Genomic DNA, 72,089 nt, shown 5'->3' on the forward strand with positions numbered 1-72,089 from the left:
TGTGAGAGAGGGAGACACACCAGTTCCAGTGCAGATCTGGAGAGACACGGGAGCTGAGCTGTAATTGATTAGCAGTAAGGTACTGGATTTTGGTCGCAAGACTTGAGAGGTGGCTTTGAGAGGCATAGGAAAAGGGACAGAAGCGGTGCCTTTGCATAGGATCGTTATAAATTGTGGGCTGGTATCTGGACCAGTAGAAATAGGGGAGCGATCAGAATTCCCGAGAACTGACGTAGACATCCTTCTGGGTGATGACGTTTGGTCGGCCATGGAGCTGCCGAGCCAGCCTGTAAGTGTTGAGGACCCGCCCCTGGATTCAAAGATCTATCCCGCATGCGCAACCACTCACAGCATGTCGAGAAAGGCAGCTGAGAACGAGACCAGTTTAAATCAGGCCAGTATCGATTTGGCCGAGACGTTTTTACTGACTCTGTACCAAGAGGGTTTAGAGGGTGGTAAAAATGGAGAATAGGAAAGTGAAAGAGAGTAAAGGAGAGGAGGTAGTCCTGCCCTTAGCCAGGAGGAAATTTATAGAGGCACGAAGTAAAGATGAGAAACAGATAAGGCTGTTAAAATGTCCAGGGTTGGACATGGATGATCTGTCTGGTTTGGCAGAACTGTTTGAAGAAGTTGAAAATTCTAAAGGTGTTCCCGATAATGAAATGAGGGCAGTCCTAGATGAAAAGGATGCCATTACCTTGAAGAAGTCTGCTGGGTTGGCAGATGAGGTTGTTTCAGCCCGCAGGGTTGAGTTTACTCCAGAAGGGAGTTGCCCAGAGAGTAACTGGGAGGATCAGGGGAATTTAGAATTTGAAAAGGGTACGGGTATTGAAAGCTTGGAAGAGGCAGATGTCCCATTTGAGTGTGTTCAAGATGTGGATGCACGTGGTACTGAACCTAGTAATGGAGCTCAGAAAAAGTCTGAGGTATTTGATTCAGTTGAAAAGGAATGCAGTCCTTGTGGGTCAGAAGGACTTGGTTCAGTGAAGAAAGGGTTAACCTTGGTAATAGTGGGAAGTGAGAATTCCCAGTTGTTTGTGTTCGAAGGTGTGTTAAAAGTTAGTGAGGAGATAAAAGGTGGTGATGTGAATCTTATTATTGAAGGAAAAGGGAAAAGTGTAGTTCCTAAATTGAATGGAAAAGATTTAAAGTCTGGATTGATGTCAGAAGCAGCAACCAGGCTACAGAGACAATGGCTTGGTAACATGGTGCCTGCGAATCAATTACAGGTTGATTTGGAATGTAAAGGTGCCCCACACGCTATTGTTATTCAAGAGAGTGCTGTGAAGAGGCAGAAGGGTCCTGAAGATAATGCTAACAACTTGCTTAAAATTAAAGAATTGTGTGGAAATTCGGAAAATGGTCAAAGTTTGGAACACATTGTTGATAAAATAACTCCAATGAAAGGAGCATGCGAAAGCCCATTCCACACTAGTATACAAGTTAACCACGTGGGAGATAACTAGAAAAGGGGCGAAGGTTGACGGGATGCCATTTTAACTAACAGGATCCGGTTTTAAGGGATGTCGACAAAGCATGTAAATAATAAAGACAACCCCCATGGAAGATTGACTGTTAAGTTTGAAAGTAACATAAAGATTAGTATTTGCATGAACTTTTGTAGTATACACGTAAGCTAAGATCACTACTCTTTAGTTTTTGTTTGCTGAAGGAAAGGAATAAAAATAGGTGGTTATCAAATTGGAGTCTGATGCTACAGGAATTTATTAAGGTACAAGATGTTAAGATAGTAAGGGAAGTGACAATGTAATCGCTAACTGTTTAGATGCTGAATTGAATGTATAACTGTATTACTCTGTAGTGAAAAAAAGCTCTTTTGTATTGTGTTAGATGCTAAAATCCTGTAAGACTCTGTATTAATTCATTTTTACCGATGGTAAAAATCTTTGAAGGAAGGGGGTGTTATGAATGTGCCACAACTCTGAGGGGCCGAAGGGTACAAAGTAGCTCCCTCCTTTTTGAGAATCGCAAGATCGCTATTAATTTGGGTCTGGGACCCAGGAAATGAGAGAGAGACACGCAGAATCCTCAAGGTTTGGAATGTGTCCTGGCCTCAGCAAAACAAAGCCACTGATAATGGCTATGGTCTCTTGGAGACGGAATTGTGTATTGAGTACTGTACTATTCATTGAAGCCCTCAGGGGACGACCAGAGTGGGCTGGTTGAGGGATTGCATCATCCCAACCTGATTGACATCTGAGACCCTGTGAGTAAGGATAAAAGAGGGTCTGGGGAACAATCCCTTTAGACGCATCAGGAGAGATGCTAGAAATCCCATGACAGCGTTTAATAGCGACAGCCGGTGGGGGGCTCATGTGCGTCCTTCCCTTGCCTGGGATTGGCGGCCTCACCATAGAAGAACGGCTTTAGCTAAAGGAGAGGCCACAAGTGAACGGCCACACCAACGGGACTCCCAATGGATCGAAATCATAAAAGGAATTGGCAAGTTTCTCAAAATCTCTCTCTCAACTCCAACCAAGGCTGCAGCCTGAATGAACTGAGTGACTTTTAGATAGATAGATAGATAGATAGATAGATAGATAGATAGATAGATAGATAGATAGATAGATAGATACTTTATTCATCCCCATGGGGAAATTCAACCGTTTTTTTCCAATGTCCCATACACTTGTTGTAGCAAAAACTAATTACATACAATACTTAACTCAGTAAAAATATGATATGCATCTAAATCACTAACTCAAAAAGCATTAATAATAGCTTTAAAAAAAAAGTTCTTAAGTCCTGGTGGTTGAATTGTAAAGCCTAATGGCATTGGGGAGTATTGACCTCTTCATTCTGTCTGAGGAGCATTGCATCGATAGTAACCTGTTGCTGAAACTGCTTCTCTGTCTCTGGATGGTGCTATGTAGAGGATGTTCAGGGTTTTCCATAATTGACCGTAGCCTACTCAGCGCCCTTCGCTCAGCTACCGATGTTAAACTCTCCAGTACTTTGCCCACGACAGAGCCCGCCTTCCTTATCAGCTTATTCAGACGTGAGGTGTCCCTCTTCTTAATGCTTCCTCCCCAACACGCCACCATATTTATATTTCCATTAGACAATACAGTATCCCCTAGACAACGATAGAGCTATTTCTTATAGATTATTATCATACCCACACTTTTAGATTTAGTATGGACGACGTATATTATCTGTATGTTTGCATTGATATTATTTTTGTGTATTTTTACTAAAAGATACTGTTACAAATAGTACCATCAGACTTCAGCGGACCACTCTATCTTTGCCGGTAAGTGACCCAGTTAAGGGGTTCGTAAAAAAATGGGGGCTCGTCCGGGATTTGATAACAAATTGGAGGGCAAGTGAATCGGGCTTGTAAGTCCAAACGTGGGTCTGGTTGCGCGGGTTACCAGACGGGAAACCCTCAAGATGGACGTGGATGAATTTATAGAAAACCCAACTGTGGAGGCGCTAGAGACGGCCACAAATTCGGACGATAAATATTGCGAAAGGACTAAACCTCGCAGAGGTGAGGTTGTCAATGAAAAAGCGGGAGGTGCGGAGGGCCATAACTCAGTATTATATTGTGAAGAATGTGTTTTCGGCTGAGGTATTGGAAAATATCCCTGAAAAGGCACCAGCTAGTGGGACAGCTCAGTTAGAGTTGGAGAAATTAAGGTTGGAACATGAAATTAAGTTAAAACAGCTGGAAGCAGCTGAAAAAGAGAAGGAAAGGGCCAGGAAAGAGAAGGAGAGAGAGTATGAGGAGAAGGAGAAACAGAGGCAACATGACTTGGACATGGAGAAGTTAAGGCAAGAGTGAAGAGCTCAAGGGTCAGACCGAGAGGAGCGGTTTAATGTTAGTCGGGAGTTTAGGTTAGCACCTCCGTTCGAGGAGATGGATGTTGATAGTTATTTCTTGCATTTTGAAAAGGTGGCAGTGAGTCAGAAGTAGCCCAAAGAGCAGTGGGTGGCGTTGTTACAAAGTGTGTTAAAAGGGAAGGCACATCGGGCATATGCGGCATTGTCCATGGAGGAGGAGTCTGAGAATTATGAGAAAGTAAAGGAGGCCATTCTTCGGACGTATGAATTGGTACCTGAAGCGTATAGACAAAAGTTCAGAAATTTAAAGAAAGGGTGGAATCAGACGTATATCGAGCTTGCCTATGAGAACAGTGTTCTCTTGGATCGTTGGTGTGCAGCATAAATAGTGGAAGAAGATTTTTGGCACTTAGGGAGTTAATTCTGATTAAGGAATTTAAAGGTTGTGTTTCGAATGATATCCGGATGTATTTGAATGAGAAGCCGAATAAGTCCATCTCCGAATTTGCTAGGTTCTCAGATGAATATGCCCTAACCTACAAGACAAAGTTTTCCTTGAATAAAAGTTACCAGAGAGACCATGGGAATGGTAGAGAAAGCATGTCGGCTGAGGCAGAGATCCCGCCGGGAGCTAGTGGTAAAATTAAGGAGGAGGAAAGGCAAGACGGCAGGAGAGGTCCTGGTTTGACCTGTTTTAATTGTGGAAAGGTGGGTCATATTGCATCTAAGTGCCGTGCTCCGAGGAAGGAGACAGGAAAATGGAAAGCAGCAGTCCCTACAGGATGTGTTATGGTGATCAGTAAATCGACGAGAGAGCCCCTGGTAGACAGAGTACGAGAAGTGTCTGAGAAATGTATTTCAGAAGGAACCGTGTCTGTGAGAGAGGGAGACACACCAGTTCCAGTGCAGATCTGGAGAGACACGGGAGCTGAGCTGTAATTGATTAGCAGTACGGTACTGGATTTTGGTCGCAAGACTTGAGAGGTGGCTTTGAGAGGCATAGGAAAAGGGACAGAAGCGGTGCCTTTGCATAGGATCGTTATAAATTGTGGGCTGGTATCTGGACCAGTAGAAATAGGGGAGCGATCAGAATTCCCGAGAACTGACGTAGACATCCTTCTGGGTGATGACGTTTGGTCGGCCATGGAGCTGCCGAGCCAGCCTGTAAGTGTTGAGGACCCGCCCCTGGATTCAAAGATCTATCCCGCATGCGCAACCACTCACAGCATGTCGAGAAAGGCAGCTGAGAACGAGACCAGTTTAAATCAGGCCAGTATCGATTTGGCCGAGACGTTTTTACTGACTCTGTACCAAGAGGGTTTAGAGGGTGGTAAAAATGGAGAATAGGAAAGTGAAAGAGAGTAAAGGAGAGGAGGTAGTCCTGCCCTTAGCCAGGAGGAAATTTATAGAGGCACGAAGTAAAGATGAGAAACAGATAAGGCTGTTAAAATGTCCAGGGTTGGACATGGATGATCTGTCTGGTTTGGCAGAACTGTTTGAAGAAGTTGAAAATTCTAAAGGTGTTCCCGATAATGAAATGAGGGCAGTCCTAGATGAAAAGGATGCCATTACCTTGAAGAAGTCTGCTGGGTTGGCAGATGAGGTTGTTTCAGCCCGCAGGGTTGAGTTTACTCCAGAAGGGAGTTGCCCAGAGAGTAACTGGGAGGATCAGGGGAATTTAGAATTTGAAAAGGGTACGGGTATTGAAAGCTTGGAAGAGGCAGATGTCCCATTTGAGTGTGTTCAAGATGTGGATGCACGTGGTACTGAACCTAGTAATGGAGCTCAGAAAAAGTCTGAGGTATTTGATTCAGTTGAAAAGGAATGCAGTCCTTGTGGGTCAGAAGGACTTGGTTCAGTGAAGAAAGGGTTAACCTTGGTAATAGTGGGAAGTGAGAATTCCCAGTTGTTTGTGTTCGAAGGTGTGTTAAAAGTTAGTGAGGAGATAAAAGGTGGTGATGTGAATCTTATTATTGAAGGAAAAGGGAAAAGTGTAGTTCCTAAATTGAATGGAAAAGATTTAAAGTCTGGATTGATGTCAGAAGCAGCAACCAGGCTACAGAGACAATGGCTTGGTAACATGGTGCCTGCGAATCAATTACAGGTTGATTTGGAATGTAAAGGTGCCCCACACGCTATTGTTATTCAAGAGAGTGCTGTGAAGAGGCAGAAGGGTCCTGAAGATAATGCTAACAACTTGCTTAAAATTAAAGAATTGTGTGGAAATTCGGAAAATGGTCAAAGTTTGGAACACATTGTTGATAAAATAACTCCTATGAAAGGAGCATGCGAAAGCCCATTCCACACTAGTATACAAGTTAACCACGTGGGAGATAACTAGAAAAGGGGCGAAGGTTGACGGGATGCCATTTTAACTAACAGGATCCGGTTTTAAGGGATGTCGACAAAGCATGTAAATAATAAAGACAACCCCCATGGAAGATTGACTGTTAAGTTTGAAAGTAACATAAAGATTAGTATTTGCATGAACTTTTGTAGTATACACGTAAGCTAAGATCACTACTCTTTAGTTTTTGTTTGCTGAAGGAAAGGAATAAAAATAGGTGGTTATCAAATTGGAGTCTGATGCTACAGGAATTTATTAAGGTACAAGATGCTAAGATAGTAAGGGAAGTGACAATGTAATCGCTAACTGTTTAGATGCTGAATTGAATGTATAACTGTATTACTCTGTAGTGAAAAAAAGCTCTTTTGTATTGTGTTAGATGCTAAAATCCTGTAAGACTCTGTATTAATTCATTTTTACCGATGGTAAAAATCTTTGAAGGAAGGGGGTGTTATGAATGTGCCACAACTCTGAGGGGCTGAAGGGTACAAAGTAGTTCCCTCCTTTTTGAGAATCGCAAGATCGCTATTAATTTGGGTCTGGGACCCAGGAAATGAGAGAGAGACACGCAGAATCCTCAAGGTTTGGAATGTGTCCTGGCCTCAGCAAAACAAAGCCACTGATAATGGCTATGGTCTCTTGGAGACAGAATTGTGTATTGAGTAATGTACTATTCATTGAAGCCCTCAGGGGACGACCAGAGTGGGCTGGTTGAGGGATTGCAACATCCCAACCTGATTGACATCTGAGACCCTGTGAGTAAGGATAAAAGAGGGTCTGGGGAACAATCCCTTTAGACGCATCAGGAGAGACGCTTGAAATCCCATGACAGCGTTTAATAGCGACAGCCAGTGGGGGGCTCGTGTGCGTCCTTCCCTTGCCTGGGGTTGGCGGCCTCACCACGGAAGAACGGCTTTAGCTTAAGGAGAAGCCACAAGTGAACGGCCACACCAACGGGACTCCCAACGGATCAAAATCATAAAAGGAATTGGCAAGTTTCTCAAAATCTCTCTCTCAACTCCAACCAAGGCTGCAGCCTGAATGAACTGAGTGACTTTTATATTTCCATCGGACAATACATTATCCCCTAGACAATGATAGAGCTACTTCTTTCTGATTATTATTATACCCACACTTTTAGATTTAGTATTGATGACGTATATTATCTGTATATTTGCATTGATATTACGATTGGGATAATGAATACCCTGTTCATGTTAAGTATTGAGTTAAGTATTGTATGTAATTAGTTTTTGCTACAACAAGTGTATGGGACATTGGAAAAAAAAGGTTGAATTTCCCCATGGGGATGAATAAAGTATCTATCTATCTATCTATCTATCTGTTCCATAGTCTTTCAATCTCCCATTTTAATTCAGCATATTTCTGCTGTTTTTCACAAATTGATTACTGTAAGTTATGTTAGCTTGGAATTGCTATATCTATTAAATACGTTTTTGCTTGTTTATCCTATAAAATTATATCCGAACGGTTATTGAGAGATATACTTTATTGATCCGGAGCGAAATTGGGTTTTGTTACAGCCTTGCCAACCAAGAATAGTGTAGAAATATAGCAATATAAAACCATAAATAATTAAATAATAATGTTAATCATGCCAAGTGGAAATAACTCCAGGACCAGCCTATTGGCTCAGGGTGTCTGACACTCTGAGGGAGGAGTTGTAAAGTTTGATGGCCACAGGCAGGAATGACTTCCTATGACGCTCAGTGTTACATCTCAGTGGAATGAGTCTCTGGCTGAATGTACTCCTGTGCCTAACCAGTTCATTATGGAGTGGATGGGAGTCATTGTCCAAGATGGCATGCAACTTGAACAGCATCCTTTTTTCAGACACCACCGTCAGAGAGTCCAGTTCCACCCCCACAACATCACTGGCCTTACGAATGAGTTTGTTGATTCTGTTGGTGTCTGCATATGATTATGGATTATCCTATCTGTAATAATGGATCGGTCACAGTATCATATGTAGGACTCTAACTCTAAAAGTGGACCCAGCTTCATCAGCTGTAGTTTAAAACAGAATTTTGTGAATGTTGTCCAGCACTTGATTGTGCTTGTACAAGTAACCAGATTGAGTTAAACTACTGCAGGATCCCGAAAGGTATTGGATTGTTTCGGGTTTCTCTTGTAATTTTCAGCATTTATCAACTTGAACTTTTTGGTCTTTTATTCTGTATTATTGATAACGCTGTGTGAACTACCTGGATCCCTTCTGTTTCTGGGAAGAGCTCAACAACTCTGAGCCTGGCGTTTGATGATTCCTTGTTGACATCTCGTCGGCTGTGATTGTGGAGTTAACTTACTTCTCTTAAGACAGTTTCTTCATTTTTATAACCATATAACAATTACAGCACGGGAACAGGCCATCTCAGCCCTTCTAGTCCATGCCGAACACTTACTCTCACCTAGTCCCACCTACCTGCTCTCAGCACATAACCCTCCATTCCTTTCCTGTCCACATACCTATCCATATTTTTTAAATGACAAAATCGAACCTTCCTCTACCACTTCTACTGGAAGGTTGTTCCACACAGCTACCGCTCTGAGTAAAAAAGTTCCCCCTCATGTTACCCCTAAACTTTTGCCCCTTAACTCTCAACTCATGTACTCATGTCTGAATCTCCCCTACTCTCAATGGAAATAGCCTATCCATGTCAACTCTATCCATCCCCCTCATAATTTTAAATACCTCTATCAAGTACCCCCTCAACCTTCTACACTCCAAAGAATAAAGACTTAACTTGTTCAACCTTTTTCTGTAACTTGGGTGCTGAAGCCCATGTAACATTCTAGTAAATCTCCTCTGTACTCTCTCTATTTTGTTGACATCTTTCCTATAATTCAGTGACGAGAACTGTACACAATACTCCAAATTTGGCCTCACCAATGCCTTGTACAATTTTAACATTACATCCCAACTCCTAAACTCAATGCTCTGATTTATAAAGGCCAGCATACCAAAAGTTTTCTTCACCACCCTATCCACATGAGATTCTACCTTCAGGGAACTATGCACCATTATTCCTACATCATTCTGTTCTGCTGCATTCCTCAATGCCCTACTATTTACCATGTATGTCCTATTTTGATTAGTCCTACCAAAATGCAGCACCTCACACTTATCAGCATTAAACTCCATCTGCCATCTTTCAGCCCACTCTTCTAACTGGCCTAAATCTCTCTGCAAGCTTTGAAAACCTACTTCATTATCCACAACGCCACCTACCTTGGTATCATCTGCATATGGGTTATACTTATATTTCCTTTCAGTGATGTGTACCCTTTATCAGAATTGCATATGCTTGTATGGAGAGCAGAATCCTGCTTGTGTTGATGAAAATAAATGAGCTAATTCTAGATGTCAGAAAAGGCAAGATGAAGGAACTCAACACACTAGTCCACAGAGGGATCTTAAGTGGAGACAGAGCAATTTCAAATTCCTGGGTGTTAATATCTGATGTGAGTATCTAACCTGGATCCGATATATCCATGCAGCTATAAAGAAGGCACAACAGTTAGGAGTTTCCAATATCACTCAAATATTTCTATAGGTATAACTTGGAGAGCATTATAACTGGCTGCATCACCGTCTGGTTCATGGGGAATACTGCACAGGATTGGAGTAGTGCCACAGTAATCACTTTTTTATTTCTATTTCTGCACAACTTATTTAATATAATATTTCATATAATCACGCAGTCAAGCATAGCTAGATATGCTCAACTTCCAAGCCCTGAAGCCACTTTGCTGCTCAGCCAGCTCCAATGGACAGGACACATGCCTCACATGGAGAACTCCGGGTTACCAAAAGCAGTACTCCACAGAGAACTCTCTCAGGGCAATAGAGATCATGGTGCCCGTACAAGAGGTACAAGGACCAAATTAAGCAGAGGCTGTATCAGGCAAATATGAAGATCAAAGAGTGGCAGCAGCTGATCCACGGCAAAGCCAAGAATTTTGAGGAATTCAGAAGAATGACTGCTAAAGAAAAGATGAAATGTAAGAAGGATCCAACTACCCAAGCGCTCGCATCCCAGCTGTCCCTGAGTCCCAACTGCTCCCGGGTCTGCAGAACCAGAATATATAAACCAATTGGGGAAGAGAAGAGGATTTAGCGTATGCTTCATGGTCACTGATGCTTGCTGGAACACTGGAATGTCCATGCCCTCAAATCCTTTTGTTCCCTGGATCTGGAGTACCTGGTGCTGCTGTGTAAATCTTTCTGGCAGCCGAGGGAGTTCACAGCTGTTATTATCACAGCTATTTAATAACAACATCCCCCAGCTGTGTGTTATTATCACAGCTGGTGGATGACTCCCCCCAGAAATTGGTCAGGTCAACCCGAACCAGAAGCCCTGGATGATCAGTTCCATGCAAACAGCACTTAACGCACGACGGACAGCCTACGTTGCCGGTATTCGTCAGGAGCTCAAGAAATTCAGATCCGATCTGTGCAAAGTCATCAAGGCAGTGAAACAACAATACAGGGACAATATCCAGGCACAACTCTCAAACAACACACACAGCTTATGGTAATGCGGCAAATATGGCTTATGGCAACCATCGCGGACTTCAAAGCTAAGCACAGTGGTGCTGCCAACATCACTGCCTCCCTCCCAGAGGAGCCAAATCTTTTTACGCTCGGTTTGATATTGCCAACACTGAGCCCTCGAGGACAGCCGGCAAAGCGACCTGCACCATGGTCATCTCTGAGGCTGAAATTCGCAGGTGTTTCCAATGAGTGGAAAAGTCTCAAGGTTGCGGGACTGGACGGCATCCCAGGGCGGTTACTCGGTATTTGCGTGACACAAATGGCGGGTGTGTTTAGAAACATTTTAAATCTCTCCCTCTCCCAGTGTAGAATATCCTCCTACTTCAAAACATCCACCATTGTCCCTCTAGCTAAAAAGACCAAGGTAACATGTCTAAACATGTTGGCATCCTGTCGCACTCAGCTCAATGATAAGCAAATGCTTTGAGAGGCTGGTCAAGGACTACATCTGCAGCTTGCTACCACCCACACTGGACCCACTACAATTCACCTACAGATACAACCGATCAACAGATGACACAATCTTCACTGCTCTGCACACCTCCTTAAACCTCTGGAGAAGATGGGTGCTTATGTGAGAATGCTGTTCTTGCTGTACTGTTCAGCATTCGACACCATAATTCCCTCCAGGCTCGCCAAGAAGCTAAGAGACCCTGCCTTCACCCTATCTTGTGCAAGTGGACAATGGACTTCCTATCAGATCGCCGGCAAGTGGTAAGAGTGGGCTCCCTCACCTCTGCCTCTCTGACCTTCAAAACAGGTGCCCCTTAGGGCTGTGTTCTAAGCTCCCTCCTTTTCGCTCTGTATACGCTTGACTGTGTCACCAGCCACAGATCCAATCCGCTAATGAAATTTGCTGACAACACTACACAGATTGGCCGAATCTCAATTAATAATGAGGCAGCCCACAGAGAAGAAGTCATCACCCCGACACAGTGGTGTCAGGGAAAGAGCCCCTCCCTCAATGTTGCAAAAACAAAGCTGGTTGCAATGTCGCAAGAACATGAGGAATGGAGACAGGCTGATACCTATTGATGTCAATGGATCTGGGGTTGAGAGGGTGAACAGCTTTAAATTCCTGAGGATACACATCATTGAGGATCTCACGTGGTCTGTACATAATGGTTGTGTGGTGAGAAAGGCACAACAGTGTCTCTTTCACCTCAGACGTTTGATGAAGTTTGGGATGGGGCCCCAAATCCTAAGAACCTTCTACAGGGGCACAATTGAGAGCATCCTGACAGGCAGCCCCACTGCCTGATATGGGAACTGTACTTCTGTCAATCGCAGGACTTTGCAGAGAGTGGTGTGGATAGCCCAGCACATCTGTAGATGTGAATCTCCCTCTATTCAGGACATTTATTGAGATAGGTGTGTAAAAAAGGGCCCAAAGGATCATTCTGGACCCAAGTCACAACAACCACAAACTGTTCCAGCTACTACCATCTGGGAAATGGTACCACAGCATAAAAACCAAGACCAACAGGCGGGACAGCTTTTTCTGCCAGGTCATCAGACTGATTAATTCACGTTTGTAAATTCTATTTTTACAATTTATACATAGATACACACTCAACACACACACTTTACGGCAATTGTGCTGGAGCATAAAGACAATTTTCACTACATATGTCAGTGATAGTAAACCCAATTGAGAACTTTTATCTGTGTCATTTTTTTTAGTTCTATTATTCATCTTCTTCATACTGTCCTAGTTCATGTTAATCTAAGTGTGCTCGAGTGAACATGGTGTTATTTAAAAATTGCTATTTTAGTTTTTATTTTTCTTTGCATATTTTCCAGATCCGTTTCAGACCAGGATATTATACCAAATGAATACGTCAATAGGGGCACAGGGAGTGTTTAGTATCTTTGTTATATTTTTACTGTTCAGTTCTGTTTAGAAGATTTTCTTCAGTCTTGACGTAAATTCAGATTTTCTTTGGGCTTGAAGTAAATTCAGTCTTAAAGTAAATTTTGTTGAAAGATTTTCCTTTATCAGACGATGACTATTTTCTTTGCTTATTGATATCCTAAATATACTTCTATGTTTCATATTCATCCATTGGTGGTATTGTATCCTGATAAAAAAACATAGAAACATAGAAAACAGGTGCAGGAGTAGGCCATTCGGCTCTTCGAGCCTGCACTGCCATTCAGTATGACCATGGCTGTTCATTCAACTCAGAACACTGTACCTGCTTTCTCGCCATCCCCCGATCATTTTTGCCACAAGGGCCATACCTAACTCCCTCTTAAATATAGCCAATGAACCAGACTCAACTGTTTCCTGTGGCAGGGAATTCCACAGATTCACCACTCTGTGTGAAGAAGTTTTTCCTCATTTTGGTTCTAAAAGGCTTCCCCTTTATCCTTAAACTGTGACCCCTCATTCTGGACTTCCCCAACATCGGGAACAATCTTCCTGCATCTAGCCTGTCCAATCCGTTTAGAATTTTATACGTTTCAATAAGATCCCCCCTCAAGCTTCTAAATTCCAGTGAGTATAAGCCTAGTCAACCCAGTCTTTCTTCATATGAAAGTCCTGCCATTCCAGGAATCAATCTGGTGAACCTTCTTTGTACTCCTTCTATGGCAAGGATGTCTTTCCTCAGATTAGGGGCCAAAGCTGCACACAATACTCAAGGTGCGGTCTCACCAAGACCTTGTACAACTGCAGTAGAACCTCCTTGCACCTGTACTCAAATCCTTTTGCTATGAACGGCAACATACCATTTGCCTTTTTCACCGCCTGCTGTACCTGCATGCCCACCTTCAATGACTGGTGCACAATGACACCCAGGTCTCATTGCACCTCCCCTTTTCCTAATCGGCCACCATTCAGATAATAATCTGTTTTCCTGTTCTTGCAACCAAAGTGGATAACCTCACATTTATCCACATTAAATTGCATCCTTAAAGGGATGCTCTTTTTCATATCATACTGGCTCTCCTGCATCTTTATGTTTAATGTTCTGTACTTTTCTCGTCTAAAGTTCACGTTTTGTATCTTTGGAAATTAGTTCCATAATTTGAATTAATCATTTTAGCTTTAATGATGCAAGGCAACTGATTTCAAATCATCCCTGCATAGCTGTGTCAAGCTATAATCCATTTGATTTTTTCCCCGATTTGATACCTGATTCTTGTCTGTTTCGGTAAGTTACAAAATGGGTTTAAAGCTTAGTGGGCTTACTGAGTCTTTCTGTAAAATATCTCCATTTATTTTGATAATGGTTGTTCCTTTTTGGTTGTTAATAGGCTGATTATGGCATGCCAATGCTTCATCAGATGTGGAAAATTCAGAAGTATTGGGTGAATTTTTGTATATATTAGGAACTTAACCATGAGAGGGACAGAATCAAATGTTTTTTGATAGACAATATAACATTGGAAGATTTCTGCTTTCTTCAGGCTTGATATAGAACTATATAATATACTATCAGTTTTTCTTTTAATCCATTCATACCCTAATGGCATTCTTTCTACTCTTCTGTAAGGATATTGTGGTTATCTGAGTGAAGGCTGATTAGTTATGAGATGCATGATGTTACAATTTTGGTCTTATGGTTTTAGGGAGCATCTGGTGTATTGTATTCACTTCCGATTGTCCAGCTCTGGGAATGATTGGAGAGGGTGCAGAACAGGTTCATCAGGGTGTTGCCTGGATTCGGTGGCATGTGAGACAAGCAGAGTAACTTGATAAACTTGGTTTGTTTACTCTGGAATTTGAATAGAGGTCTGACAAAAATGTGTAAGATTTAGAGATAAGATTTTGGTAGGCAGCCTATATTTTGTTTTTCCACATAGAGCAGATATCTAATACCAGAGTGCATTTGGTTAAGATGAGATGGGGTAAATTTACAGCAGGTAAATTTAGTTTTTTCACAGGGTGGTAGGTGCCTGGAATTTACAGTCTAGGTCAGATCAGAGGGAACTATGTTACAGATGCTCTGAGAAATACATGAATGTGAAGCAAATGAAAGGATATGGTCAATAATATAAGTAAGGATACCAAAGTTTTTTTTTTTCTTTCCCAGATAAATAAAGAGTAAAAACAAGGAGAGGGTCGCTATCGGACCGCTGAAAAACTATGTTGTAGTTGTAGTAATTGGTGAAAAATAAATGTCAGACAAACTCTGTGGAAGTCACTAGCAGAATTACAAAATGCAAAGAGCATCCACGGACATAATTGAGTGTAGTTGCTATTACAAAGGAGAAGGTGCGTCGGTATCTGATAGGTCTGTAGATAGGGAGTGTCATTGGACTGAATGACACAGTTTATCAGGAGGAGAGGGTGGATATCGGACCGATGGGAAATGATGCTGGAGATGTAGTCATGGGTGAAAAGGAAATGGCAGACAAGCTCTGTGGAAGACAACAGAGTCTGCCAAAATGCCAAGGGTTTCAGGGGGACAGGAGTGCAGTTCTATTACAATGGAGAAGGTGCTCTGGAAGATGAAATGTTTGAAGATAGAAAAGTCACCTGGACTGGATGATACAGTGTATCAGGAGACTTCCTAGGGTGTGTGGGGATTCCCAGAGCATCAGGACCTGGAGTGAAGGCTTCAGCTGAACCAACAGCTGGATTAATAAAAAATGCATTCTCTAAATTGTAACCTGAATCCATAGAGCAGCAAGTGATTGATGGTAAATGTTCATTACCAGGTTTTGACAAGACACAGTCTAACATTTGAGTCGTGATTTGAACTGTGCATTTCATCACTCACCTATCAGTTGAGTGGGTAACTCAGATAACCCTTGGGCAATGTTCATGTATTCCTGTGGATCAGGACCTGTTTAAATCAAAATAAGTTCATGAAAACAGAACTAAAATAACTAAAATTTATTTCAATGTGCCTTTGTGTTCAGTGAGTGTTTTTAACATACCGAGCTCTTGTATTTCCCTCAGTATTCTGTCCAACTTTGGTAACTCAGTCCTCAATGTCACAAAGGATTCCCACAACGCCTTCTGGGCCTGGGAGCCTTTGCCCATCACCAAACTGAGGAAGAGTCTGGAACTCTCTGTCCGGTTTCCCTTCTCTGTCAGTTCAGTGACCTTCTACAAAAGGAAACAATGAATTTATGGTGGAGCAAACAGACAGACATGGAGAATGTGGAGGAAATTATCTGTTCATGGTCCCAGTAGCGTCACAACAGATGCAATCACTGGGCTGCTGCCTCATCCTCCCTGGGTTCAGACATTAACAGAGAAACAGTAACTGAAGGAAATTCTAAATCAATACTATGTATGAATAAGGATTTACTGACGCTTACGGTAGATACAACTTGATTAATTTCCTCAATCTATCAATGTGCAACATTACTTCAACCAGAAGAGAGGGGAGAGCGAGACAGCAAAAGAAAATGGATGGTGATCATGACTCAATCATGGCTTAAAGAAGATCATAGCTGGGTGTTCACATCCAAGGATAAATGTTTAATTGAAAGGATGGCAGGTAGGTGAAAGGGTTGGGTTGACTCTGGTGTCAAAAAGAAGAAAAGTCCTTAGAAAGAGGTGATATTGGATAAAATGATGTAGATGTTAAGAAACTGCATTGGAAATCCGACCCTGGTTAAAATGATATACAGGCCTCTTAAAAGCCCCCAGGATGTGGGCTAGTAATTCCAGTAGGAGAGCAAAGAGGCATGTACAGAGCTCAGTGTTAAAATAGCCATGGAGAATTTCAATATGCAGGTAGCTTTGGAAAATCAGGTTGGTGTTGAATCCCAAGTGAGGGAATATATAGAATGCCTAGGAGGTGGTTTGTGAGAGAAGCCTATGGTTTAGCCCACTATAGGAAAGGCTGATCCGGATTCTGTGTTGTGTATTGCATCAGATTTGATTGGGGAGCCTTAGGTAAATAAACCCTGAAGAGGCAGTGATCATAAAATAGCAGCACGCACACTGCAGTTTGAGAGAAAGAAGTAAAGTTAGATGTATCCATATTACAGTGGAATAAAGGAATTACAGAGGCATGAGAGAGGAGCTGGGCAAAAATAAATTGGAAGAGAACACTAGCAGGGACAATGGCAGAGCAGGGATGGCTGGAGTTTCTGGGAGCAATTCCGAAGGTGCAGGACAGATAATCCCAAAGATAGAAAAATTATACCAGAGGAAGGATGATCAACCGTGGCTGATAAGGAAGTCAATGCAGCACGAAAGCAAACGAGAGGGCAGAGAACATAGCAAAATATAGCGGCAAGCTGGTGGACTGGGAAGCTTTTACTAACCAGCAGAAAGCAACTAAAAACCCATAAGTAGAGAGAATATGAAATGTGAAGGTAGGCCAGCTAATAATGTAAAATAGATCACCAAAAGGTTCGTCTGATATATATGCCCTTGTAGGATAGCCTATTGATTTTTGGGGTCATGCATATCAGCTTTGTGCATGGTAGTTCATCTCTAACCAATCTTAAGTTTTTCCTGGAAGATATTGGGAAAATTGGTGAATCGAAGGAAGTGGGTGTTGTCTACATGGACTTTAGCTTGGCATTTGACAGGTACCGCACTGGAGGTTCAAGAAAGTTCAGTTGTTCAGCATTCAAGGTAAACTGGTAAACTGGATTAGAAATTGGCTTTTTGGAAGACAGAGAGTGGTTATAGACTGTTGCAATTCTGACTGGAGTTTATAACTCACGCGGTGCCACAGGGATCAGTGTTGGGTCCGTTGTTGTGTGTCATCGATGTCAATGATCTGGATGAAAATGTGGTTAATTGGATCAGCAAATTTGTGGATCACACCAGCAGTGGGAACGTGGAGCGGAGAGTGAGGGACACTACCAAAACTTGCAGTGGTGTCTAAACCAGCTGAGAAATGGGTGAAAAATCGCTGATGCAATTTAATGCAGACAAGTGCGACGTGTTGCACTTTGGAAGGGTCGATCTTATACACTGACTGGTAGGCAACTGAGGAGTGTGGTAGAGCATAGTGATCTGGGAATACTGGTCCACAATTCATTAAAACTGGCAGCAAAGGTAGATAGATCAGAAAGTAAATACTTGGCATATTAGCCTTTATAAAAGAAAATATTGAGTACAGGAGATGGGATATGATGTTGAACACGTTGGTGAGGCCTAATTGTGTGTATTGTGTGCTGTTCCAGTCACCTACTTATAGGACAGATGTAAAGAAGGTTGAAAGAGTACAGAGAAAATTTACAACAATATTACCGGGACTGGAGGACTTGGGTTATAAGAAAAGATTGAACAGGTTAGGACTTTGTGCCTTGGAACGCAGAAGATTAAAGGGATACTTGATAGAGCTACACAAAATTATGAGGTGTATTGATAGCGTAAATGTAAGCAGGCATTTTGCACTTACGTAAAGAAGTACTACAACAAGAAGTCTTCAGTAAAGGATGTGTAACACTCTGGGAAAGGTTTCTCTGCTAACGTGATGATCTTTCTGTAGAAGCAGTGCTTGGGCTATGGTTAATGATAACGGGTGCTTAGGAATGTGAACCGTCAAGCGAGGAGAGGGTGCTTACGTGCTGTTTGCCCAACACCGAGGCAATCTGTGCCGTTTGTTCAGCAGAAGATGGAGAAAGAAGATGCGAGAAAGGAGAGGTTGTAGACACCAGGAAGGAGTGGACTTGGAGTGGGGCCGGGAGTCGATGAAGCCAGGGAAATCGATGGAGGACCAGCGGAAGGGAAACCGTGAGCTCCAGCGTCTGCACATTAAAATGGCCCCTTTTCTTTTTGTTTTACTTTAGCCGTTAGTCAAATTAAGAATTATAAAGCTAAATCGTTTAATTACATATGTGCTGTACTGTCTGTTATTTCGTGGTACTGATTTGTAATGGGAACAAATCACGTAGTATCCACACAAACAGGAGGTTTTGCACCTCTATCTCAAACGTTTGGTGGGGCCAGAGATTGTCTTCCCTAGACTGATGCAGCTGACAGAACCCGAGGGTTACAGATGAAAGGTGAAAAGTTCAAGGGGTACATGAGGGGAAACATCTTCACTCAGGGGGTGGTGAGAGTGTGGAATGAGCTAGCAGTGCAAGTGATACAAGCGGTTAAGAGAAGTCTGGATAGATACATGAATGATAAGGGTATAGAGTGCCAGGGCCCAGTACAGATCAATGGGAATAGGCTGTTTAAGTAGTCCGGTATGGAACAGATGGGCCAAAGGGCCTGTTTCTGTGCTGTACTTTACTAAGACTATGACAAGTCAGCCAGTCATTGTTTGGAAACTCAGATGGAGACCAGACTAGCTGTGGTTAGCAAGTTTTCCTCCCTCAGGTACGGAGGTGAAGCCAGTTGGTCCAATTTACAATCTGACTGTTTCATATTCATCCTGGATTAATGAGCTGAGATGAATTTGACCAACAATCCTGTAAAGATACGAAATTCATTTTAGACTGAATACCTGTTCAACAGACCAGATATGCAGACACTGCACTTGGACCACACTGATAAATACAGCAGGTGTGAGAGGGAAAGGTAAAGCTGAACCTGTAATTCCCAGTGCTCCCCACCTTAACAGCTGAAACCAGATCAACTGGAGACAAGTCAGAGATCAAAGCCTCCATTGCCATGTAGAACTCCCAGAACGTGCAGGAGATTAATATCGATCACTATTCCCTCTGATACCAGCAGTTCAGTGACAATACACTAACTACACTCACCGCATTTTCTTCTCTACTGAAATGTCCCTCCTTTGTCAACATCAAATGGAGTCTTTCAACCTTTTCTTCAATTGCTTGTTCCAGTCTGTCCCTGTAGAACTTTGTCAGTTGGTACAGTCGATACTCCTCCCCCTCTGTTAGGAGGTCGGAGATTGTAAACCCTGGCTCTGCAAATATAAAAAGAGAATGTAGACACAAATTCAAATATCGCTTGTCTGCATGGCTCTCACCCAACTCAACAAACCAGTCATGTCTTGAACCTGAGTGTTCACCTGCCTTCAGCTGGAAACGCGGAGTTATTCCCAATCTCCGATACTGGCTTTAAAACCGACCCATCAATGCGCCGGGAATGATGTTCCCAGAAGGACCACATTCACTAGAAACCTGTCTCTCCTACCGTCCCATCCACTCACCGAATTCAGTGTAAGATGGGCAATAAATGTTGGGACTGTCAATGATTGTCGTTTCCCAGAGATGCTCTCTACATTCTGGCGCATACATTTCCCTTAATTCATGTCCCGGAAGTAGCCTCTTATCTGGACAGCTGCATTTCCTCCGATACACATCCTGGAACTCCTCAGTGCAGGTAGTACATTTCCTGTAGTGGATTAACGTGTCCCTCACTACACCACTTGTACCTCATCCTCACATCACCCTCTCCTCTGACCAACCCTCCAACAAGGAATCACATTCTCCCTCCTTCCTGCCACATCCTGTGAACACATCACCCTCATATTTCACTTACCCATACCTTGTTGGGGACGTGACAATTCCATGTTTGATGAGCTTCCAAGTTGACAGAAAGTCGCCTCACTTGTGCCGGTTCCGGGGTCCTGATCAGTGTCTCTGACGTCACTGTTTCTGGGCTGAATTTGCTCCTCCTCTGTGGCTGGACCACATTCCATTGGGACATTGCTCTCAATCCGACCCTGCTTTGGTAACTTGCTTCCCGTGTCCCGATCATCTTCCCTCGATGATCCACCTGTGGAAATCCTCTTGAGTACTTTCTGTACCCAATTTAATTTCCCACCTGAAATAAATGAATTGCAGGTTTAGAATGATTTATACACGAACAAGGATTCACAATGGGTGCCATGGAGTTGAGAACTCTGGCTGACCATATTTGGAGTGGGACTGTGCTGGAGAATGTGAACCACACTTCCTGCCAGGTGACCATCCCGACACATCCACTCCCAGAAAAAGAACAGGACAGACACAGTAATACTGATCACTGGCTACGCAGTAGTTGAACACACTGATAACCAGGGGATATTAATGTAACAGCAATAGGTGATACCAGCAAATATCATCGGGATTATCTGCCACAAACAAAAATCTCCCTGTGTCACAAACTGTCCATTCGCCTGTGTCACTCACAGAGCAGCCAGTGGATTACACACAGTCTGATCCTCCAGATCACACATTCTCTGTTTGCTCGGTCACACTCTGTATTGTCCCCTGGGTCACAGACTGACCATTGCCTTGAAGCCCATGATGCCTGGTCCCCTGGGTTCCACCCTGTTCCCTGGATGACAGTCATCATGCAACAACTATACAAGTCATTGGCAAGGTCTCGCTAACCCTGGACTTTTACATCACCCACAAGCCCAGTGTTGCTTTCCTGTGTTTCACTCACAACCACCTGATTCAGGGTCTCCTGCTCCTTTCACTCAAGTGAAGCTTTGCCTTGTGAATGGAGCTATTCTACCATTACTGTTGTCAGGTCCCTGTGCTGGAACTGTTGGATCAATTGATTACTCAAGGCCTCTTTACCAAGGGATTCAGTGACTCTGCCTGATGAAACATTTCTGTGCCTCCATTAGCATCTCTGTAAGTTTCTTCATCTGAACTATTGTGCACCATCAGGACAGAAGTTTAATTACACCAATAATCATACCTGTAGCCATTCTGATTCCGACTGATTATTGCTGATTGATGACGTCTTGTTTACACTTTGGTCCCAGTGCAGGAAAGCCCCAAATGCTGGTGATGCCCTGAATTACACACAATAAGCAGACAGAGTCAGAGAGAGCAAGCACGATTACTTTGTAAAATGACAGTATCTCTATTCCCTGTATCAGAGCAGCAGCTGGCTGAGGGACAGAGCTTTCGCAGTTATCATCAACTTTCACAGCGTGTCTGTCCAGTGATATCTGACACACCCTGCTGTTAAAGTCAAAGAGCAACAGAGCACAGATACAGACCCTTCAACACCATGATGACCACAGTGCCCACTGATGTATTCCCAATTTCATGTTATGGACCCATTCCCCTCCTGGCCTCAACAATTTGGATGTGAATGCACAAGGTTGGACAGGTATGTTTGCAGATGACACAAAATTACTAGATGGTGTTATAGTGAAGGATCTCTGCATGAAACCGTTGCTGCTTGTGTTTGTTTTGGAAACCTATTTAAGACCCTCTGCCCATTTAGATCCCGTCTGGAAATATTAGACAGGCTCGTTTGCTGCTTTGGAAATTCTGGAGGGAGGCTTAACTGAAGTGTGCACATTTTGGAGAAGCTCAGAAAAATAGAAAAGTCTAAATTCTCACATCAATGGATTTCAGACACGCTGTGAAATCATATACCCAGAAACATCGGCTGGATTTTGGCGGGTCGTAAGAGTGGAATGGAGTCAAGAAAAACATATTCCCCACCCATCACTGCCTTGTCCAAGCAGACAAAAGATAGGTGCGGGCCCGGGGTCATCACCTCATCCCCGTCGCTCACGAGGAGCAGAAAAACAGGGGCTGAGCATCGGCTCATCCCAGGCATTTCGGTGTGAAGGTCCTGCAACCCGACTGACCCCGACAGGTTGCGTCCAGGAAGCGGGGCGAGGCCACCAATTCGAGCGAGTTTACGGGACTCTCTGCCCAGCATCAGACCTCCTCACTCGGGACTGGTCTCAATACTCACCGATGGGAACTTTATGTCTTCACACCGCAGTCAGTGATTCATCCCCCGGCTCCCCGCCCCAGAGGGGGTTGGGGGCAGGGGTGTGTGCCTTTCACCGATCCCGAAACCACATCAGGGAATGTGAGCATGCACAATGTGATCGATGCATTATCAGAGGAGAGGACTGTCCAGGGTGATCTGCTTTGGGCTGTAGTCGGTGCAGAGTCTCATTTAGGATTTTCATAAACAGCAGTTTTATTGATGTAAACGGGAATTGCCAGCAGGGTAAACACAGATTGCATCAGATAACAGAGGACCTCTCATCCATGGTCATTTTCTCCTGGGAAACTAAACATTTTGACAATGTCGACCATAGGTACCCATCCTCAAACAGTGAGTGAATCGCTCAGATCGCTGATCACTGAGAGGAATTATGTTTGTTGCTCATTAAAGTTTGCCCAGTGTTGTTTGGATGGACTGAATGTGGAATTCGGTGTGTCCTAGTGAAAGAACTGGACAGCCAAACGCTGTGACTTTGCGATCTCCAGCCATGGATGGTGCCACAGCGAACCTCCTGCAGAGTGTAGACGCGGTGCTGACCCCAGCTGATGCCAGCGGTACTCTTGTTTGGGTGGCAGTGAGGAAGGGGCTGATCTCGGGTTTGTGTAAATCGAGGGTCGTTTGCAGTGGGAAAGTGCCGGGTCCAAGCTCTCTAGTCCCACAGCCCCGGTTTTAGTTTTGCGCCTGAGCCGGGATTGTGGGATCAGTTAGTTGTGGGTCCTCTCGCTGGGAGGGTGGATGTGGGTGAAGGGGTTCTGTCTATGTGTGCGGGTGTGTGGTAAATGGTGGGAAGGATGTGGGGCGGTTGGCAGGGTAGAGGGAGGCTGGGGTACTGAGCATTATCAGATGCTGCGTGACCCGGAGAGGATGGGCACGGGGCAAATTAAGTTGTAAACAAGGTAAGATCTGGTCCATTAGATCAGACAGCTCAGCTCTCATGTCGTATTATCTTCATATTAGTAACAGTCCAATCTTGCTGTTAACATTGTGTTTATTTCAGGGTCCCTGAGTCTGGGACATTTGTCACCGTCATGGTCTGCGAGTGTAGATTGGGAAGGGGGAGGGGCTGTCAGTGACCTCTGTATCAGAGAAGGACAAGGAGAAGTACAGCCTCCTGTGAGATACAAATGTCCTTACAGTGGGTTCAGATCTGGTGACATATCTGGAGTTGAAGAAAATGGGATCTAGCCCTACACACCAATCATATTTCCTGCAGGATAACAGGAATAAAGTGCTTCTAATATAAAATTGAAAGTAAAGTGCTGGAAACTCGGTACATCGATTGGATGTGTGGAAAGAAAAACAGTGGAAGACTCAGCATCAAAACTGGGACTGCCCAAGATGCTGCCCGATCTGCTGAACGGTTCCAGCATTTTCTCTTTTTACTTGAAATGATGCACAACTATTGACTGATCACAAGATGTTTGTGATGGCCTGAACAAAGTTGCACAATGTAATGCCCACATTCATTAGTTTTCTCTTCATTCCAACACAGGGTTAATACAGTCGATACAGTCAATGCTCACAACATCCTCCGCACCCCACTATTAAACTGTTATATCTACTTCTGAGGGCCAGTAACTAGAGAGAAAAACGTGCTCCATTCCCTGCAGATCTTGTTGCTGTTCCTGGCAACAGGGAAAATGCCTCTCCAAACATGATCAGAGAAGGAAATAACAGACTCAACTTTAAACGCCGAGAGTCTCCGTCTGACAAAGATTAACACAGCGGCCATTTGGTAACATTGAAACTAAAATTGTAATGGCTGTCTTTACCCTAGCTCATGCAGTATTCAATAAATCCTCTGGTATTTCCAGGTATCAAACACCGATTTCAGAAATAACTCACTGAGACAAAATATGTCACAATGAAGGCAACAGTAGAAGAGAGACTGTTGATATTTATCATTGAGGTGGTGCGATACAGGCTGGACAGAGGTTGAACAAGATGGTTGATATATATCATTGAGGTGGTGGGATACAGGCAGGACAGAGGTTGAACAAGATGGTTGATATATATCATTGGGATGGTGGGATACAGACTGGACAGAGGTTGAACAAGATGTTTGATATATATCATTGAGGTGGTGGGATACAGACTGGACAGAGGCTGAACAAGATGGTTGATATATATCATTGAGGTGGTGCGATACAGGCTGGACAGAGGTTGAATAAGATGGTTGATATATATCATTGAGGTGGTGGGACACACTCTGCACAGAGGTTGAACAAGATGGTTGATATATATCATTGAGGTGGTGGGATACAGGCTGGACAGAGGTTGAACAAGATGGGCAGGGGATGAGCAGATGGATCCAGATGGGAGAAGGAATCAAGGACAGTCACTGATGTTCCGCCAGCAATACAAGATAATGAATTACTAGTAGATACTCCTGTATAAAACATGCTAAATTGACCTAGATAGAACAGGATATTTGGCATCTACCCTTCTCCCCTAACCAAATGTTACGAATGCACCATGGAAAGTATCCCATCCAGTTACTTGACACCTTCATCTGGCTACTGCTCTACCCATGACTGCAAGGAACTGTGGAGAGCTGTGTACAGAGCTGAGCACATCACAGCAACCAACCTCCCCTCCATGTACTCCATCTACACTTCCCACCGTCTCAGTAAATCTGGCCGTGTACTCAAAGATCCCCACAACCTGGGACATTCTCACCTCACCCATTCCCCATCGGGGAGGAACCACAAAACCCTTAAACCATGTACCACCAGTCACAGGGACAATTTCCATTCTGCTGTTATAAGCAAACTGAATGTCCCCAGTGTGATAAGATGGAGAACTGATCACACTGTGTTACTTAAAGTGACCTTACACTTTCTGCACTGCACGTTCTCTGTACCCATAATGATTTGTAACACTGATATTGTTTTACCTTGCATTACCTCAATGTACTGTTCAATGAATTGATGTGTGTGGATGGTACGCTAGACAAATTTTTTCACTGAACCTCTATACATGACAAAAATAAACACATTTCCTATTTTAATGGCATGGATATTGTTAGACGGCCTGGGTTGCCTGGTTGAAACTTCTGCAGGGAGAGTTAACTGAAGTGTTGAAATTCTTTTAGGAGCCCAGTTACACAGAAACAATTATCGACCCCAGGTATCAATACAGGTGAAGTTTGGATCCGCTACCGGTCAGGTGATGGAGATAAAGTTCCCGGGATACACCTCAATGGATGGGTTCAGTCCAGGCCTCACCACCTCATCCCGCTCCTAGGACCACAGCACCTAGAGCTGAGTGGCAGCTCATCTCAGGAGGCTCGGTGTGAAAGTCCCACAACACTGACTCACCCAGCAGTTTCTGTCCTAGAAGTGGTGGAAGGCTGGCTATTCAGGGAAATAACGGGAATCACTGCGCAACATCGCTCGGGACCGGCCTCAGTTCTAACCTACGGGATCTCATTGGACTCGCCCCACAGAGAATGAACTTTCCCCCGGCACCCCGCCCCAGTGGACGGGGTCACTCTCCTGATCTCAGCCCCGCAAATGATCACACGCATCCATCCACAAAAAAATTCTCTGCCCATCCCGGGACTGCACACGCACGATGTGATTGTGAGTCATAGAGCGGGGGCAGGGCCTCAGAAACAAACCTGCAGATGCTGCCGATCTGCAGTGAAATGGGAGTGGGAAACAGGATCGTGTGATGATTGAAGGGTCTGTCATTTAAACCAGTGACTGCTCCTCATACCTCACGCTGCCTGATCCATCTGCTACATTTTCTACATTTCAAATTTACACCAGCAACATTTTAAATGTTTCTTTCTGTACCATTCCCGTCCCATCCCTGCACCTCCTGGGTCACAGAGATAGGGGTTCGGTTCCCATTACTGCCCAACAGACAATCCAGACCCAAAAAGGAATTGTGCATTCAAACCACTTCTATCTTTACAAACACTAATATCTATTCACATCCCCCCAGCCTCGCTGGACAGGAACACTGAAACATCAAGTGAGAAACAGCAGGATGTGGCCATTCAGCCCCTCGAATCATCAACAAGATTACGACTGCTCTCTCATCTCAGCCATATGTTTTGTCCCAGTCCTCAGTCCCTCGATTCCATTGGTCTTCACACATCTGCCGACCTCTGTCACTATTTCCACCTTCCGCCCTCCCCCTCACCTGGATCCACCTCCCACTCCCCAGCTTTTGCCCCATCCCCACCCCTCACCTCTTTTCTCTGACTATTTCCCGTTCACTCTCAGTCCAGAGGGAGGGTCTCTGCCAGAAAAGCTGACGGTCCATTTCCCTCCACAGATGCTGCCCGACCTACTGAGTTCCTCCGGCAGATTGTTCTTTGGTCTGTATACCCCGTGTTATACGAGCAGAATTTTACATCACATTCCAGGTACAATCTCAACAAAATGCAAATAATTGTTCAAGCAATTTTCAGTCTTATACCAATGAGTCTTACCATCAATACAATGTAATTTTGACCTCCTTCCCTACCCACTGCATCTCAGTCCCTCACCATTTAAACACACCCAGTATTTCTGTTTCGCCTACAGAAGTGGGTGATCTCACATTTTCCACGTTGGACCAGCTGACCTGTTGTTCCTAATCACTAATTTTGCCTCCATTATGCTAAAACCTCTCAACAACAGAAACAGAACACGGAATAGTACAGCACGGAACAAACCCTTCGACCCACAGTATTGTGCTCAACTAATTAAATTTGTTATCAGAATGTTAACCAATCAAATCCCTTCTGCTTACAAAATGTCCGTATTCTTCTATTTCCCTCACATTTGTGTGCCTATCGAAATATCTCTGGGAAGTCCCCAATGTGTCTGATCTGCCACCACCCCAGCCAGCACCTTCTAGCAACCCGGCATTCTCTGTGTAAGAAACATGTGCCCCTCACATCCCCTTTAAAATTCTCCCTCTCACCTTAACTGCATGGCCTATGATGTTAAACATTTCTACCATTGTAAAAAGACATTTGCTATCTCCTCTACCTATGTCTCTTATAATCTTATAAACGTCCATCAAGTCTTACCCCAGCCTGCGCCGCTCTGGAGAAAACAACTCAAGTTTGTCCAGCCTCTTGTTATAGCTCATGCCCTCTAATCCAGGCAGTGTCCTGGTAAACCTCTACTGTGCCCTCTCCAAAGCCCCGACATCCTTCCGAGAATGGGGACGACCAGAACTGTATGAAATATTCCAGATGTGGTTTAACTAGAGTTTTAAAAAGCTGCAACACAACTTCTCGACTTTTGAACTCAATGCCTCAAAGCATAAAGTTAAGGATACTATTTGCCTTCGTAACCACCCCATCAATCTGTATAGTCACTTTCAGACAGCAATGGATTCTAATATCCCTGTGCTCATTGACACTGCTAAGGGTCATGCATTCACATTCGACCCACCGAGCTGCTAAAATGATCATCACTAATAAAATCTCATTGAGTTTTCGCAGGTCCTGTTGAACTTATTGCCAAGTGCACAGGTACGGAAGGTACAGGTACAGAGAAATGCTGACTCATGACAGCAACACAGTCAAGTACTTTCAGATAACACACGGAACTTAAGTTATACAATCCTGTGTCAGTAGCAATATGGAACTATCGGTGTTATGTCATCAACGATATATAAATATATAATTTGTGTGATAGCACACTTGGAATTGTTGAATTTGTTCCCTCAGCCCGATTTTGACAGTTTGTGAAATACTGGGCTCCAAGCACCGGTCCCTACAACACTTGCTGGGACATCCTGCAGGCCCACGAAGGTCTGTTTATCCTTTTCTTTAAACACACAGACAACAGGACCGGGAACAGGCCACCCAGCCTCTCCAAAGCATCCTGTCATTTAATAAGATGCCGGGCTGTACCATCATTACCCCACCAACACCACTCCTGCCCCCTACTTTCCCCAGACAATTGGCACCACTTGTAGGTCAACAGTTGGTCGGTGTTTGCCCCGCAATGTGGTGAATTCCTTTGCTCGCCACCACCGTGAGCTCGGACATTTCCACAGATGAGCCCCAACTGTCCACAGCGGGACACCAATCCTGTCCATTCCCTCTCACCCCATCTTTACCCTGACAATAATATCCCCCTCTCCCTCCGTATTCTGCCAGGATCCCTCCCCAGGGGGGCGGCATTAAGTCGATGGACAAACGGTCGCCTTCTACCTCTCAGCGATACATCAGACTCCGGCCGCAAATGACGCTTCAGAAACGCCCCAACTTCCCACGGAGGCAAATGGAAATAAATCATAAATCGGGTCATTTAATCTATTTGTTCCGCTTTGAGAGGGAGATCGGACCGGGGGTAACGCCCTCTCGGCCGGTCCGCCTATGCTATTGGATGGAAATAGTGATGGACATCTTTTCGCATCATTGGGAATAACGCTGCTTGTAAATACTCTGTTGACTGCGCCGGCGTGACGTGATTAGTACTTGAGCCATTAACCCCTCTCAGTGCAAGCCGGGCCGCGCGTGTATGACGTCAAGTACAGCACACGTAACGTCAGATCCCTGGTGTTGGGGAGCGTTTGTATTTTGAAATACCTCTATGGACGTTTAATTTGATTTCAGAGTGACATCAACATTAATTATGGGATTCGCCCGGCTGCGAATAACGCACTAGTGGAGTGGGCAGCGTACTGCTTGCATTGAGTTGGATCACAAAAGCCTAATTTTTGGGGAAGGGCTTTCTAGGCTGATCTGGTTTCAGATAGTTTCATCACTGCAGTGTCTCGCTGTTCAGTATTTTGAAAAACAACTGTTTTACTAATGTAAACCAGAGTTGCCAGCGGGGTCTACACACAATTCTTGTCCATCCCTGTAACACTTCAAACCCACTGTTTATCTAGAATCCCATTCTTAAACAGAATTACAGTCTTTGCTTCCACTGGCGATTGAGAAGAGGAGTTCAAATTTCTCACAATCAACACAGGAACAATCAATGTATTTGCCTACAATAAGAAACATTGAAAACGAAACAGGTGTTTGCTGTACAGCTCCCGTACCGTTGCTTTGAAACAGGTGGCTGATCTTAATCTTTACCTAACCTGTGGAAAATGTAAATCATGCCAGCAGGGAACAGTTGGAGCACAAAAGCCACCATAGACAGAAGTGGCTTAAAAAACACAAGTATCTCCTTGATCGCTGATTTAATGCACAGACAACTGGTTGTTGGGAAATAAATCTCCGAAATAAATATCGGAAACGGAATTATTCTCATCATAATTCCCCAAGAATACTCTGACAGTGTGGATACTGTGTATCTTTTCTTACAAATAACCCTGTCCACTGCCCCACACGGATCTCTCGTAACCACAGCAACACACACAGTGCTGGAGGAACTCAGCAGGTCAGGTAGCATCTATGGACGGGTGTAAACAGTCGACGTTACGGACTGAGTCCCTTCATCAGGACTGGAATGGAAAGGGGAGGAGGGCAGATGATTGACTGATTTGGAAGGTGCGGTTTGTTGTTCTGTGAGACTCAGTGCTCAGGGTCTGCGAGCAAGCAGCTGTCTGTCCGTCACATTCCTCAGAACAGGAGCGGCCGTTCCGCTGAAATCAAATCCAAGCTGGTTCGGCAAAACACTGTCATTCAAATATGAAGAAAGTTTAACCCTTTCCACTACAGGGATGAGCAATAGAACCAATGACGCGATGTAAAGTACATTAGCTGGGGTCTCGAAGGTCGACTGTTCTTTGTTCCATAGAGGTTGCCCGACCTGCAGAGTTCCTCCAGCATTTTGTGTCTGTTGCTCGGATTTCCAGCACTTGCTGATTTTTCTCTTGTCTAACAGAGATCGATGACTGGTCACTGCCCCGGGGGATATTTCACATGTCACTACCGGGGTTAAATATGCCTTCAGCTCGCACTCAGTAGAAACCACCCAGGAGAGTATTTCTGGTTGACGGCAACGACGTCGTTTCTTTTAATCCATTTGGACAGTAATTGACTCGTTAACATGAATATGCCCGGACCCTCTCCTCCCACTAAATTCACTCCCGATCTCGACCAAAGCCGAGCCTCGCTGTAAACGCTGAATAGTTGTGCAGAATCATAGACAACAATTACCTCTGATGTTTAACCGGACGGTGGTCCCGGGGAATCACAGTCTGACTACCCGGGTGACCGACAATGTCCCTGCACCGGTGTGCTCACCCTGTACGGAGAGTTGAGTCTGAGCTGCTGCTCCCGAGGCCACTTGGCTGTGATGTGTCCATCGCTCATTACAGATGGAAAGGGCCGGGTGAGCCGGGGTAGAGCGGGACTGCCGCAGTCCGGGTCACACTGACTCTCACCGGCTCAGGACGGGTCTGACAGCGGGAGGAGGCGGGAGTGGGGTCAATGTAGCAACCCTAAAGAGGAAAACAAACAGGCTGCGTTAACCTTTCTGTCCGGATTTCCGTGTGGATCTCTCCTTTTTCTTTCATCGTAACCAGTGGGGTGGAGTTTCTCTGTTTAACTCAGCGAGTCCCAGGCTGCGAATTTGATCCAGTCCGGGTTCTAGGAGGGTCTGAGCTCCGCCCCGTGTGTAAACTGGACTGATCGGCATAGGTACAGTTTCAAATCAAGTGTCCCTCACCTGTTCAGGTACAGGGAGTCGCATTTCTGCTGAAATTAAACCAAACACGTTCACCTATATATTTTCACCAAATGGGAAAAAACTGGTAAAGACTATTGTATTTCTATCCTGACAGCTATTGTCACAAGAATACTCTTCGCCCACGGTTAACAGCAGGTTTCATTTCACAAGCAGTGGATGTTGATCCACACCCCGCCGGAAATACTTGATGAATTTGTTTCCCTTAAAAGTCATTTATTCCAAACGCCCAGAAGTTTTACTGAGGTGGGAGTGACGCTCTCACTGAAACTTGTCACTTGCCACACGGGGGTGTGGGGAGATGTGTGTTGATTAAAAATGGGAGCCTCACTCCCCTCTATCACTGAGCTAACCCTCACTATCCTCATCCCTCTACCCCATCTACCCTATCTATACCCCTCATGATTTTGTAGATCTCCATCAAATTTCGCCCAAATCTTCTGCGTTCCAAGGAACAAAGTCGTAACATATTCAATCTTCCCTTATCACTCAGGTCCACAAATCGCAGCAACATCCTTGTAAATTTTCGTTGTACTCTGTCAACCTTATTTACATCTTTCTTGTGTGTTGGTGACTTAAACTGGTCACAATACTCCAAATTAGACCTCATAACCATCTTATATCATGCAGTCTCCTGTACTGAATATTTTAATTTATGAAGACCAATGCGCCAAAGATTTCTTTACACCTTATCTAGGTATGCCGCAACTTTCAATGAATTGTGGACCTGTATTCCCGGACACCTTTGCTCGACCGCGCTCCTCAGTGCCGTACTCTTCACTGTGTAAGACCCATGCGGATGGATCCTACAGAAGTGCAACAGCTCACAAGCCTGCATTAAATTCCATCTGCCATTATCAGCCACTTTTACACCTGGTGCAGATCCCACCGCATGCTCCGATAGTCTCCCTCGCTGTCAAATACACCCCAAACCTTGGTGTCATCCGCAAATTTACTGATTTCCGCACTCATCTCCAACGGGTTCTGAGTGATCAACTTGTCAGTCGCTGGGGATTTATACACTCTAATCTGCCCAATATGCCAAACACTTACCTATCTATAATCTGTATACCATTCATGTCCTCGCTTCTAAAATTCTGTGTCCTTTTCCCCAGTGGAAAATTCCAATTAAAAATTCCTCTATCCTCTACAAATACATTACCATCCAGACAATCAATTTTCTCCACTGCAATCTTCCTGGTTTCTTTCTCCAGTGAACTTGCATTTCCGTGACTCCATAAGTACCTCATATAATTCTGCCCTGCATACACCTGTTATGCACTCTATATTTTTTTTCCTTTACCAGGGCCTCAATATCTCCTGAAAATCAAGGTTCTCAAAAACAGGTCTATTTACCCTTTATTCTAATAGGCATATAAATGCCTTGAAATCTATAATTTTTATATTTCAATGTCTCCACTTACAAGTACGCATTTGCCAAAATATACAACCTGTCCCTATCCACACAAGTCAGATCCTTTCTGATATCATCAAAAGTGATATTTCTCCAATTGAGAATGACAACCCACGGAGTAGAGTTAGCTTTGTGCACACTTCCTTTGAATCTGATGACATTGTGATCACCAGACGCAAATAGTCTCCACACACAGACTTCTGTTACGTGTGTCCTGTCTCATACCCTACTAGGACAGTAAGTATCACACGCTCTATCTTTGGGTCTTCAACTTACTCATTAACGAAACTTTGCTGAAGACATTTGTCAAATACATCAGTACCTCTACTCAATTTACAGTATGAGAGAGCCAGACTATATGTGGAAGTTTAAAATCAAACTATAACAAATTATGTTTCTTGCAATATTCTGTGACATCTACTAATTTGTTCTCGTAATCCCACACTCCCAGTAACCTGAGATTACACTTGTAGTGCGGACGGAGCTGTCACAGCCTCGGGGATATCAGGTCATGGACTCAGACACTAGAAATTCCCTCCTTTCATACCTTTCATGATTACTTCCCCCCAGAGCAGTGAAAGTAAAATCGCTGTTTGGTGGTCTTTTTTTCTCAAATGTATTTGCATTTAACTTAAGATGTTAACAAACTACCCAGAGCCTAATGTTGTGATAGAAGGAAGGGACCAGCACTGCAACTCCTGAGAGTAACTGAGACGTGAACAAGGATGAACTCATCGAACCACATCCCATATCACGTCTTCCCTCCCGGGAATTCCTCAACCACCGGCCGCTGGCCAGTGCCCCAGTGCGACAATCCCCATACTGAGAGGAATGACGGCAGATAACAGTTGTGGGGCTTGATAATGGCCTCTTTCCCTTTTGTGTCCATGGACTGGAAGCATCTAACTAAGCTGACGATCCTACCGCCTTTCCTAATGCCTGAGGAAGCCCGGCGTCAATGGGAATGAGAGATAAACCCAGCTCGGTGGCCTCCCCCTGTGAACGGAGCATGCGCCTGGCATACAGGGGGGTTTGCACCCAGGCACGGACTGAGTCATTCTGCTCCCTCGCATATAGAGAATGACAGGGGCAGTGGTTGGGAATGGTAATGTGACAGGAGGAGCGGGGATAAGGCGTTATTGAGGAAGAGATACATACAGATAGCCTTGAAGCACAATAAGTTATTTGAAATATTACAGGAAACTCTAGATCTAGATTCGAAAGACCTGCGCCTAATCTGAAATCAGAAATCTGTACTGGGAGCAAACTGCCGCTGTAAGAATAGACCAAGAAGTGAGTCCGTTTACGAAAATCAAGACAGGCATTAGACAAGGATCTGTCTTTTCCCCTGATTTATTTAATGTGCACAGCGAAACAATATTATAAAAAAAAGAGACATCTTGGGAATCAAAGTTGGCGGTGAAAACATCAATAATATCAGATATTCAGATGACACTGTGTTAACTGCAAGTACGGAGGAAGAACTACGAAACCTAATTGATATAGTTGTTGAAGAATGTGCAAAAATGGGTCTATCTATCAATTGCAAAAAGACAGAATGTATGGTGATATCCAAAAAGGAGAGTTCTATTTGCAGGCTGAGAATAAATGGGGAAGACATAAAACAAGTACAGAACTTTTGCTACTTAGGAAGCTGGGTGACATCAGATGGCAGGTGCGACATAGACATCAAAAGAAGAATAGGGATGGCCAAAGACACGTTTACAAGAATGAAGAGTATACTGTATTGACCAATACTAAACTAGGCATGACAACCCACCTCACGGCACTGAAACGTTACATTTATCGAGTTTACCAGATGGCTCAGAATGTTGGACAATATCTAGTATCATGAGGAAAAGAACTGAAGCAGCAGAGATGTCATTTTTGAGGATGCAAAAAAATATCATGGATGATAACGAATATCTAACAAGGATGTCATGATCAGAGTAAGCACAAGAGAGAGATCATGTATGAGATCATGAAAAGGCAATGTAACTTCATTGGACATGTGATTAGGAAAGAGGAGTTAGAATGCTGGGTAATTATGGGAAAGATTGAAGGGAAGAAAGCAAGAGGAAGACAAAGACAAATGATGATGGAGACAGCAGCCAGAGAACTGGAAATTATACCAGTGAATTAATCCACTTGACCCGAAGCAGGAGTGTGTGGGCCATGGCAGTCAAAGCTCAGACTTGGCTGGGCACATCACCTGATGATGACGATGATCTAAATGACCAACAGAAGTCAGCAGGTAAGGATGGGACAGGTCACCTCAGATATTCGAATCACCAACACTGGCGCCCCCCAGGGGTGTGTCCTCTCTCCACTGCTGTTCTCCCTCTACACCAATAACTGCACCTCCTCCAACCCCTATGTGAAGCTTTTGCAGTTTGCAGACGACACTACCATCATCGGACTCATCCAGAATAGTGATGAGTCTGCATATCGACAGCAGGTGGACCAACTGGCGCTCTGGTGCAGTCGGAACAATCTGGAGCTGAACACGCTCAAGACAAAGGAGATGATAATGGATTTCAGGAGACATCCCCTTGCTATGTCTCCCCTCACAGTCCTCAGCAACCCTGTGTCCACCGTGGAGAACTTCAGGTTCCTGGGAACCACCATCTCTCAGGATCTGAAGTGGGAGCAGAACATCAGCTCCATCCTGAAGAAGGCCCAGCAGCGGATGTATTTCCTGCGGCTCTTGAGGAAATACGGTCAGCCTCAGGAATTGCTGCTGCAGTTCTACACTGCAGTCATTGAGTCTGTCCTGTGCACCTCCATCAATGTGTGGTTTGGAGCCGCCACCAAGCAGGATAGAACCAGACTACAGCACACAGTGAGGACTGCCGAGCACATCATTGGAGCCTCCCTGCCCTCTATTGTGGACCTGTACTCTTCCAGGTTGAAGAAGAGGGCGGGGAACGTCATAAAGGACTCCTCCCATCCTGCGCACGGACTGTTTGATCTGTTTCCATCTGGTAGACGCTTCAGATCCCTCCAGACTAAGACTAATAGGCATTGGAGAAGTTTTTCCCGACTGTGGTCACTGTGCTGAACAGTTAACTGTCGGTTAACTGTCGGCTAACTATTACTTGGATTGCACTACCTGTATGTATAATCTATGTTTTCATTTATATTTATCATTATTATTGTTATGAGCAGAGAGGCAACATCTGCCAGAAGTAAATTCCTTGTATGTGCATATGTACTTGGCAATTAAAGTCTGATTCTGATTCTGATTCTGATACTCGGTTGAGAGCGCCAGTGGGGGCGAGGTGACGTGATTGATACTTCAGCCTTTGAGCCATCTCAGCACGAGCTGGGCAGTGCTTGTATGACATAAAGGACCACGCTTACTGGTTGAGTGGGCAGTGTGCTGTTTGTCTCGAGTTGGGACACAAAATTCCAAATGATTTGGGGAGGATTCTGTTTCCTATAGCTTTAATAAGGAGAAGGATATTGAATGGTGTAAGGTGTGGGAAACAAGTAAGGAAGTTATGGAACATATGACAATTAAAGAGGTGGAAGTACTGGCGCTTTTAAGAAATTTAAAAGTGGATACATCTCCGGGTCCTGACCGGATATTCCCCAGGACCTTGAGGGAAGTTTGTGTAGAGATGGCAGGAGCTCTGACGGAGATCTTTCAGATGTCATTAGAAATGGGGATGGTGCCGGAGGATTGGCGTATTGCTCATGTGGTTCCATTGTTTAAAAAGGGTTCTAGAAGTAAGCCTGGCAATTATAGACCTGTCAGTTGGACATCAGTGGTGGGTAAATTAATGGAAAGTATTCTTAGTGATAGTATTTATAATTATCTGGATAGACAGGATCTGATTAGGTGTAGCCAGCATGGATTTGTGCGTGGAAGGTCATGTTTGACAAACCTTATTGAATTTTTTGAAGTAGTTACGAGGAATGTTGACGAGGGTAAGGCAGTGGATGTAGTCTATATGGACTTCAGCAAGGCCTTTGACAAAGTTCCACATGGAAAGTTAGTTAAGAAGGTTCAGTCGTTAGGTATTAATGCTGGAGTAATAAAATGGATTCAACAGTGGCTAGATGGGAGATGCCAGAGAGTAGTGGTGGATAATTGTTTATCGGGATGGAGGCCGGTGACTAGTGGGGTGCCTCAGGGATCTGTTTTGGGCCCAATGTTGTTTGTAATATACATAAATGATCTGGATGATGGGATGGTAAATTGGATTAGTAAGTATGCTGATGATACTAAGGTAGGAGGTGTTGTGGATAATGAGGTGGGTTTTCAAAGCTTGCAGGGAGATTTATGCCGGTTAGAAGAATGGGCTGAACGTTGGCAGATGGAGTTTAATGCTGAGAAGTGTGAGGTTCTACACTTTGGCAGGAATAATCCAAATAGAACAGACAGGGTAAATGGTAGGGCATTGAGCAATGCAGTGGAACAGAGAGATCTAGGAATAACAGTGCATAGTTCCCTGAAGGTGGAGTCTCATGTAGATAGGATGGTGAAGAAGGCTTTTGGAACGCTGGCCTTTATAAATCAGAGCATTGAGTACAGAAGTTGGGATGTAATGTTAAAATTGTACAAGGCATTGGTAAGGCCAAATTTGGAATATTGTGTACAGTTCTGGTCACCGAATTATAGGAAAGATATCGATAAATTAGAGAGAATGCAGAGACGATTTACTAGGATGTTACCTGGGTTTCAGCACTTAAGTTACAGAGAAAGGTTGAACAAGTTAGGTCTCTATTCATTGGAGCGTAGAAGGTTGAGGGGGGATTTGATCGAGGTATTTAAAATGTTGAGAGGGATAGATAGAGTTGACGTGAAAAGGCTGTTTCCATTGAGAGTAGGGGAGATTCAAACGAGAGGACATGATTTGAGAGTTAGGGGGCAAAAGTTTAAGGGAAACACGAGGGGGTATTTCTTTACTCAGAGAGTGATAGCTGTGTGGAATGAGCTTCCTGTAGAAGTAGTAGAGGCCAGTTCAGTTGTGTCATTTAAGGTAAAATTGGATAGGTATATGGACAGGAAAGGAGTGGAGGGTTATGGGCTGAGTGCGGGTAGGTGGGATTAAGAGTTCGGCACGGACTAGGAGGGCCGGAATGGCCTGTTTCCGTGCTGTGATTGTTATATGGTTATATGGCTATAATTGGTGCAGTGTCTCTCTATTCAGTATTTTGAAAAACAACTGATTTGCTAATGTAAACTAGAATTGCCAGCCGGCTCTACACACAGTGCATTAATCAGAAGACCTCTCGCTCCTGCAGTGTTTAAATCCTGGTATACTAAACACCCTGACAATGTGGACCATAGCTAACCCTTCCTCTAAGAGTCAGGGAATCATTCAGACAGCTGATCGCTGAGAGGAATTATGTTTGTTAATTGTTAATGTTCGCCCAGAGTCAGATGGATGGAGTTGATGTAGAGATAGGGAGTGTCACAGAGAAAGGGCCGGACAGCCGAGCCCACGTCTTGACCCTCCGGCTTCCGAACAATGGCAGTGATGTGGGGACCTGCGGCCACTGGGGGCCCCGCGGGGACCTCCTCTCAATTCCACAGGAATATTCTGACAGTGTGGGTATGATTGCAATATCCATCTTTTCTTTTAACTAATTTCAATGAATTTCAACTGATTCCGCACTCTGCACCACACGCGGTCCCTTGCTGATCTTTCGTAGCCATGGAAATGCAAAAATTGCGAGAACTCAGCAGGCCTTGCATCATGCCTGGATGGAAATAATCAGTCGATGTATCGGGCCGAAACACTTCATCAGTACAGGAAATGAAAGGGGAAGGGCCAGATGATTGATTGATTAGGGATGCGTGGGTTGTTTATCTGAGGGACCCGGGTCTGTGGGTCAGCAGCTGCCTGTCCGCGGTCATCCCTCACATAGGAGTGGCCTTTCTGATGAAATTAAATCCAATTTATACGACAATTCACTCTCATTAGGGAATGAGCAAAGTCACTTTAACTCTTTCTCCTTCTGAGAAATCGATAAAACCTGTACCCGGATTTAAGAGACACCACTTACACCTGATGCTGTAACCCGACGGCGTTCGGTGGGGTCCCGGGTAAGCGCAGTCTGACTTCCCGGTGAGCTGCAATGGAGCTGAAACCTGTGCGGTCAGTTCAGTCTGATACGAGACATAAATTGACATTTTCTGGCACCAATGGGAGCTAAATAACCCGCATGTCTTCTGGCGGCCGCGCAATGTTTCCCAAATGGTCTCAGCGTGAGCCCGGGAGCGCGAGAGTAAGGAGATCCGCGAGTGCGCGCGTGTCGGCAGTGGGCGGGGCGGGGCCATTAGCTGATGTGCGAGAGCCCCAGGGAATCTGCGCGGGACTAACAGGGAATGGGGAGCGTTCCGATACCGTACTGCCCAGCTCACCGAGTTAGTCATAAATCCGACTCCCGAACACAGCTGGGGCACATATCTAACGCACAAAGCTAGACGTAAATAATTAATGTTTGTTTTCAGTTCAAATACATAAATGAAATTCTATCTCCCTTCGCATGCGGTCATTATACCAGTTTACATTAATTAAGTTATCAGAGTTGTCAACATACCAACACACATAACTGGACCACACGGCCCTTCGAAACTGTTGCTGCAGATAATGAAATCGTGGCTGATCAGATCTAAATTTTCATTCCGTATTCCCACATATCCATCCCTGTAACACTTCAAACCCACCGTTTGTCAAGAATCATGTGCTTAAACAGAACTACAGTCTTTGCTTCCACTAGCCATTGAGAGGTAGTGTTCAAATTGCTCACAATCAACACGGGAACAATAAATGTATTCGTCTGAAATAAGGAAATCTGAAAAGGTGTTTACTGTACAGCTCCCGCACCTTTGCTTTGAAACAAGTGGCCGTTGTTCTAGAGCTGATCTTAATCTTTATATAACCTGTGGGAAATGTAAATCATGCCAGCAGGAAACAGTTGGAACACCAAAGGCACCAGAGACAGAAGTGGCTTAAAAAAACAAATATCTTCTTGATCAACTGATCCATTGCAGAGACAACTTGTTGTTTGGAAATAAAGATCCGAAATAAATATCAGACGCTGAATTATTCTCACCTTAATTCCCCAAGATTACAGTATTCCGACAGTGTGGATACTGTGCATTGTTTCTTACAAATAGCCCCGCCCACTGCCCCACACAGATCTCTCGTAACCATAACAACACACACAATACTGTAGGAACTCAGCAGGTCAGGCAGTATCTATGGATGGGTGTAAACAGTCAATGTTGCGGATCGAGTCCCTTCATCAGGTCTGGAATGGAAAGGGGAGGAGGGCAGATGATTGACTGATTTGGAAGGTGTGGCTTGTTGTTCTGTGAGACTCGGTGCTCAGGGCCTGCGAGCAAGCAGCTGCCTGTCCGGTCACATTCCTCAGAACAGGCAGCGGCCGTTCCGCTGAAATCAAATCCAACCGGTTCGACAAGACACTGTTGTTCAAATGTGAAGAAAGTTTAACTCTTTGTGGTACAGGGATGACGCGATGTAAAATACATTAGCCGGGGTCTCGAAGGTCGACTGTTCTTTTCTCCATAGACGCTGCCCGGCCTGCAGAGTTCCTCCAGCATTTTGTTGCTCAGATTTCCAGCATCTGCAGATTTTCTCTTGTTTGAGATAGATCGGTGACGGGTTACTGCCCCGTGGGATATCACAAGTCACTACCGGGGTGAAAGATGATTTCTGCTCGCACTCAGCAGAAATTACCCAGGAGAGTATTTCTGGTTGACGGCAAAGTCGTCGTTTCTCTTAATCAATTTTGACAGTAACTGACTCGTTAACATGAACATGTCAGGACAACCTTCTCCCTCTAAATTAACTCCCGATCCCGACCAATGCCGAGTCTCGCTGTAAACGCTGAATCGTTGTGCAGAATCATAGACAACACTTACCTCTGATGTTGTAACCGGACGGCGTTCAGTGTGGTCCCGGGAAATCACAGTCTGACTTCCCGGGTGATCGACAATGGTCCTGCACCGGTGTGCTCACCCTGTACGGAGAGTTGAGTCTGAGCTGCTGCTCCCGAGGCCACTCGGCTGTGAAGAGTCCGCCGCTCATTACAGATGGACAGGGCCGGGTGAGCCGGGGTAGAGCGGGACAGCCGCAGTCCGGGTCACACTAACTCTCACCGGCTTAGGACGGGTCTGATAGCGGGAGGAGGTGGGAGTGGGATCAATGTAGCAACCCTAGAGACGAAAACAAACAGGCTGCGTTAACCTTTCTGTCCGGATTTCCGTGTGGATCTCTCTTTCTTTCATCGCAACCAGTGGGGCGGAGTTTATCTGTTTAACTCAGCGAGTCCCAGGCTGAGAATTTGATCCAGTCCGGTTCTGGGAGGGTCTGAGCTCCGCCCTCTGTGTAAGAAAGACTGCCTGGCGTGGATAGAGTTTCAGCTCAAACGTCCCTCACCTGTTCAGGTATAGGGATCCGCATTTCTGCTGAAATTAAACCAAACACGTTCGACTATATATTTCCACTAACTGGAAAAAAAAAACTGGGAGAGATGTTTGCATTTCCATCCGGACAACTATTGTCACAAGAACCCACCTCGCCCAGGTTAACAGCGGGTTTCATTTCACAAGCAGATGTTGTTGATCGACACCCCGCCGGAAATACTTGTTGAACTTATTTCTCTTAAAAGTCATTTATTCCAAATGGACAGAGGTTTTACCGAGGGAGAGAGTGAAGCACTCACTGAAAATCGTCACATAATGACGCACTGATTGAAATGAGCACGGAGGAAGGGGTGAGTTGTTTGCTGATTGAAAATGGGAGCCTCACTTCCCTCTATTGCCTATTCCCGCTATTCCCTCACTATCCTCATCCCTCTACCCCATCGACCCTATCTGTACACCTCATGATTTTGTAGAACTCCATCACATCCTCCCCAAATCTTCTGCGTTTCAAGGAACAAAGTTGTAACCTATTTAATCTTCCATTGTAACTCAGGTCCACCAATCGCAGCAACATCCTTGTAAATTTTCGTTGTAATCTGTCAACCTTATTTACACCTTTCCTGTGGGTAGGTGACGTAAACTGCACACAATACTCCAAAAATAGGCCTCATAACCATCTCAGATCACGCAATCTCCTATACTGAATTCCTTAATTTATGAAGGCCAGTGTGCCAAAGATTTCTTTACTACCTTATCTAGGTGGGCTGCCATTTTCAATGAATCATGGACCCGTATTCCCAGACGCCTTTGTCCTACCACATTGTGCCATATGGTTCACCGTGTAAGACCCATCCTGAGGGATCCTACCAAAGTGTAACAGCTGGCAGGCCTGCATTAAACTCCATTTGCCATTATCAGCCATTTTTACACCTGATGCAGATCCCGCTGCAAGCTCCGATAGACTTCCTCGCTGTCAAATACACCCCAAACCCTGGTGTCATCTGCAAAGTTGCTGATCTAGTTAATCTAATTATCATTGAGATCATTGATATAACTGAGAAACAACAATGGATATCAACACTGATCCCTGCGGAATTCCACCAGTCACGGGTCTTCAGTCAGAGAGGCAACCATCTGCTACCACTATCTGCCTTCCACTATGCTAATGTCTACTCCCATTTACTTCCTCACCTTGATTGCCAAGAGAATGAAATTTATTGGTCAACACTCTATGCAGGACCTTGCCAAATGTCCATGTAGGAAATATCTAGTCCCTTTGCCTTCATCAACTCTTCGAAAAACCCAATAAGATTGTCTAGAATACACAAAGTCATGTTGGATATCTGTAATCAGTCCTGTTTATTTAAATACTCCTATATCCGGTCCTTCCAATGTCTTCCCACGACTGATGTCAGCCGCACCGACCTATCATTTCCTGGTATAATTTTGGAGCCTTTGTTTATACAGTGGAACGAAATGAGCTATCCTCCAATCCTCTGGTAGCTTTCCTGTCTTTGAGCATAATTTAAACATAATGGTTATATCCCTGCAATTTCTGCAGGATTACGGCTGCACAGGTGGAAGGTCAACTGAGGAAGATCTGTACCAGCAAGGCGGCTGGACCGGATGGAGTTTCCCCACGATTACTGAGGGCCTGTGCGACTGAGCTGGGAGAACCACTACAGCGCATCTTCAACATGAGCCTGGAGCAGAGAAGAGTATCCAGACAGCGGAAAACATACTGTATTGTCCCGGTACCGAAGAAACCACAACCAAAGGAGTTGAATGACTTCAGACCTGTTGCCTTGACGTCGCACGTGATGAAGACCATGGAGCGGCTGATAATACAGAATCTGAGGCCACAAACCAGGCACGCCCAGGATCCTCTTCAGTTTGCGTATAAGGAGAAGGTGGGAGTGGAGGATGCTATCACGTATTCCCTGCACAAATCACTCTCTCAACTAGAGGGGGTCAGTTGTGCTGTGAGGATTACATTCCTTGACTTCTCTAGTGCCTTTAACACCATCCAGCCCAAGATCTTAAGGCACAAACTAACGGAGATGGGAGTAGACTCTCACATGGTGGATTGGATAGTGGACTACCTGACAGATAGACCTCAGTATGTGCGGTTGGGAGACTGTAGGTCTGACACGGTGGTCAGCAGCACAGGGGCGCCGCAGGGAACCGTACTCTCTCCGGTCCTGTTCACCCTGTACACATCAGACTTCCAATATAACTCGGAGTCCTGCCATGTGCAGAAGTTCGCTGATGACACGGCCATAGTGGGGTGTGTCAGGAATGGACAGGAGGAGGAGTATAGGAAACTGATACAGGACTTTGTGATATGGTGCAACTCAAACTACCTGCGTCTCAATATCACCAAGACCAAGGAGATGGTGGTGGACTTTAGGAGATCTAGGCCTCATATGGAGCCAGTGATCATTAATGGAGAATGTGTGGAGCAGGTTAAGACCTACAAGTATCTGGGAGTACAGTTAGACGAGAAGCTAGACTGGACTGCCAACACAGATGCCTTGTGCAGGAAGGCACAGAGTCGACTGTACTTCCTAAGAAGGTTGGCGTCATTCAATGTCTGTAGTGAGATGCTGAAGATGTTCTATAGGTCAGTTGTGGAGAGCGCCCTCTTCTTTGTGGTGGCGTGTTGGGGAGGAAGCATTAAGAAGAGGGACGCCTCACGTCTTAATAAGCTGGTAAGGAAGGCGGGCTCTGTCGTGGGCAAAGTACTGGAGAGTTTAGCATCGGTAGCTGAGCGAAGGGCGCTGAGTAGGCTACGGTCAATTATGGATAACTCTGAACATCCTCTACATAGCACCATCCAGAGACAGAGAAGCAGTTTCAGCGACAGGTTACTATCGATGCAATGCTCCTCAGACAGGATGAAGAGGTCAATACTCCCCAATGCCATTAGGCTTTACAATTCTACCGCCAGGACATAAGAACTTTTTAAAAGCTATTATTAATGCTTTTTGAGATAGTGATTTAGATGCATATCATATTTTTACTGAGTTAAGTATTGTATGTAATTAGTTTTGCTACAACAAGTGTATGGGACATTGGAAAAAAGTTGAATTTCCCCATGGAGATGAATAAAGTATCTATCTATCTATCTATCTATCTATCTATCTATCTATCTATCTATCTATCTATCTATCTATCTATCTATCTATCTATCTATCTATCCGCCTACATCAGGGTCCAAGGACTGAACTTCTCAGTCACTGGGGATTTATACACTCGAAGTTGTCCAATTTGCCCAAAACACTTACTCCTCTGTAATTTGTATAACTTCTCCTTTGCCTCGCTTCTATAGATTAATTTCCCGAGTGAACACAGAAGCAAAATCCACTTAAGAGCTCCTCTATCTTTTTTGGCTCCATGTGTACATTGCCATTCTGATCATCCAGACAATCAATTGTGTCTCCTGTAATCCTTTTGCTTTTAAAACATCTGTATAATCCTGGTTTCTTTACTCAATGTTATCTTGCATTTTCTCGACTCCATAAGTACCTCAATTTTTTCCTACCTGCCTACACCTGTTATGCATCAATTTTTTTCTAAACACAAAGTACATTGCAGATGCAGTGGTCAAATCAAGATGTGCAAAAAAGCTGAATGAACTCAACAGGTCGAGCAGCATCTGTTGAAAGGAGCAGTCAACGTTTTGGGTCAAGACCCTTAGTCAGGACTAAAGAAGGAGGGGGCAGGGGCCCTATAAAGAAGGTGGGGGAGGAGAAGCAAGGAGGGGACAGGCAGGAGAGGTGAAGAAAGAATCTAAGGGGAAAGCACTATGGGTAGTAGAAGGAGGCAGAGTCATGAGAGGTGATAGGCATCTAGAAGAGGTGACAGAGTGAAGGTGGGATGGGGAAGGGAGAGGGAGAGGGGGGAATTTCTGGAAGTTGGAGAACTCGATGTTCGATTTTTCCTCTGATTGTTTTTCCAACCTCCCCCCACCTTCTTTATAGGGCCCCTGCCCCCTCCTTCTTCAGTCCTGACGAAGGGTCTCAACCTGAAAGGTTGACTGCTCCTTTCAACGGATGCTGCCCGACCTGCTGAGTTCATCCAGCTTTTTCGTACATAATTTTGTTCTATACCAGGGCCTCAATACCATGGAGCAGAGCTATCACTCTCCATACTTCCTTTGAATCTGATGGCATTGTGATCACCAGATGCAAAGAGTTTCCCCACACAGACTTCTGTTACGTTTGTCCTATCTTAGTCCCTAATGGGAGATCAACTTATCACACTTGAGTCTTTGGGACTTTGATGTACTGATTAATGAAACTTTCCTGAAGACATTTGTCAACTGCATGAGTACATCTACAGTCTGAAAGTTCCAGTCTGTATGTGGAAGGTTAAAATCAAATTATAACAAATTATGTTTTTTACAATATTCCCTGATGTCTACTAATTTGTTCCTCTAAATCCCATAGACTCTTGGGTGGTCTATAAGGCAGATCCATTAACATGTTTAAACAAATTTTATTTCTTCGATCTACCTATAAAGCCTCACTAGATGAGTTCTCCCATCTGCCTTTACTGCACACTGCCGTGACAGTTTCCCTGAGTAGTGAAACCACCCCTACCCCTTGAATCCCTCACGCTCTATCCTGTCCAATACAACAGAACCCCAGAATATTGAGCTGCCAGTTCTCTGCAAGCCAGTCTCAATAATGGTGACAATATCATAATGTCATCTGTTGATCCATGACCTAAGCTCATCTGCCTTTCCTTCAATACAATACATCCTGGGAATTTTCTATGTATTTCTATCGATTTACGGAGAGTGAGGAAGCGGTGGGTGCTGTCGTCACAGATTTACAAGGGTTTTCAGCCACCCCAGAAAAACAGGAGTTGTATTCTGTGAATGCTTCAGAGATGGGGTCATTTTTGCTGCAGTTGGAAGTTTCCACATCCCTTTAAAGGCTAACAATTATACCAGTGCCCAGGAAGAGCAGTGTGAGTTGCATTAATGACTATCGTCTATAGCAATAACAGTTACTGTGATGAAATGCTCTGAGAGGTTTGCGATGGCTAGAATTAGCTCTTCACTCAGCAAGGGCCTGGGCCCACTGTAATTTACCTGTATCCACAATAGGTCACAATGCAATCTCATCGGCTCCTCACACAGCTTTGGATTACCTTGACAATACGAATACTTACATCAGAATGCTGTTTCTCAACCAGAGCTCAGCGTGTAATGCAATTATCCCTACAGTTCTGATCAAAAGGCTCGAACCGCTGGCCTTTCTACCTCCCTCTGCAACTGGATCCTTGATTTCCTCACCGGAAAATCACAATTGGTGCGGATTGGATATAATGCCTGCACATCACCAGCGACACGGCTATTGTTGGCAGATTTTCAGGTGGTGAGGAGAAGGCAAACAGGAGCAAAGTATATCACCTGGATGAGTGGTTTTGCAGCAACAAACTTGCACTCAACATCGGTAAGACCAATGGTCTAATTGTGGACTTCTGATTGTGTAAGATGAGGTCACACACACACCAATCGTCATTGATCAGTCAGCAGTGGAAAGAGTGAGCAACTTCAAGTTCCTGCGTGTCAGCATCTCTGAGGATCTATCCAAGACCCAGCATATCGATGCAGTTACAAAGAATGCACGGCAGCCGTTATATTTCATTAGGAGTTTGACGAGATTTGGTATGTGACCAAAGACTCACAGATTTCTACAGCTGTACCGTAAAGACTGTTCTAACTGTCTGCACATCGCTTGATATGGTGGGGTGGGGGAAGTGGTGAAGCTACTGCACAGGATCGAAATACTCTAAGGAAAGTTGTCAATTCAGTCAGCTCCATCATGGGCAGTAGCCTCCGTAGCATCCAGGACATCGTCATGGAGCGATGCCTCAAAACGGCGGCATCAGTCATTAGGGATCTGCTTCACCAAAGAGATGCCCCCTTCTCATTGGTATCACCAGGAAGGTGGTACAGGAGATTGAGGACACACACTCAATAAGTCAGGAACCGCTTCCTTTCAGCTGCCATCTGATTTCTGAATTGACATGGACCCATGAACCTACTTCATTGAATTCATTGTTGCAATAATTATTTAACTTTCAGTAACAGATACTTATTGTAATACAGTTTTTTCTCTACTATTATCTATTGCATTGTACTGCTGCCACAAAGCCAACAACGTTCACGATGTATGCCTGTGATATGACACATCCTCCTGATGACTCTACGGGGATTAATCCCAATTGGGCCTATCAGGTTGAAGATCCACTTCCCGTGTTCTTCTCAGTTTCCCAATAACAAACTGTGCAGACAGACGAACAAAGATCACATCCTCATCCCTGGGACTCAATCACAGCCGTCGTGGGGCAGTAATGCCGCTGCTCCACTTGTCAGTGATGGGAAACCATCTTTCTCATTTCACTTTCCAGAGAGCCAGACTCTGAGCATTGCCGATTTGGGGCTGTGTTCACAGGGATACCTGAGGCTTTTTGAAACAGACTCATTCCCACAGCCCTGAGAGGACACTTGCAGTGTGGACGGTCCTGCAGCAGCCCCGGGGGTCATCAGGACCTGGACTCAGACACTGGGCTTTGGGCAACAGCAGAGCTCTGCAACGTCTCCCCCATAACTTTCATGGTTCGTTTCTCCCCAGAGCAGTGAAAGTATGCTGTGCAAGAATGTTGTTGGTCAGTTATCAAACTGGAACAACGTGACACTTACTGTTCTGGGAGAGAGAACAGTTAATTTACTGAATTAAAAATATATAGTTCAGTACAATGTAGCAAGTCATTTGGCAAAGTCCCACCTGGGAGATTAGTCAAGAAGGTTTGGCATTCTGAATGAGGTGGTAAATTGGTTTGGACATTGGTTTTGCGGGAGAAGCCAGTAAGTGGTGGAAGATGGTTTGACTCTCTGACTGGAGACCAGTGACTCGTGGGGTGCAGTGGGGGTCGGTGCTAGGTTCATTGTTGCTTATAATCTCGGTCAATGTTCTGGATGATTTAATTACTGCAATAGTTGTTTTTTGTTCAACAGTAGGTTATTTGCTGTGGTCCGTACTTATTAACTTAGTTTACAGTAACTCTGTAGTCAGAGATTTTCTTGTGCACAGACCGGGCAGAAATTGGCCACTCAGCCCATCGAGCCTGCTGCCCCACACAGTGAAATCATGGTGTTCGCTCTGCAATGCCGCCTGTCGCTTTCTGTAACTGGTCACCCCACCCCCACTGTTTGCTGTGTATCGAGACCTTGAACAGAATCAACGTCTTTTTTTTTAAAGGACGTTGAGGAAATCAGCTCGAAACACCAACAATAAACACAGTCATGAGAAAAATGACATGCATTCATCTGAAGTCACAAGTTTTGGAAACAGAAGCTGTGTTGACTAAACATCTTTTGGCACACTTGCTTTGGAATCTTAACCCCTGATTTGGGAACTGTTTTTAACCTTGACATGAATTGTGGAGAATCTCAACCGTGCAGACAGGATAATGCAAGAACACAAATACCACGACCGACAGAAGGGACAAAATAGAGCGAGTAACTTCTTGCAACACACACAAAATGCCGGAAGAGCTCGGCAGGCCAGGCAGCATCTGGGAAAGGAGTCCTGCCGAAGGATTTCGGCCCGAAACGTTGACTGTTCACTCTTTCCCAAGATGCTGCCTGGCCTGCTGAATTTCTCCAACATTTTGTGTGTGTTGCTCCAGCATCTACAGATGTTCTCTTGTTTGCGAATATCTTCTTGATCAGTAATCCAAAACATGGGAAACATGTCAACTGGAAGTAAAGATCAGAAATATCAAAATATCAGAAGCTGAACTGTTCTCACCTTAATTCACTAAGAACGTTCAGTCTCCTTGTGGGTATATTTTCAAGTCGTTTCTTCTAGTTTTACACCAGACCATCAGACGAGGGTCATTTAGTAACTATGGGGGAGGGGCCGATGTTGCTGCTCTGTGAGACTCACAGTGCAATTTTCTGTGTCAAGCTGCTGCCTGTCTGCAGGGCAAATTCTGACACGCAGACATTCCTCGGAGCAGGGAGCGGCTTCTCTGCTGAAAACGAACTAACTACTTCAACATTTCACGCTCACCTTCAAATGTGAACAAAGCTAATTTAACACTGTATTTAAATATTTCTGTAACAGGAAAAAAACATTAAAACACCGATGATATAGAAAAGAAAGTTCACCAGTGTCTGCAATCTGAATGTCTACTTATTACAATTGCTATTAGACTTTGAGAGTTTCCAGTAGTTTATTTCACTTCAAACACCCAATATCTGTAGTTTTGATATTTAATTAAATGAATCGATCTGTGGCATAGTCCACGACGATGTTCCGAATGCCAATATCTTACAGTAGCTCTGTATTCTCAATAGTTTTTCCTGTGCATGTGAGTGAGTGTGTGTCAGGGAGGACGAAGAGGGAGAGAGACTCTTTCACTGCCTGTGGGGATATTTCGCATATCACTGCAGAAAGGTTTTTCCACAGCGTCTCAGTAGAAACCAACTGGAGAATGTTTGTAGTTGAAGGTAATTGTTTCTTTTAATCCATTTGGTCAATAATTAATTTGTTAATTTGAAGATTTCAAAGTTCCCTTCTCCCACTGACTTCCCTCCCGAGCCCGACAAACGCCAAACCCCATTGTAAACGCTCCTGGTTCTGAAGAATCGGAGACAACACTTACTGTGATGTTGAAACCAGACGGAGTTCAGTGAGATGCTGGGTGAGCGGTGTGCTCACCATACAAAGAGATGTCAGTCTGAGCCGCTACACCCGAGGTTATTCGGTTATATACTGTCTGTCGCTCATTACAAAACACTCGCTTTCCTTCCCGCGCTGTCCTCCCACTTGCCCCCCTCCCCGCTGCGCTCTTCTCCTACCCCCGTCCACATTTCCTCCCACCCTCTCCTTCCCCACCTACCCCGAGCTCTCTCCATCCCCTCCCGCGCTCTACTCATCCCATGCTCAACTCCCCTTCCTCTTTCCCCACACCCTTCCCCGCTCTCTCATGCCTTCATCCCTCTCCATCTCTCCTTTTTCCTGCCCAGCTACCGCCTGTCTATCCCTGCATGGGAGAATGTTCAAGCATCAGAGGTGCAGAGGGAATCAGGTGTACTCGGGTCTGACTCCTGGAAGGTTAATTTATAGGTTGAGACTGTGATAAAGAATGCAAGTGCAATGTTGTCATTTATTTTAAGGGGAATAGAATATAAAAGCAAGTAGAAAATTCTGAGTCTTTATGAGACATTAATCAGGCCATATTTCAAGTGTCATCAACAGTTTTGGGCCCAATATCTCAGACACCATGTGTTGTCGTTGTTGAGTGACCACAGGAGGTTCATGAGGGTGATTCCAGCAATGAAGGGGTTCACATAAGAGGAGCAGGTGGCAGCTTTGGGTCTGTATTCACTGGAATTGAGAAAAAATGCTGGGGAATCCAATTGACACCTACTGACTATTAAAAGGACTGGCTGGGGTGAATGTGGAAAGGATGGGTCCTGTGGTGAAGGTATCCAAATATGGGGGTTGCAGCCTTAAAATTGAGGGGCGACCGTTTAGAAAAGACTAAAGAAGGATTTGCTTTAGCCAGAGAGTAGTGAATCTGTCACAGACTGTAGTGGAGGACATTCCGTGGGTGTATTTAAGGCAAAAGTTGATTGTCTCCTGATCATTCAGAACATCAAAGGATATGGCAAGAAGGTAGATGTAGAGGGTTGAGTGGGATTGGGGATCAGCCATGATGTAATGTCGGAGCTGAATTGATAGGCTGAATTCTGCTCCTGTGTCTCATGGCCCGGTGACTGTCACAAACTGATTTTTTAAGGAATCATGAAAAGAATGTTTTAGAAACAAATATAGACAATGTGAGTCTGAAGGAAGAAATGATAAAATTCCAGAAACTCACAGCAAGCAGAGCATCAACTGTAATTGGTAACGTTATGGTTTCAAAATCATCGGTAGTGTTCTTTAGATAGATAGATAGATAGATAGATACTTTATTCATCCCCATGGGGAAATTCAACTTTTTTCCAATGTCCCATACACTTGTTCTAGCAAAACTAATTACATACAATACTTAACTCAGTAAAAAAAAATATGATATGCATCTAAATCACTATCTCAAAAAGCATTAATAAGAGTTTTTAAAAAGTTCTTAAGTCCTGGCGGTAGAATTGTAAAGCCTAATGGCATTGGGGAGTATTGACCTCTTCATCCTGTCTGAGGAGCATTGCATCGATAGTAACCTGTCGCTGAAACTGCTTCTCTGTCTCTGGATGGTGCTATGTAGAGGATGTTCAGAGTTATCCATAATTGACCGTAGCCTACTCAGCGCCCTTCGCTCAGCTACCGATGCTAAACTCTCCAGTACTTTGCCCACGACAGAGCCCGCCTTCCTTACCAGCTTATTAAGACGTGAGGCGTCCCTGTTCTTAATGCTTCCTCCCCAACACGCCACCACAAAGAAGAGGGCGCTCTCCACAACTGACCTATAGAACATCTTCAGCATCTCACTACAGACATTGAATGACGCCAACCTTCTTAGGAAGTACAGTCGACTCTGTGCCTTCCTGCACAAGGCATCTGTGTTGGCAGTCCAGTCTAGCTTCTCGTCTAACTGTACTCCCAGATACTTGTAGGTCTTAACCTGCTCCACACATTCTCCATTAATGATCACTGGCTTCATATGAGGCCTAGATCTCCTAAAGTCCACCACCATCTCCTTGGTCTTGGTGATATTGAGACGCAGGTAGTTTGAGTTGCACCATATCACAAAGTCCTGTATCAGTTTCCTATACTCCTCCTCCTGTCCATTCCTTACACACCCCACTATGGCCGTGTCATCAGCGAACTTCTGCACATGGCAGGACTCCGAGTTATATTGGAAGTCTGATGTGTACAGGGTGAACCGGACCGGAGAGAGTACGGTTCCCTGCGGCGCTCCTGTGCTGCTGACCACCGTGTCAGACCTACAGTCTCCCAACCGCACATACTGAGGTCTATCTGTCAAGTAGTCCACTATCCAATCCACCATGTGAGAGTCTACTCACATTTCACATTCAGCTTTCACATTCATTGACCCTCCCTGCAGCAGAAATAGTTAAGCAGACTAATAATGTGAATGTTTTCATACCCAAATGAGAGGGAAACTTCAAACCAGTTGGATATGGTTTTAGCAGAATGGCCTAAAGTTCTGCTTTAAGAAGAACTGCCTGTAGTTCTGTGGAATGTGCAGGGCCAAACAGCTGCTTACACCAGACCCTGAGCTTGGAATCTCCCAGAAAAACAACCCGCACCTTTTCCCAGTACTCTTTCAACCTTATTTATTTCTCTTCTATAGATAAATATAGAACTGCAGTCAATTCTCCAAATTCAAACTCAGCAATGTCTTATTCCTTTTATTCCACCGCACTCTTTAGTGCACCATCGTTTACTGTGTAAGACCTACATAGTGCAACATTTTGCACTTACCTGCATCTGCAATTTGCAGCTGCGCCACAGCCCACTGCAACCTATGATAACTTGCCTCTCTGGCAACTACACCCCTGATCTTGCTGTCATATGCAAATGTGCTTATCAAGTTAAACACATTATCATAGATGACAAACAGCAATGGCCCAACGACCATTTCTGTGGCTCTCCATCGGTCATAAACCCTCAATTAGGGAGACAATCATCTGCTATCATTGTCAGCCTTCGTCCAAAGCTCCACTGTCTATGCCAATTTACTTTCTTACGTTGAACGCCAGGGCCAGCCGCCGCTGATGGCTACGGGGGCTGGCCAGGCCATCGGGATAGCCTCCTGTATGTGTGCGACAAGAGGTCGGGACGCCGTTTTTTGGTCGACACCGGTGCCGCGATCAGGGTCTTACCTCCGACGAGTTACGACACCCGCAGCAGGGCACCGGGTCCCCCCCGAGGGCCATGAACGGCAGCACAGTTAGGACCTACGGCACCCGTACGGTGCAACTACAGTTCGGCTCCAGCCGGTTCATGTGGGACTTCACACTGGCCGCCGTAGCCCAACCGTTTCTGGGTGCGGACTTTTTGCGGGCTCACTGCCTGCTGGTCGACCTGCCGAGGCAGAGACTGGTCCACGCCGAGACCTTTCAGACGTTCTCCCTGGGTGCAGCCCAGTTGCCAGCCCCTCACCTCGACTCCATCACGCTGTCCGACAACGACTTCTCCAGGGTCCTGGCGGATTTCCCATCGGTTCTGAAATCGTGCTCGCATGTACCACTTCTGTTGGCAGCTCGTTCCATATTCTCTCGACCCTCTGATTGAAGACTTATCCACTCATGTCCCACTAAAACTTTTCATCTTTCACCCATGATGCATGATCTCTGGTTGTCGTTCCACCCAACTTCAGTGGAAAAGACCTGCTTGCATTTACCTATCTCCACCCATCTTCATGTTGCACTGCTCTATCAAGTCTCCTCTCAATTTTTAGCATTTCAAGGATTATAGTCCAAAACTATCCTGTAGGTAGGTGACCAAAACTACACACAATACTCTAAATTCGGACTCACCGATGTCATATACAACATCAAAATAACATCCCATCTCCTGTAGTCAATAATTTAATTGATGAAGGTCACTATGCCAAAAGCATTTATTAACCACCCTATCTACCTGTGACACTGCTTTCAATGAATTATGGACCTCTATTCCCAGACCCTTTTGTTCCACCACAACGTTAGTGATCTACTGTTTACTGTGTAAGACCTACCAAAGCACAACACTTCGCACTTGCCTGCATTAAATTCCATCTGCCATTTTCAGGTCAGTATTTCCAGCTGTTCCAGATCCCTGTAACCTATGATAGATTATTTGCCTCTCTGTCAACTACACCCCTAATCTTGGTGTCACATGTAAATGTGCTTATCAAGTTAAAAACATTACCATCCCAATCATTAATATAGATGACAAACAGCAGAGGACCCAACGATTAATGGAGACAATCATCTACCATCACATTCCACCTTCTAATGGAGACAATCATCTACCATCACAGTCCACCTTCTAATGGAGACAATCATCTACCATCACAGTCCACCTTCTAATGGAGACAATCATCTACCATCACAGTGCACCTTCTGATGGAGACAATCATCTACCATCACAGTCCAACTTCTGATGGAGACAATCATCTACCATCACAGTCCACCTTCTGATGGAGACAATCATCTACCATCACAGTCCACCGTCTAATGGAGACAATCATCTACCATCACAGTCCACCTTCTGATGGAGACAATCATCTACCATCACAGTCCACCTTCTCCCAAAATGCCATTGTCTACTCCAATTTACTTCCTTTCGTTGAACGTGATGCAAATGAATTTTCTTGACCAAACTCCCACGCAGGATTGTTAAATGCTTGCAAAAGACCATGTAAACAACATTCGCTTCATTGCCTTTATCTACTTTCCTGGTAACATACCCCATAACCTCATCAAAAAAAAATTGTGTGTGTTGCCAGGAGTAAACAAAGTCATGCTGACTGTTCCAAGTCAGTCTTGTCTTTACAAATACTTATATATGCAGTGCTTCTAATACTGATGTCAGAAGCACTGGTCTATAGTTTGCTGGTTTATTTTTTTAAGCCTTTCTTCAACAGCAGGTCTATATAACCCATGTTAGTATGGGGAGCGGGATTTTACACCATATTCCAGGTACAATCTCAACAAAACGCAAGTAATTGTTATTGTCATTTCACTCTTACACCCAATAACTCTTAAAATAAATACAATGTACCCTTCACCTCCCTCTCTAACCACTGCACTTAAACCCTCCATTTTAACACACCCAGGATTTCAGTTTCTGCTACAGAAGTGGGTGACCTCCCATTTGCCACACTGGGCTCCAGTGACCTGTTGTTCCCACTCACTCCTTTTGCCTCCATTACCCCAAAACCTCTCAACAAGAGACACAGAACATAGAACAGTACAGCACAGTGCTCAGTCTATTCAATTAATGAAATGGCCAGCTAAACTAATCTCATCTGCCAGAACAATGTCCATACCCTTCCATTTTCCTCACATTCATGTGCTGATCTAAATATCTCTTAAAAGTCCCAATGTATCTGCCACTACCATCACCCCAGGCAGCACAGACTGGACAGAGGTTGAACAAGATGGTTGATATATATCATTGAGGTGGTGGGATACAGACTGCACAGAGATTGAACAAGATGGTTGATATATATCATTCAGGTGATGGGATACAGACTGGACAGAGATTGAACAAGATGGTTGATATATATCATTGAGGTGGTGGGATACAGGCTGGACAGAGGTTGAACAAGATGTTGATATATATCATTGAGGTGGTGGGATACAGACTGGACAGAGGTTGAACAAGATGGTTGATATATATCATTGAGGTGGTGGGATACAGACTGGACAGAGGTTGAACAAGATGTTGATATATATCATTGAGGTGGTGGGATACAGACTGGACAGAGGTTGAACAAGATGGTTGATATATATCATTGAGGTAGTGGGATACAGGCTGGACAGAGGTTGAACAAGATGTTGATATATATCATTGAGGTGGTGGGATACAGGCTGGACAGAGGTTGAACAAGATGGGTGGGGAATGAGCAGATGGAATCAGCTGGGAGAACGGATCAAGGACGATCACTGATGGTCCTCAGGAGGAGGGGTTGGTCAACAGCCCGCCCCCTACATTTCTAATGAGCAGCACTGTTTACTGTTCTTGTGTTAAAATGCCTTTGTGGGATTATGATGGGATGTTCCAGTTCATTTATTGTTACCTTTTAGCTTCGATTATACAGTTACTTGCTTGTGTATTTCTGGGTCACACTAACTGTAACCGGGGTGTGTGATGGTCACCTCCCGTCTGTATGAGACTGGTTGGGTTGTGCTGGCCGGTCTATTTTGTGTTTATCACGATAAAACTGTTATTGGGTTTAATGAGCTGCCTCATCTGTCGTTATGGACCAAATGCTCACCACAATACTACTGTATAAAAGATCTGAAAATAACAAAGCTAGAACAAACCATAAGAACTTTGGAATATACGCTTTGCCCATCAGCAAATTTTATCAATGCATCATAAAAATGCATCACAAACCATAAGTCACATTGGTATGGCGACTGCTTTGCCCATGGCTGCAAGGAACTGCAGAGTTACGGACACAGATCAGCTCACCACAGAAACCAGTCTTCCCTACGTGAACTCCTTCTGGACTTCCCGCTCTCTCGGTAAAATCAAAGATCCCCACAACCTGGGCATTCCCTTTTCTCACCTACCCCCATTAGGGAGAAGATACATATCACCAGGCTTAAAAGCGGCTTATCTGAAGTGAAAACGTTTTTGAGAAGTTCCAGGAAGCGAGGCGAAGTCGACAGTTCTGGAAGTTAACGGGACTCATTGGCCAATATTAGATTTCTCCAACAAATCCACATCAGCACAAAACGGTCACTTGGACTCCGCTGGCCAAAAATCACTGCATTCTGCAGACTGTGAGCATGCGCAATGCGATTTTCACATCGACAGAGCCGGGGCGGGGCCTCGGGAAAAACCCGCAGCCTGCAAATCTGCGGCAGAATAAGAGCGGAAAACAGGATACCGTGACCGGTGGGCGCGAGTCCCCGACAACAAACCGGCTCCATAGGACATAGGAGCAGAATTAGGCCGTTTGGCACATCGAGTCTACTCCGTCATTGCGGCCTTGGAAACGAACCTGCAGATACTGCAGCCCTGAGATACAACGGGATCACATGACTGGTGGACGGTCTCCCACGTGACTCGGTGACTCCGCTCCTCGCCCCTCACAAGCTGCCCGACCACCCCCCCCCCCCCCCAGCGCATTTCAAACATTATCTCATAATTACACTGGATATATTTTAAAATTTTCCTCTGCATCTTCCCCGTCCCCATCCCTCCACCCCCCGGGTCACAGTTACGGGTTTGAATCCCATCCCGGTCCAGCACACATTTTAGACCCAAACCAGAATTGTGCAGGTTTTATTTAAATCAGTCTATGTTTCTATTCACATTTCCCCGCCTCACTGAACAGGAACACTGAAACATCAAGCGAGAAGCAACAGGAGGAGGCCATTCAGCCCCTCCAACCATCAACAAGATGGCGGCTGCTCTCCCATCTCAGCCACATGTTTCTGCCCGATCCTCATTTCCTCGATCCCTTCGGTCTCCACACATCTGCCGGCTTCTGTTTTATGTGAGGACGATCACCGAGTCTTCACCGCCCTCTGTGGTAGGGATTTACAGAAATTCACCACCCTCGGAGTGGAGACATTTCCCCTCATCTCAGTCCCGGACAGTCCACCCCCTTTTCCAGAGACTGGGATCCCTGTTCAACCGGTAATGATGTTGTGCATTTCAATGTGTTCACCTCTCAGTCCTCGATTCTCTAAATGAAAGGGCTATCACATTTGATCTTTCTTCATATGATGACCTCACCACTCCAGGGATCAGTCTGGTGAATCTTTGTTGCACTCTCTACAACAAATACTCTCTCACCTCTTTGTTAATCCTCCATGGAATTCCACCTTCCTCCTTCCCACCTCCCCCTCACCTGGATCCACCCTTCACCTCTTTTCTCGGACTATTTCCCGTCCACTCTCAGGCCAGAGGGAGGGTCTCAGCCCGAAATGTTGACGGTCCATTTCCCTCCACAGATGCTGCCCGACCCACTGAGTTCCTCCGGCAGTTTGTTCTTTGGTCTATATAACCCGTGTTAGTATTGGGGTGGGGCAGGATTTTACACCATATTCCAGGTACAATCTCAACAAAGTCCAAATAATCGTTAAAGTCATTTTCATTCTTATACCTGATAACTCTTACAATAAATACAATGTACTTTCTACCTCCCTCCCTAGCCACTGCACCTCAGTCCCTCATTACTTAACGCACAGATGGTGCAGAAGAGGTTTACCAGGATATTGCCTGGATTAGAGGGCATGAGCTATAATGAGAGGTTGGACAAACTTGAATTGTTTTCTCTGGAGCCCTGCAGGCTGGGGTGAGACGATGGAGGTGTATAACATTATGAGAGGCAGAGATCGAGAAGGCAGACAATATTTTTTATCCTGTTTAGACATGTCTAATAGAAGAGGCCATGTATTTAAAGTGAGGGGGAGTAGTTTGAAAGGAGTTGTGAGGGGCAAGTGTTATTACCAGAGAGAGTGGCGGGTTGCTAGGATGTGTTGCCCGGGGTGCTGGTTCTGGCAGACGCAGCGGTGACTTTTAAGAGATATTTAAATCAGCACATGAGTGTGAGGGACGTGTGGACATTGTGTTGACAGAAGGGATTAGTCAGCCATTTGACTCCTAATTTAATTAGCTGAGCAAAACGTTTTGGGCCGAAGGGCCTGTTCTGGTACTGTACTGTTCAATGTTCTGTGTCTCTTGTCAAGAGGTTTCAGGGAAACTGGGTTAAAGGAGTGAGTTGGAGAAACAGGTCAGCTGGAGCCCAATGTGGGAACTGTGAGATCATCCACTTCTGTAGCAGAAACAAATATTGAATTTATTGCCAAGTGCACAATATGGAAAGGTACAGGGACGGAGAAACACTGACTTGTAGCAGCATCACAGGCAAGTACATTCAGATGACAAATTATACAATTCTGCGCCATTATCAATATAGAAATACAAGTTTATGTCATTAACAATATACAAATATATGTTGTGTCAATAATCATAAATATAGATTTTCTGTCATTAACAATGTACAAATATACATTTTTTTCAAGAGCAGTCTTGAAAATGTTAAACTTGTTCCCTCAGCCAAGTTGTTGACACAGTTTGGAAACAACTGGGCTCCAGGCACCGGTCCCTACAACACCCACTGGAACATCATGCAGACCCAAGAAGGGTCTGGTTATTCATTCTCTTTTAACACCAAGACACCAGAAATGGGAGCAGGCCACTCAGCCCGTTCAGTTCATCCTGTCGTTCAATAAGACTCAAGACCAGTTCATTCTTGCCCCCCAACACGACTCCAATCCACTTGGCCCGAACCATCGGCCACACTTGCAGATCAACAGTGTGCCGGTGTTTGCCTCCCAATGTGGTGAATCCCTCTGCTCGCCTCTGTATCCTGTCCGACCCCTCTCACACCATCTTCATCCTTTCAATAATATACCCCCCTTACCCACTGTCAATGGGCTCCTTCCCCAACCTGCTCCTTGATCCCCCAAACAACCTCTCAGACTCACATCCCTCTCACACCATCTTCACCCCCTTCCCCACTGCCAATGGGCTCCTTCCTCAGAGACAAAAAACCTCTCAGACTCACCCCCCTCTCACACCATCTTCACCCCCTTCCCCACTGTCAATGGGCTCCTTCCCCAGAGACAAACAACCTCTCACTCACACCCCTCTCACACCATCTTCACCCCCTTCCCCACTGTCAATAGGCTCCTTCCCCATCCTGCTCCTTGACACAAACAACCTCTCAGACTCACCCCCTCTCACACCATCTTTATCATCTCAGTAAAATCACTCACCCTCGTCATTCTGCCAGATCACTCACTCTGCGAGTAGCCTGCATCAAACCAATGGGCCGAGCGGTCTCCTCCTCTCTGTCAGCAATACGTTATAATCCGGCCACAGAAGTCACTTCACGAACACACCCAACTTCACGCGGAGGGAAATGTAATTAAATAAAATGGCTGGACATTTACTTTGAGATTTGTTCTGTTTTGAATGGGAGTTTGAGGACGGGAGCGGAAGTCGGTGTCAGCAGGGGTAACGCCCTCTCGGCCGGTCCATCTCCGTTATTGGGTGTAAGCAGTGATTGACATCACTTCTCACCAATGTGAAGAGGGTAACGCCTCTATTGACTGTCGGGTGGGGTGGGTGGGTCAGGTAGCTGTTACCTTAGCCGGTAAAATTCAACCGTCTCAGCACCAGTGTGACGTAAGGAAGTGCACACGTGACGTCAGATCCTAGTGTGGGGGAACTCACACGTGAGGTCAGGCATGAGGGGACGCAGAGTGATATCAAATCCCAGTGTGGGGAACACATACCTGACATCAGGCATGAGGGGGCGCAGAGTGACTTCACATGTGGGTGAGAAGTTGTTTTCAAAAGATGTTCAATTGACATTTTTAATGATATCATGAGAACAATGAAGGAAACTTAACAGATTTCATCACTGAATCAGGAAAGTCCCCTGCTATGTGCCCGGCTTTCCCATGTTGTTGAAGGAGTGGGCATTGGCCTTTTTCTCGAACTGGGTCACAAAACCCAAATGTTTCTGGAGAGGACTTTCCAGGGTGATCTGGTTTGGATTGGGCCAGTCATTGCAGGATCCTGTTTGTTTACTGATTTCATAAACAATGGTTTTACTGATGTAAAATGGATTTGACAGCAGTGTAAACACAGATTTATATCAGTTAACAGAAGACCTCTCATCACTGCAGTCTATGTCTCCTGACAAACTAAACACTGACAATGTGGACCACAGATACCCCTTCCTCTAAGTCAGTGTATCAATCAAACAGCTGATCGCTGAGATACACTATATTTGCTGGTCAGTGAAGTTTGCCCAGATTTGGTTGGATGGAGTTGATGTGGAGTTCAGGGGTGTGAAATTGAAAGGACAGGTCAGTCAAACCCTCTGTGTTGTCCATTCGCCCTCGAGTGGTGCCATAGGGACGTTCTGCAAAGTGCAGCACAGTTCCGAATCCAGCTGATGCCGGTAGTTCTCCTGTTTAGGCGACGGTGAGGAAGGGGCTGATCACAGGTTTGTGTAAATCGAGCGTCGGCTGCAGTGGAAGTGGGCTGTGACCGAGCCGGATGGCTGGACAGTCCAGGCTGTCTGGTCTTGAAGATCTGGTTTTAGTTTCATGTCTGAGCCGAGACTGTGGGATCAATTAGTTGTGGTTCCCCTCGCTGTGAGGGAGGATGTGGGTGATGTGGATCAGTCTACGTGTGGGGGTGTGGGGTAAATGGGGAAAGGGTATGGGGCCACTAGCGGGGAGAAAGGAGGTTGGGAATGTGGGTTATCAGAAGCAGCGTGACCCAGTAGGACAGGACCCAGGATAAATTAAGTCATAAACAAGGGAGGAGTTCCCATAAACAAGGGAATCAGACAGGATACGTGACCTTTCAGGAAGCAACAATTCCCTTTTCACTTTAACTATTGACTAATCTTCCTGAACATTGTGTTTGCTACAGAGCCCCAGAGTCTGGGAACAGCTGAATAGCAGGAATTAGAGGGTGATGGTGAGAGGCTGTTTATTGGACTCGAGGCCAGTGCCTAGTGATGTTCCCCATGGTTACACCTATTGTTACTTGTCATCTATATCAATTATTTGGTTGGGAATATATAGGGTATAGGTCGTAAGTTTGAACATGGAACATAGAAACCAACAGCATACTACTGGCCCTTTGGCCCACAACGTTCTGCCGACCATGTAACCTACTCTAGAAACTGTCTAGAATTACCCAACTGCACAGACCTATTTTTCTGAGCTCCATTTACCCATCTAAAAGTCTATTTAACTATTTAGCTCCATTTACCTATCTAAAACCCTATTTTATCCACCTCCACAGGCGTCGCCAGCAATGCATTCCACACCCACCACTCTGTGTGGAAAAACTCACCTGACATCCCCCCTCTACCTACCTCCAACACCTTAAAACTATACCCCCTCATATCAGTCATTTCAGCCCTGGGGGAAAAAAAGCCTCTGGCTATCCACATGATCAATGCCTCTCATCATTTTATACTCCTCTATCAGGTCACCCCTCATTCTCCGTCACTCCAAGTAGAAAAGGTCAAGCAAGTTTGCAGCAAGTAAGTTCAAAGAATTACTTGTTTTTAAAGATATTAAGTATAAACTCTCCCCTTTGTCTACCTCTCCCCACTCAGAAGTGACCAAAAGCTTTTTCACAAGATGCAAGATATTGAAATGAGCAAACACTGAGGGAATGTGAGTGACTTTAAAGAGCTGGGATACTGACAGCACATTACCAGACCTGGACTGATTGTAACTGGTCTGACAGAGGCATAACTGGTACTTCTGGGCACTTTCACTCTCATCCCAACTATTTCCTACCTTCCTTTGTGCAGGTATGTAATGTCTAAAGGACCAGTGTTTGGGTAAATGAGACTCACGAGACTTTCTCCTGACTGAATCACTGGAAACTCTGAGTCAGATGGGTTCTCTCCAGTTGGTGCTCTCAGTCCTCGGGCAGGTTAACTTGCTGCTGTCCCCTCGTCTTCGCTCGTGGTTTGCTTCCATTTTGGGCATTTCTTCCAATACATCTCTCACCTCAGGTCTAACTTTAACACAACGGGTTCGACGGACTCGGAGTCCGCTGCGGTCGGGGCGCTTTCACTGTGTGCTGCGTCTGCGCGGCTGGGTCTGACGGAGCTTTCATTGTCCACAGGCGCCTTGGAAGTCCATAGCGGGAGTAATCCCTTTTGTGTCATGGTTTCTTTCAAAATTAGAATCTTTTAACATCTTTGGACTATTTTTTTACTGTGCCCATGGTTTTTTTAAAATCAATTATGGTATTGGCTGCACTGTTGTAACTATACGTTAACTGTAACTATATGTAACTATGTTCTTTTGTGTAGGTCTTGTAGCTTTAGTTTTTGGTTTGTTGGGTGGTAGAGCTGGTCTCTTGACTTGGTGTGTCTGGGTAGTCTTGCTTTGTCTGGTGGGTTTGGAGCTCCTTTCCGGGGAAACACATTAAGATCGTAGCGCCTTCCGGTTCACAGTCCGGTCCATGTTCCTTATTCCAGGTTTTCCCCAGTTTCTGTTGAGGAAACTGATTCTTGTTTGGGCTGGATTGTTCTTGTCCATACCCCTTGTCTGTATCTCTTCCCTTCACCTTCCTCCTGGAGCCTGCGTCGCCTGGAGCCTTGCCTTGCCTTGAGCCTTGCCTTCACCGCTGTCAAGTTCAACCACCGGTGCAAGATAAGGAACAGTCTTTCATTGTTTTCAAGTGGAGTTCCAAGGGTTTGCCCACCCCTGATGTAACACTCACTGTTCTATAATCCCCAGGATTAAACCCATTGGGTTTATTGATGTCGCACAGAGCGACTGAGCAGAACCCAAGTGCAGGACACCGGCATGGAGATTGAGTTGGGGATGCGGGCGCAGGCGTGAACGTTGAACAGTAAACTGGAGGAATCTTGACACGGAGCTCTGACATGGAGTCTTGACACGGTGACAGGGTTTTCATGGAATATCTTGAGACTGGAGTTGAACTTAGAACAAACAGTTCTAAGCAGTCGAGAAACAAAGTATCACATGGGAATAGACCAACAAACTGGCAACCTGTGATCGCGTCGCCATCGGATTAATTTCACAGTCTCTGATGAAAACCAGGTGTATGGTAATTGAGTAAACTAGCAGCAATGGAGATCTAATGACTGAAATAGATAGATAGATAGATAGATAGATAGATAGATAGATAGATAGATAGATAGATAGATAGATAGATAGATAGATAGATAGATAGATAGATAGATAGATAGATAGATACTTTATTCATCCCCATGGGGAAATTCAACTTTTTTTCCAATGTCCCATACACTTGTTGTAGCAAAACTAATTACATACAATACTTAACTCAGTAAAGAATATGATATGCATCTAAATCACTATCTCAAAAAGCATTAATAATAGCTTTTAAAAAAAGTTCTTAAGTCCTGGCGGTAGAATTGAAAAGCCTAATGGCATTGGGGAGTATTGACCTTTTCATCCTGTCTGAGGAGCATTGCATCGATAGTAACCTGTCGCTGAAACTGCTTCTCTGTCTCTGGATGGTGCTATGTAGAGGATGTTCAGAGTTATCCATAATTGACCGTAGCCTACTCAGCGCCCTTCGCTCAGCTACCGATGTTAAACTCTCCAGTACTTTGCCCACGATAGAGCCCGCCTTCCTTACCAGCTTATTAAGACGTGAGGCGTCCCTCTTCTTAATGCTTCCTCCCCAACACGCCACCACAAAAATTAGGGCATAATTAGGGAGAAAGGAGCGTTAAAGGGGAACAGCCAACCGGAACCATGACAATTGAATTATGGAACAACATTTGACAGCCTCCAATCATGTATTACTATCCCTGTGGTCAGAGAGGATACAATCATCATTGTCAATGCCCCGTAACCTCCGCCCTCACTTCCTGTAGTAATGTTGTGTATATTGGTAGATTGAACATCTCTTTCTTAATATTGCCATGCTGCTATGCTATCATCACAATCACTGTCCATCTCATTGGTAACTGAAGCAAAGCATTCATTAAGCACCTCACCTATCACCGCATCCTCCAGGCACGTTTCCACCTTTGTCCCTGAGTAGTCCTAGTTCTACTCTCAATCTATTCACCCTCCTCTTCCTCACCCACATGTAGAATGCCTTTGGTTTTCCTTCGTCCTACTTCCCAAGGACTTCTCAAGTTGCCTTCGACCTCCAAGTCGCTTCTTAAGTTCTTTCCAGGGTACCATATAATTCTCTAGAGCCTCGCTTGAATGTTACTTACTGTACCTAAATAATGCTTCCTTTTCCCTTTTGCTTAAATGTTCTCATCCCTTGTGAACCACGGTTCGTTTATATAAACATTCTTTCACTGTGTGTGGAACAAATCTACCCCGAACCGCATTCAAGTGTTCCTGAAACAAACTTCACAGTTCCATCTGGCATTTCCCTTTGAGAATGTTTTCCCAATTTACACCCCCACAAGATGCATCGAATACCATTGTAACTATCCATCCATTGGTTAAATACTGCCTCGTATCGTCTGCTATTATCCCTGTCCATGACCATGATAAACGTTGGGGTGTTGTGGTCTCTATCTCAAAAAGGTCACCCATCGTGACATCTGTCACCTGACCAGCATCATTGCCTCATACTAGATACAGTGTGGCAAATCCTCCAGTTAGCCCATCCACATACCATGTCAAGAATCCTTCCTGGACACACAACACATTCTGCCCCATTGACACATTTTGGAACAAGGAGGTGGGATCAACATCAGGAAAGTTGAGATCAATAATGATAATAACCTTGTTGTTTTTGCACCTTTCCCAAAACTGCCAAGTTATCTGCTCTCATTATCCCAGTGGCTTTGGGGGAGGCCTATAGAATACTTCCAGAATGATAGCCCCCTTCCCTTTTCTGATTTCCACCCACATTGATGTCCTCTGTTTATGTAACTGTCATATGATTCCTAATTAGTAAAGACAATTCTCCGCTTTTCACCCCCTCCCCCCCCCCCCCCATATGTATTATGAGACAAGTAAAACCTAGAGCATCAAACACCAATCCTGCCCTTGTAACAGTCCGGTCTGTGTAATGGTGATAACATGTACCATCCATGTTCTAAGTTCATCGTATTCTTAATACATATTGTATTGAATTAAAGACATTTCCAACTGACTACATGACGTCCTGTCCACAACCGATCCTTCCACAGTCTCTGTGAACTTCGCATCTACCTTTATATCAACTCTTCGATCATCTGACCAAACACTCTGGTTCCTATCCCGCAACGACTGAGTTTAAACTAACCCCGGCAGCTCCAGCAGTCCTGGCTGCAGGGACATTTATTCATCTCAAGTACAGATATAACCCGTGCCTTTGGTACAGGGCCAAATGGGAACATAACTTCATTATAAAACCTAAATATGCTTAATCACAGGTTCGTAGGTTCTGACAATTTATTAGTAGAAAAGCACTTGATGGCGACAGGGTATACAAATGTAAATTATTGGTTGGCATTTGCTAGTTAAGACTGAAATGTGATGCTGGGACATTTGGCTTCAAAAGGGTTTGCGGAGGCTTGTGCGACAACATACTCGAGGGCGAGTATATCGTTGCAGATTGCAATAGACAGAGGAGTCAATGACATGTTGCTGTAGTTCACGGTAATTCCACATTTCTGCGATCACTAGAGCAGGAGAAAACTGCGGCCTCTTATAAAGGGATGAAATTCTCAATGCATTTTGAGATTATTGTGACCTAACACAGCCAAGCAATGAAACAGCAGAACTGATAAGGGTTTGAAATGAGCAAACTATATGAGGGAATGTGCGTGGCTTCTCAGAGTAATTAGCAAATCTGCAGTGAGTGCAAATGGGTCTGACAGAGGCATACTGGTATTCCGAGGCTTATTCAGTCCCACTCCAGCTATTTCCTACCTTCCTTGATACAGAAATGTAATGTCTAAAGGACCAGTGTTTGGGTAAATAAGACTCACCAAACTCTCTCCTGACTGAATCAATGGAGACGCCAAGTCAGATGGGTTATCTCCATTTGCTGCTCTCCGTCTTCGAGCTGGTTCATTTTTACTGTTCCCTCGTCTTCAGTTGTGATTTTCTTCCTGTCGTGGCCTTTCTTCCAATAAATCTCGCAGGTCAGGTCTACCTTTAACCAGAGAGATAATGAAGCATGTTACTCATACAAAGTAGAACGAAGAAGTAAACTTATTGGAACTTAAACTTGAACTCATATATAATGATGCAAGTGAAGAAATCTGTAACCGCCCCTCACACTTTCCAAAGCCTGACATGGGATACAAAGAAACACACACAAAATTGCTGGAGGAACTCATTAGATCAGGCAGCATCTGTATGTCGACTCTACTCTCTTCCATAGATGCTGCCTGGCCTGCTGAATTCCTCCAGCATTTTGTGTGTGTTGCTTGGCAGCATCTGAAATCTTCTCTTGTTTGTGATGGGACACAAAGAACTCATTCCTCAGTCATGGTATAAGATACAAATCATAATGCACAGGAGTAGAATTAGGTGATTCGGTCATTGTAGTCTGCTCCAAAATCAATCATGGAGGATTTTTTTTTCCAACACCGTATTCTTGCTTCCCTGCTATAGCACGCAACCTATTTAGTAATCCAGAACATGAATATACCCAACGACAACCTCCACCACCCTCTGTGGCATCAAATTCCACAGATCAACCAACATTTGGCTAAAGTAATTGCTCTCATCTCAGTTTTAAAGTGAAGCTTCTTTATTCAGAGGCGGTACTCTCAGATCCCACTCTCCGTCTAATCAAGACACCCTCTCCATTCTCACTGCAACCAAACTTCTTGTCATTCAGTCGGTGCAAATAATCACCCCTGTCCTAACCCGCCAACGATTTGAACTCCACTGAACACAGGCCCAGGGCCATCAAATGCTCCACATGCATAATGCTTATCATTCCTCGGATTATTCTTTGAACCTTGTTATCAACAACTGTACTGAATGCATTTCCGGGGTAAAAATACAGGACAATTGGTACCAGGATAATGTACTGGGAAAAGCTGTGTGGTTTTTTCGCTCTTCTATCAACTGACACAAAACGAGCGCTAGTGCGCTGATCCATTCGCAGGAGATTTGAAATGTTCCAGGTGAATGTAATAAAGAGAAACGGGAATCACAAGAAACGCTCAGCAGGTAAGGAACAGCTGTTGGGAGAGGGAAAATGTTACCGATTCGGTTTCCTGACCTTTCGTCAGAATGGATTCATCCAGATTTTAGTAGAAAATCTCGGGTTGTTCTCCGTGTAGCGGTAGGGACGGAGGGACGATCTGACAGAGGTTTTCAAGATTATGAAAGACATAGGTAGAGTAGACAGGGAGTATCGTTTCCCTGTTTTGAAATGTCTAATACCAGAAGACATGCAATGAAGGTGTGAGGGAGTAGATGCAATGGAAATGTGAGGGTAAGTTGTTTTACTCAGAGAATTGTGGATGCCTGGAATCTGCTGTCTGTTATGTTGGTGGAAGCAAATACATCGGAGGCGTTTAAGAGACGTTTAGATAGGCACATGTGTGTGAGGAAGATTGATCGGATACGGACATTGTGTAGGTAGGAGTCATTAGTTTTTTTTGGGGGGGGTTGATTTACTTTTCAGCTGGTTTGGCACACCATTGTGGCCGAAGGGCCTGTTCCTGTGATGTACTGTTCCATGTTCTGCTCTATCTTCAGCATCTAGTGTTTCTCTTTGACTCCCACTGGCAGATAGACAGGTGAGAGTGAGAGAGAATTTCCAAATGTGAATTCAGTTCTGAAACCCCGGTCTATTTCTACCGGTGCAAACACAAAACAGGGTATTTAATCACAGCCTCTCCCTGTGAGGGATGGAATGGGAACTCATTCTCTGCTTTGCTTCCAAAGGAACTTCAGAAACAAACATCTGAGCACAGAACAGAAATACTCGCTCAACATTTCATAAACGCGGACAACTTGATTCCCTGATTCATTTTATCTGAGTCAAAACAAGTGAGGTATCCCAGGATGCAACCCCAGAGGGTCACAGCCCACACCGAGAGCCTCGCACATTTTTTCCACATCTCACACTGAGAGATTCACGCTACCAATATCCAGCCCCCGGAGACGTCTGCTTCATTGCGGAAGGAGGAACATCCAGCCGCATCTGTAAAAGCACCAACGGAGACTGAAACCCAAAAATTGACAGTTCCATATTCCTGGAGCCCCCATCCCAAGATTGTATCTCAAGCACCAGCTCTCCCAGGGCACTTTGTTGCCGGAAATATGCGGCAGTGTCTCAGCTAATCCCAGTTCAAACATTTACACTCCCACACCAACCCGTGACAGAACTGGAGCCTGATGATCCTTTGTCTGGACAGGGATCAGCCGGGAGACATGGGCACTGGGTCACAAAGAGGGTGCTGATACATTTCAACTTGTCTCCACAGTTACACTGAACATACTTGTTCATTATTTTATTGTTGAGTGCGGTGTAGCCCAGGTCAATTAGCAGCCACTTTCCCCGTCGCATAACAGGAACAAAATGTTGTAAATATAAATTTGAAAGTATAGCACAGGAAAATATGTACAGGAGATATTTTTGTTCTTTTGATGCACAAAACACTGACTGACTGCAAGATGTTTGACACAGTGAACAGAATCGCATAAATGCAATCTCTACAACCATTAGTTGTTTCTTCATTCCAACACAGACATCATCCATCCGGCACGGTGAAAGCTCAAAGTATCCTCGTATCAACCGCGGCTGCTGAGGCCCCTGTCTCTCCTCCGAGAGTCAGTAACCGGAGAGCGATAAACATGTCCAACTCTCCTTCCAGCTCTGGTGAGCGGTTGCCCTGGCGACGGAGGAAGTGGCTCGCAAACATAACCGAAAAAGGAAATAACACACTCAAAGTGACATGTTCTGAATTTCATTAATGCAAAGATGAACTGAACATTCAGCCATTTTGTGATGGTGATCCTAAAATTCCACTGGTTGTATTTACCCTGTCGAGATGCATTCAGCAAATCTCATGGTAGTTCCAGCTCTATAGAACTCTCAGCACTGCAGACGCTGGTCCAAAATAAAAACACATTGTTGGATATCACCTGTCGGCAACAAATGTCGAATATGTGTCGAACGATCAAATTAAATTCACAGAGCCCTCAGAACGCAGACACAGGACTATTCGCTCATCCAGTCCGTGTCATGTTCGGTGTGGTCCCATCCCCCTGCACGCAGACCATAGCCCTCTATACCTCCCTCATCCATTTACCTACCCAAACATCTCTCAAATACTACAATTGAAACTTCATCTGTTACTTCCCCCTCAAAATCCCTTTCAATGTGTCACATTCTCAATTAAATTCACGATCTTACCCAACCTGAGTGGAAAATGCCGACCTGCATTCACCCTTTTTATACCATCATAGATTTCTATGTTTCTAGCGAGGGGTTGGAACCTAGGGTCCATGGACCCTTTCTTTAATTGTAGGGGTAAATGGCGTAGAAAAGTTGGAACCCTGCTCGGATACCCCCTCATTCCCCTGTATTCCAGGTAATCAAGTCCTAACCTGTTCAACCTATCACTATAATTATTTCCTGAAACACCAGCAATGTCCGCGGAATTTTCCCTGCACACTTTCACTCATCGATATCTTTCCTCGCAGTTCGGACCAGAGCTGCACACAATTCTGCGTATTTTGGAATCATTGTGACTTTTACACCTTTAGGATTAATATCCCGACCCTTCTTCCTAATGGACAATATGCCCAAAAATCTCTTTACGACTCTTTACGACAAAGAAATTGTGGATCTGTTACATCCACGCCAGGACAAGCAGTCTCAAAACGGTTATTTTCCACAAGCAGTAAGCCTGATCAACACCTCTACTCACTAACCACACCCTCCACACCCCACCCACTACTGGGTTAACATTCCCTGACAGCTCTAGACAATCCTGTGCCTAACGTCACTTTTATGGACAGACAATTGTGCAATATTGCAAAGGAAGAATGGCTGAATCAAAAATGCAATGAAGTAGAAGGTCATATTAATAACAGCAAAGAAATGCACAGGAAAATTAAGGAAATTACAGCAATTTAGAAAACCTCTTCAGCAGACGGATCCAGCTAAAGTATGTGAGAGTTGAATTCAGTATATAGATCAGCTTTTTGAAGATTAATAGAGGGGAACCCCATAAAATAAACATCCAAATTCTGGCCCACCTATTACCAAAGAAGAACTAAAGCAATGAAAAGCATGAAACAAGGTAATGTCTCTGGACCTGATGAAATTTCAGTGGAAATGATACAAGCCCTAGAAGATCTGGGCATGGATATTCATTTTGAAGAGTTTAATGGCATTTATGAGTCGGGTGTATTGCCTGACGATCTCTTGAAATCGGTATTTATAACTCTGCCTAAAATTCCTGGAACTATTGACTGCGAAAATTATAGAAAAACCAGTCTTATGAGTCACATAATAAAGATTTTGTTGATAATTGTTCTGAGTCGAATTAAAAACAAGTTAAGGCCAGAAACTTCTGAACTACAATATGGGCTTATGGACGATAGAAGAACCAGGAACTCAATTGTCATACTACGAATGCTTTCAGAAAGGGCAATTGAGTGTCAAAATGATGTCTTTTTATTTTTTATTGATTTCACTAAAGCATTCGACAAAGTGTAACATGAAAAACTATTTCAAATTCTCACTTAACTAAACATTGACGGAAGGGACCAGTAACTTATTCAAAATTTATATTCGAATTAAACAGTGGCTGTAAAAATTGATGATAATATAAGCAGTTAGACTAAAATTCAAAGGGGAGTTAGAGATGCGTTGCCTCACCGGAATTATTTAATATCTATACTGACATGATTCGCAGAGAAATAGAAGACCTAGATGGGATAAAAATTGGAGGTATTTACATCAACAATATAAGATATGCAAGTGATACCACCCTAATAGCAAGTGCTGCAGAACGCTTACAAATCCTTCTAGACAAAGTGTACAAACAAGTGCAGACTTTGGTCTAACCATCAACGGTAAAAAAAACACATATATGGAAATATAAAAAGGGCAGGATACTCCCAACTGCCAATTGTCCATCGGTAACCAAGAGATTGAACAAAAGATCGGCTTTAATTACCTTGGTAGCTTTATATCACAAGATGCGAGAATTAAAGTAGAAATAAAAAGAAGAATTACCATTGCCAAAACCAACTTCCAAAAAATGAATAAAATCACAAAATGCTGGCAGAACTCATCAGGCCAGACAGCATCTATGGGAGGAGGTAGTGACAACGTTTCGGGCCGAAACCCTTCATCATTCTACCTCCTCCCATAGATGCTGTCTGGCCTGCTGAGTTCTGCCAGCATTTTGTGTTTTTAATCATTTCCAGCATCTGCAGATTCACTCGTGTTTCCAAAAAATGAAACCCATTTTTACCGACAGACACATTTCTATGACAACAAGGCTTAGGCTACTGAAATGTTACATCTGGTCAATCTTGCTGTCTGCTTCCGAAACATGGACTGTAGCACCTGAACTCCAAAAAAACTTAGAAGCAACAGAAATGTGTTTTTTTTAGAAGAATGCTGAAAATATCATACAGAGATAGGGTAACTAATGAGACGGTATTCCAACGTGCACATGCAAAAAGATCTTTAATGAGAACATTAAATGAGAGGAAGCTTAAATTCCTGGACCATGTCATCAGAAAGGGAGAAATAGAATGCCTTACATTGCAAGGCCCTATGCCTGGGAAATGCGGAAGAAGAAGACAAAGAAGAAAATATATGGACACTGCGAAAGAACTAGCAGATCTAAGTGTGCGAGATGTCATTGACACTGTGAGGGATCGGTGGATGTGCAGAGCCATGATCGCCCAAGCGTGTAACGTGCAAGGCACATGCAGAAGAAGTATCAATGTCAGTCTCATATGTCCGGACACTCCTGTGATTAACCTCACTTTATGGACAGACAATCAATCGTTTTAAGCTATCATACTTTATGTATTGTGTTTTGTTTATTATTGTGGTCTCGTTCATTATTTTTTTTCTGTCTTGCTTTGGATCCAGAGTATGAATTATTTTGTTCTCTTTTACAC

At 44.5% G+C, this 72,089-nt stretch overlaps 1 protein-coding gene across 4 annotated transcripts; it reads right to left on the reverse strand.

Moving 5' to 3' along the window:
* Positions 1 to 12,684: 12,684 nt before the first annotated feature.
* On the reverse strand, positions 12,685 to 40,537 carry LOC140721734 (uncharacterized). Of its 4 annotated transcripts, XM_073036531.1 has the most exons (8): positions 40,244 to 40,537; positions 30,485 to 30,681; positions 21,265 to 21,361; positions 20,113 to 20,397; positions 19,368 to 19,534; positions 15,621 to 15,792; positions 15,461 to 15,526; positions 12,685 to 12,811 (listed from the first exon to the last, which is right to left on the reverse strand). In XM_073036531.1, exons 3-8 carry the CDS (start codon positions 21,272 to 21,274, stop codon positions 12,789 to 12,791), a joined length of 723 nt encoding a protein of 240 aa, XP_072892632.1. In that variant the 5' UTR covers positions 21,275 to 21,361; positions 30,485 to 30,681; positions 40,244 to 40,537; the 3' UTR covers positions 12,685 to 12,788. The 4 variants fall into 4 exon arrangements, with proteins under 4 accessions (XP_072892632.1, XP_072892633.1, XP_072892631.1 ...); XM_073036530.1 differs by lacking the exon at positions 40,244 to 40,537 and having other exon boundaries at positions 12,686 to 12,811; positions 30,398 to 30,486; XM_073036533.1 differs by lacking the exon at positions 40,244 to 40,537 and having other exon boundaries at positions 12,689 to 12,811; positions 20,119 to 20,397; positions 30,398 to 30,486.
* Positions 40,538 to 72,089: the final 31,552 nt, after the last annotated feature.

This window comes from Hemitrygon akajei, unplaced genomic scaffold (genome assembly GCF_048418815.1).
Source record: "Hemitrygon akajei unplaced genomic scaffold, sHemAka1.3 Scf000060, whole genome shotgun sequence".
Classification (NCBI taxonomy): domain Eukaryota; kingdom Metazoa; phylum Chordata; class Chondrichthyes; order Myliobatiformes; family Dasyatidae; genus Hemitrygon; species Hemitrygon akajei.

Bases quoted from the DNA above. Each gene is read 5' to 3' on its own strand.
- LOC140721734 (XM_073036531.1), bottom strand. The intron at 19,535-20,112 runs GTAAGTGAAATA...TTATATTTGCAG, and splicing joins ACGTCCCCAACAAGGTATGG to AGCCAGGGTTTACAATCTCC. The intron at 12,812-15,460 runs GTGAGTGATGAA...TTTTTTTATCAG, and splicing joins GTTACCCACTCAACTGATAG to GATACAATACCACCAATGGA.